General features: G+C 36.7%; 1 protein-coding gene across 1 annotated transcript; it reads left to right on the forward strand.

Moving 5' to 3' along the window:
• Positions 1 to 4,804: 4,804 nt before the first annotated feature.
• Positions 4,805 to 43,249, forward strand: LOC149845201 (uncharacterized). The gene is made up of 5 exons (XM_089997507.1): positions 4,805 to 5,111; positions 5,651 to 5,728; positions 16,640 to 16,721; positions 42,117 to 42,271; positions 42,853 to 43,249. The coding sequence occupies exons 1-5, from the start codon at positions 4,875 to 4,877 to the stop codon at positions 43,090 to 43,092; spliced, it is 792 nt and encodes a 263-aa protein (XP_089853633.1). The 5' UTR covers positions 4,805 to 4,874; the 3' UTR covers positions 43,093 to 43,249.
• The last annotated feature ends 28,840 nt before the right edge of the window (positions 43,250 to 72,089 follow it).

Consider the following 72,089-nt stretch of genomic DNA (forward strand, 5'->3'; position numbering starts at 1 on the left):
ATCTAATCAAAGAAAATATAAAAATAAACTATGTTACGGATCAATACAAACAATTTTTACAAATCAAAACTTTCTCGACGGGCCTTTTTGGTTAAGTTCTTCGACCCAGACGACTCAAGACTCGACCAAAACACCATAAAAAAATGACCAGACATTAAATACTGACTCTGGACGATAAATAACACTTACTATCAAAACCCTAAAACAAAACAAAAAGAGGCCAAAACTTAGGTTCTTTATACAAAATAATAGGTTAAAGACCGAAAAGTAGATATGGGGAGGAAGACACACCTCAAGGGCTGCTCAATGAATATGGAGGTAGAAATGAGCGAACTTACACTTCAAATTTCATGTCATATACGTCCTTTTCTTGCTGGGATTCCATTTTAGTTGTAGCATGCCTGAAAACTAAGTTAATGAAGGAGGAGATCGATGTTGGAAGAAAGAGATCGGTCGATTGCAGAGGGAGAGTTCTCGACCGCCAATCGTGATAGTAGATGGTGGTTCACACCAAATCTAAGGTTTAAGTTTTCAGCCGTGGGTACTTGCAATAAATACGAAAAATAAACAATAAAAAAGAAAAGGAAAACAATGAAAAATATGATGGTAAAGAGAAGCAAAATAACATCATGAAGGAAGGCAAAAAGGAGGGAGAGGTAGAGAGGAAGAAAGGAGAAAGTGAGATATGAAAAGGGGCGTGAAACCTTAGGTGTAAGACAGCCTCTCTATGGCCGGACATCCCCTAAATAAAATACTAATTTTAAGTAATTACAAAACAAGGCTCTATTTTAATTATTTATAAAAATAGTACCTAAAACATTTAAAAGTTACTAAAAAGTGCCTACACCAATTCCAAGAAGGGTTTTTATAAAAGTATTCATGTGTGGATCTTGGACTTTGGGTCTAAAGGACATGTGGACCAGATCTGGACTCTATTTGCATGATTATGGATTAGATCTGGATCTAGTTCAAATTGGTATGAATCCAAATTCCTAAAAAATGCTCTAACATACAAGGCCAGACGTGGTGAGTTGAGAAAATGGAAACTCTATTATGACCTGTATAACTTAAAGAGAGTGTAAAAAGATTATGCATATAATAAAAAACACAGAATAAACACTTAGATTGCCGATTATATAATGCGGCAATACAACAAGGGACTATCCTTTTTTGAGATGGACGGACATGGTAAAATGGTAAGCAAATCTGATTTCGAGATGGGCGGTTTTTAAAACATTCAAAAAATAAAGCCCCGTCTTAATCTCAGTTTTTGTGGCCCAAATTTTATGAGGTATATAATTGGTCAAAATTTGCAAAAAGTCACCTCCTTGAGAACAAAATTGCAAGAAAAAAGACAGTTCTCCATCCTTGTGGAAGACAATCTCCATATGCGAGGCGCTTTTAGGTGATCGGGCCCTAGTATACAAAGTACTTGAGACCGATCACCTAACCACGACTCGTATCTCTAGCAGTAATCCGTCAGAGACCCAGAGGTACGTTGGATGCCATTCAACCATGTGATGAACGTCAATCCAGTTTGGATGGCTTAATTCTTAGATGGGTTGCATTGAGTTTTTTCAAAGCAGTTCATGTCCTAGATGAACGGTATCTAGAGCACGAAAAATGAACGGCTAAAAAACAAAAAACTAGTGATGGTGTTTGGGTTGCCCTGGTCTCATCTCATGGAACACCTCTCACGGTAATGTTGTTGGAGGTGCCTCTGACCTGATCGGCCCTCATTTCAAATTAATCAAAGGCCAATTCCATGATGATATGACTAACATGTTTCTAAAATTAAGAAAAAAAAACAGAGAATGGAATAATGGAAGAATCAGGTGTTTTTTTAGAAAAAAAATTACAGAAACATACTAGCTTTTGGACTATTCACAAAAGAACACAACTTTTAAGATATTACCAATGCACGCTAATTTGACACATCAATTTTTAAAATTTAGTCATGTATTTGGAATATTTTAAAAGTTAGGGTGTTTTTAAATAGACCAAAAGATAAGCATGTTTTTGTAAATTATTTTTTGAGAAATTTTAAAAAACACGCCTAATTTAATAGCAGCAATTAGAAACACACCAAAGTTTTTCAGATCTATAGAAAGGTTGCTAAATTTTCTCATAATTAATCAAAAACATCCCAAAGTTACACCATTAGTTACATGTTAACCCCCCCCCCCCCCCTCTCTTGCAACTCTTCTTCCTTTCTCATCAGGGGCACCCGACTCTCAACTCTTTCTTCTTTTGCATCTTCCACCACCACCACACCTAGTGGCGGATCCAAGATTTTGCTTAAAGAAGGGCAAATTTTTTTATAATAAAATTAAAATATAAAGGGGGCAATATAAATTTTTATGATAAAATAATTAAAATTTTCAAAACTTAGGATCCAGGATTTTGCTTAAAGGGGGCAACAAATTTTTATAATAAAATAAAATACAAAACTAAAATATAAAGGGAGGCAATATAATTTTTTTATAATAAAATAATTAAAAATTTCAAAACTTTAGGAGGGGCTCGAGCCCCTCCTCGCTCCCCTGGATCCACCCTTGACTACACGACCTCTTCTCTTTTCTTTGGCACCACCACACCATCATCTCTTCTCTTTTCTTTGGAAAGTACCACCCACCACCACTTATTGACCCTTTTTTTACTACCACCATCACTCAACTAGGTCGCCCCAAAGTTATAACCTAAAAAAAAAAAAAAATTATGCAATTTTTTTTTTTATAAACAATGAAAATATACAATCACTTAGGGTTATACACATTGGACGGGTTAAAGGTAAGTTAAACAACATTGACAAACCATAACACAATTTAAATACTTTAACTAAATAAATTCTGCATATATTAGAGTTTAACAAAAACCATTAACAAAAATGAATAGCGTTTAATCAATCTGGATCACATGGAGCCTCTCCATGGCATCCCGCAATTGCTCCATAGTTTACTCCTTAGCATCTGAAATTTTTTATGATAAATCTCGTCAAAACTCATTCCCAACCTCAGTAGATAATACATTAACAATGAGTGTATACACAATGTATCAACAATTATGCAGATTAACAATCAACAAGCATACATCTAAATAACTATAATAGTTCAGTTTAGGATAATACATCAATCATAATAGCATGCACTCATCTGAATAATTATAACAGTTGAATTCAGGATAACGCAACAATGATAATAATAGCATGCTTTCAACACATATATAATTGTACAACTGCATTTGCAATATCAGAAACATGCATATGCTCATAAATACATTATTACATATTGTATTTATAACACTCGGGTACATGAGAGGTGTATGTCCTAAACTCGGCCCAAACTGATCTCAATGTTTATTATCCCATGTCTTTTAATTTAACCGAGTGGCCTAACTGAGAAGGCATCCACTATGGCGGATCGTAACTGGAAGAAATTCCACCAGTAGCAATAGCGAACAGATCAACCCTAAGACTCTACAAATATAGAGACATACCACCTAGAATGCATTGGTACTCTGGTTCTCTAATTTGGGATCTAGGAACCAAGTGGGACATTTCACTCTCACATAAAAACAAAAAGGGTCCCAAGAGTGTATACCACTACCGTTTGCAAGGTAGCTTGGTTGATTGGTGACATACACCTTTACAAGGTATACCTAGAACTTAAGATTTTCAGTAACATATAGCTCCTTAGGGTATACCAAAAAATCACAATCATGATATTATCTTTATTAAGGCTATAGGTCAGTGCAACATTAATCATACAGGGGGCTTTAGCCCCATCTAGTATGTCAAAGGTTATCTTCAAGAACCAATGCTCAACATTGTCATCGGAGCATACATGAATTTCATTTAAATAATATATTATATTTCCATTAAAGTTTATGCTATATGCACAGTTTATATCAAGCCACCACTACTCATATGCATATTATAGTTAGCATATGCATGCATTACATCAATAATATATCATAGCCTTATGCTATGCAAACAACATTACATGCATTTAAACCTCCAAATGCATAATATGCATTCATACCACATGTCCTAGTATTATATGCATTCAATTCATTATATGTATATATTTATCATGCTACACATCAAGGACATATGCAGTATATCACACACCATATCAATGTCAGCATACATAATCAAATCATTATCATTTCATAGGTATCACATCACATGCATATAACTCGAAATAATTTAAGCATAAAATTATAATTGTAGAATTTTATTCATAAATATAAAATCAGCCACAATTTTTACATAATATATTTTATTTTCATATTTTTATTGATGATTCGTGAATGTATCATGAATTCACAGGAAAAAATCCTACCCCAAAATCATTCTAGACAAAGAAATAAAAATTCTGGAGCTTAGAGCCGTTTTCTGTCAAGGAAACACCTGTTTGTAACAGGTTCTCTAAAAAAAGATCACCCCAAATTTTTTCCAACAACGAAACACCTGTCTTGACTTTCATCTTCATCCTTGGTCCATTCCACGTTTAATGCCTTCAAATTCTTACCCCAAATGGAGCGAGTTGGAATGGATACCCCAAATGGAGCGAGTGGGATTTGGAAGACTCCGAAAAGAGCATAATCATCATACAAACTGGGAACACAGCAAAATGCAGAGACAAGTTCGGGATTCGATGTAAGGTTCTGGGATTAGCCTATAAGATGGGCACGAATGGATTGGATACGAAAAAACCCTTTCAATTTTTTTATTTTTTATTTTTTACTTTGCAACGTTTCTACGGCTATTTTTAGCATGTGGTGCTCGGGGTGGGTCCCCGGTTGGCCGAGCTGTGCTCCCTCGCTCCGGCTGCGACAAAAGAACAGAACAAAGGGAAAAGAGAGAAGCAGTCATGAGCACTCTTCGCATATCGGCCGCGGAGACTTGCCGGCTGATCTTCCGGGAGCAACCCAGGCTGCTACCCAGCGCCGCCGGTTCCAGGAGGCGGACTGCCGGATTCCGGGTGGTCGTGAGATCGAACCCCAGCTCGGAAAACCTAACCGGCAGAATCTCACCGGCCGTCGGGCCGGATTTCAGGTGCAATCCAGCCGGAGAAACCCGCGTGAAGCCGGAGGAGTCCATCGAGAAGGTTAGCCCTTTCCTTTAAAAAAAAAAAATTCCCCTTTCTTTTGCCTTTTGTTGTTGGCGTTTCATCCTTGGAATCTGATTCATAATCAGTCACAAATAATCCGTTTTTATCGCGATGTTTTGAAAACTACGGGAGATTTTAAAAAATCGATACAGTAGCAAAAAACGCGATGTTTTACAAATATCGCTTATGTTTTTCATCGTGATATTATCATGTGTTGAGTCACGCACGACATTTATTATTCTTATGTGTTTTTCTATTGTTAAACTTTTCTTATATTTTTATATGTTTTGTATATTTTTAAAATCGAAGGATTTTTCCGATATTTCCCGGAGAAAACTTTTTTTTTTATTTATAAATTTATCGATTTTTCCTTTGCGGAGAAAATCCCCGATAACGAGATTTGTCGCTATGCCTTGGATTTCACCGGTTTATCCAGAAGAACCGGGATAAGTTGGGATACGTGTCAACATATATCCCCGTTCTTCTGTATATGTGGGTGTTTCATGGGAGTGACGGGCTTTTCCGGCTATCTCTAGGCCATTTTCCGGTGCCGGTTTCTGACGTTGTTCGCCGTGTTGGGTTCCTTGGCCGGATCGGTGCTATGTTTCCTCAAGGTATTGCTCATTCTTCCTTCTTTTCTTTCTTTAGTTTATTAACTGCTTCGCATCCTTCTTTTTCTTCTTGAACATAATTGGATTTGATTTTTTGTTGACATTAAATGGTGCTCTCCTTTGTGAAAGAATTGGGAAGTACAGTGTTCCTCTCTTCTTGAGGATAAGATTAGCTTTTCCTTGAGATAAAATGGTACTATACTAGTCTAGTTTGTGAATGAAGTGGGCAGTACTGCTCCATCTCAGACCAAAAACTATGGGGGGCTCATCTTCTCCAACCGATTTTCGAGTGGGATTATCGAAGCCTTCCTGGTAACAGTTCGGCTGGAGACTAATCGAGCATCATAATAAGTGAATCTAGTTGATCCGAAAGGGGATGTTTCAGAAAGACGGTTGCCAGAAAGGGAAACGGAAAGAGGAAACGTCTTGTGAAACAGAAAGGTGAAATTAGGTTTTCCAGGTGCATGTGAAATGGGAAACGAGAAACTAAGATGCAAATCAGGGTTACCGGAAACGCTTTTCTCGTAAAACCGTTTGTGAAACGAGAAACACCGTGTGTCAGAAACGTGTGGGAAACGCCAAAAAATTTATGGGGAATGCATTTCCCACACGTGTTCGGTGTTCCCACCCTAATGGAAACACACTTCCCATATTTGGGAAACACGTTTTCCATGTGTTTCCCTTTTGTGGGATACATCACTCAAATTTGATAAGTTTTGTCTTGTTAAACGTTTCTCATTCGTTTACCAGCTGTTAGGTCACATTTGGCTCAAAAGATTGAATGATAATGCATCAGCTATGTGCAACAATGCGGCAAGAGGGTGAATTGAAGTTGATTTCAGCTCTGTGAGTTGAGTTACCACCCTTTGATCACTTATACCACCCTTTTCAACTGACCACATTTTGCAGCAGAAATGGAATTTTACTACCACAAGAGTATTGTACATCCGGAATAGATCCAGGAACACTGTCGTCCAAGGGTTCATTTGTGCTTAGCTCAGCTGGATCTGTCACTATTCTGCACTGTGATTTATAAAGGAGCAAGAAACCTCTTGAAAGTAGGATGGCCGTGGGTTGTGTAAGACTGGATACAAGTTCGGACTCGCATAAGACTGGATGTATATAGCTGGGAGGGGTCTGAGATTCTTTTGACTGTAGTGGCAGTTAGCTCTTGATATATAAGTTTTGGGAATCGAATTTGCTCTTAGTCTCAAGATATGGCACAGCGAGAATAAAAACAAAAGAAATCAATCTAAATGCTAAGAAGCACCCTAGTCTTCTAGAGTTTCAATCTCTAGGCAGCTGACACTAAACTACTAAAGCATAGGCATCCCAATATAAAGATCTAGGGGAATAAGAAACAGATGTCAGAAATTCAAGACCAAAAACAATCTCTTGGCTCTCACATTCGTTCACAATACTTTCTACCTATCTCTATGACAACCATAAAATTGATTAGCAAGGTACACAAATTAGTTATCAAAATTGTATGAACTAATTATTAAAATGGCAATTAGAATTATTGTACATTTTCATGGATTTCTTGGCTTTGGATCTGTGTTGCATCTTCCTTGTGTACAACAAGACCCATCCCCAGAAGTGTTTTCATTTCATGTTTTGCTTCCTCCAATTGCATGCATGTTCCTGTTATTTTCTTCATTACTTTATATTCAACAAAAGAAAAGCTTATAGTGCTTAATCATCTATTCAAAATGCATCAGAAATTTTGAAGTTTACTATCATAACAGAAAGTTATCAACTGAAGAAGCTTTCAGATTTGGACGTGGCTTGGTAGGATCCAAACTCCAATACTTAGCTTATCATCGTATGCATGCCTGAAAAACTGTTAGTGCACCTATCTTAATGTCCACCACTATTTGGCAGTTAGGAAGAGAAAACTAATAGTGAAAGCATAATGCTTGTTTCTTGATATAATAATAATAATAAAAAAATGTACATGGAGAGAGAGAGAGAGAGAGAGAGAGAGAGAGAGAGAGCTGTAACATTATTTGTTCTTGCGTGCATGTGTAGGAAATACAGAGAAAGTTATGAAAGTGGCTTTTGAGGTGAGGTTTGCTAGGTCAATCATAATCAGGATTATCCTTGGACTTCACTTTGAGTATTTGAATCTTAAAAATGCTAATTCTTATTCAAAGTGCATCTTAGAATCATCCTTTTGCCTTAGATTGTGAGATGAGCGAGGGAGGTTAAGTATTTTTTCTGATACATCTGGACCTGCAGATGTTTCCATCCTTGCTTATTCACTAGAAGACAGGTTTTAGATCATATCATTTCAATAAGAAACTTTATTTTTATTTTTATTTTTAAAGTTTTGGGACTGGTTATTTCTTTTACATTTCTTCAGAAGCCTGTCTAAACATAAAAGTTCCTAATCTAAGACATGTTTTATTATTAAATAAACTATAAAAATCATACTCATAAGCTATGTCACATAGGTGCGGGTGCTGACGCGGGTGCAGCGATGCGGCACTTTAAAAAATTTGGGTGCGAGGGTGCGGGGAGGGTATATATATATAATTTTTAACAGTTCTAAGTTAATACTAATGAAATAAAAACAATTATCTTATGTCACATAGGTACGGGAGCGGACGCAGCGATGTGACACTTTAAAAAAACGTAGGTGTGCCAGGGTGCGGGGAGTGTCTAGTCGCAGTTTGGGTCCAATCAGCTACCCAGATTTGAATTTTCAATTCTATTAGGGATGCAGACATAGATCTGGACTGATTTAGTCTATCAGATCTGTGCCCATACCCAGGTATGATTTAATCGAATCAGCCCAGATATGGACCCATGTATGATTAATAAGACCTGTATCCAGACCCAGGTCTGATTTACTCAAATCAGATCAGATATGGACTGATGCAGCGTGGGGGAATCGTGTCACACGTGACGCAGTGAAGATCGCTTGTAACGAGGCACTTTGGTGCTGAGGAAACGAGAATCACGACTGTTCCAATCGTGTGATATGCTGAGGATGCTGATGATGACCACCGTAGAATGAACGGTGGATGCTTTATTTTTCAATAACAATTTAATCGAACAATGAAATGGAATGAAATAATAAATAGGAAACAAAAACAATAAACAAAGGGCTAATGAGAGGCTGCTGCGGACTGTGCGTCAAAAGGGAAACTCAGAGTAAGAATAAAAAATCAATCTCCCGTTTTCACGCAACCCTAAAACATGGTATTAATAGGGCGTGACTGGATCTGGGTCTCGGGTCCAGTCCTTGGACCCGAGACAACTCGTCGCTGTTGATGGATCTGGGTGTTGCCGATGTGCGATGCTGCTTCCAGCCTTTGCTCACCTTGCGTAAGTGCGCAGGGGCACCATGTCCTTGCATCGTGGCATCGGACTCGCGATCAGATCCATTGTCTGGGTCCGATCGTCCATCCCATTAGTGCCGAGATATTTGAACACGCACGGGTCACTCTGTGTAGACCGGACCCGGTCTTGCTCTGCAACATTCTCTGGGCTTGGGACGAAGTCGGCTCTGATGACTTGTTGTCACCACAGTAAGCATATAGATCAGACACATTGAAGACAGGCGAAATGTTCCAATCTTCGGGCAGTTCAAGGAGGTAGGCATTTCGACCCAATCGCCGGAGGACCTTGAATGGGCCATATTTCTTAGGACTCAATTTTCGATAAGTACCCATTGGGAAACGCTCAGGACACAGGTAAACCCAAACTAACTGACCAACTTGAAACTGAACATCTCGACGACCTTGGCCTACGAAAGCTTTGTAACTCTCAACGAGTTTGGCTTGGACTTGCCTATGTATATCACACATGTATTCAACAACATCAAACACATCTGGGGCTGGGTCTGGGAGACTGGGCACTGGCGCTAGATCTACTACATGGGTGGGTGACTGACCATAAACCACTTGAAACAGAGACTTGCCTGTGGATCGGTTGATGAAACTGTTATATGTGAACTTGGCTTGCGGCAAGACTAGGTCTTATGTTTTAACATTTTCCCCAACTAGACTCCTTAGCAAGTTCCCTAGGGTGCGGTTCACGACTTCGGTTTGGCCATCAGTTTGCGGGTGGTAAGTACTGCTGAACTGAAGCTTGGTTTTTAGTAAGGCCCATAACGATTTCCAAAAATGGCTCATGAAGCGCATGACACGATCTGAGGTGATCGTGTGGGGCAACCCATGAAAGTGGGCCACATCCTTGAAGTAATACGAGGCTACTAATGAGGCGTCGGTGGTTCGCTTACACGGAACAAAAATAGCCATCTTGGAAAATTGGTCAACCACAACTAGGATGGAATCAAAATGACACGAAGTTTTGGGAAGACCCACAATAAAATCCATGGAAACATATTCCCAAGGCCGCTCAGGGATGGGCAACGGAGTATACAAACCACTATTCTGACGTCGACCATTAGATACTTGTCACACTCGATAACTTTGAACAAACTTGACAACATCTGTGCACATTTTGGGCCAAAAGTATCGTCCATCTAACAGTGCGAACCAAGGTTGTTAAATGCGATGAGGCGAAGCGAGGCGTTGAGCCTGCGCTTCGCCTCTGAGGCGTACGCCTCAGGTACTGCCTGAGGCGTACGCCTCTCACAACTGGTATGGAAGTGAAGCGGTGGGAGGGGAGACAGTAAGAGAAGGACCACGCGCCCAGCTGGTACGGAAGCGAGGGATATGCCGGTCGTCTGGTGGTCGGAGAAGACTGAGCAGCAGCTGCAGCACAGCAACTCCGGTGGTCGGTGGTCACAACTGGTCGGAGGTTGATGAGGGGCGCATCACAGCAACGCCTCAGTACCTTGAGCGTGCGCCTCGCCTCTGAGGCGTACGCTTCAGGTACTGAGGCGTACGCCTCTCACAACACTGGTGCGAACGTCTTATCATGTCCAAAAAGCCCAGCTAGTCCCCCTTCGTGTAACTCAAAAATCAACTGAAGTCTAAGAGAGAAAGCAGGCACACATAACTTATTACCTCGAAAAAGGTAATCGTTATGTATACTAAACCATGGGTCAGCTGTGAGATCAGGGGAGAGGCACCCTTCCCAGACTTGTTGAAAATCAGGGTCCGTAGGGTATAACTCCTTGCACTGCTCGAACCCAATGACCTGCACTGACATAGTCATCAAAAGGCTATTCTTCTTGCTAAGTGCGTTGGCTACCTTGTTTAGAGTACCTGATTGATGGCGAATAGTGAAGGTGTACTCTTGCAAGAAACTGACCCACTTGGCATGTCGAGCACTCAACTTCTTTTGACTGTTCAAATACTTTAACGCCTCATAATCCGTGTACAAGACAAACTCCTTATAAATAAGATAATGCCTCCAATAACGAAGAGCTTGTACCATGGCATAAAACTCGACGTTATAAGTGGAGTACTGGCACCTAACTTGAGTCAGCTTTTCACTAAAGAAAGCAATGGGTCTGCGGTTTTGACTCAAGACTGCACCAATTTCCACTTTAGAGGCATCACACTCAACCTCAAAGACTGTGCTAAAATCAGGAAGGGCTAAGACGGGGCACTAGTCATTTTCTCTTTAATGAGCATGGAGGCCTTTCCTGTGGCAGACGTCCAATGAAAACTAGTCCCCTTTAGGCACTCCGTGATAGGGGCCATGAGGGTGCTGAAGTTTCTCACAAAACGACGGTAGAAAGTGTTAAAATATGTGTATATATATATACATATACTTATATATATATATACATTCGTATATATATAAGTATATATATATATATACATATATGTATATATATATACAGTTTCCTTTTTTGTGAAATACCCGATAGGGGTATTCTTGTAAAACCACAATGTATCTTTTCTTTTTTTCTTTTTCATTTTCCCCCTTTTTGTAAGACCACAAGGGCCCCACACTTGTAGTCGTTGGGGCCCCAACGGTCAGATTTATGACCGTTGGGGCTCCCAACGACTACAAGGGAGCCCCTTGTGGTCCCTTCTTTGAGCCTCCCTCCTCTATAAATAGAGGAGGTATTCTCCTCTTGTAAGCATTGGGTTTTCACCCTTCTCTTCCTTTCTTCAATAAATCCAACTTATGACTTTAAGTCATTTTCTACTTTTGAGAGTTTTGTGTGTGCACTTTTAGTGTTTGTGTTCTTGGCTCTTGAGGTCACTCTTAAAGAGTGCTTTTTACTCCATTGGAGCTTCCGCGTCTTTTCATTACATGGTATCAGAGCTCGGTTGGTGATTGGGCTTCTCTTTATTATCTTGGAACGTGTGCCTCTCAAATTTTAAGAAGAAAGGAAGGATTTGGTGCCGATGAAACGTGATTCTAAAGTGGAGCTTTCTTTTAAGCTAAATGGGTCCAACTATCTCATGTGGGCCTCCGCGATAGAAAATCATCTAAGAGGTAAGAAACTTTGGGGTTTTGTTATGGGAACTACTTTCGAACCCTCTCTTGTTCTCACAAAAATCGAAAATGAGATTGAAAAAGCTTTAGATGGCGATGAGCGCATCAAAGCTATCAATGACCATCAATCCAAAGTTGAGGATTGGGAAAGTAACCATGCCAAAATTTTGGCATGGTTTATGAACAATGTTGACCTTAAAAATTGTGCTAATATTGCCAAATTTAGAAGGGCCAATGAGGCATGGTTTTTCCTTAAGGGTATGTATACCCAAAAGGATCTTGCTCGACAATTTTTTTGTCAAGAAAAAATCCGTTCCACTAAACAAATGGATATGAGTGTCCGGGACTATTTTAGCTCTCTAACCCCTCTTTGGGATGAACTTGCTCTTCTTGAGCCTAAATGGGTGGCTCCGAAAGATATTGAATTAAGAAGGGAACAAATTGAAAAGGAGCACTTCTTTCAATTTCTTCATAGTCTTCGCCCGGAATTTGAACAAGTTAGGGCATCTCTTCTCCATAAAAGCAAAGCTCTACCTATTGAAGATGCCCTCGCCGAAATATGCCAAGAGGAAACTCGACTTGGCTTAAGCATTAAGAATGATGAAGTTTTGGCCGTTACTAGGCCCAAATCAAATGTTAAAGTCTATAGACCTCCTCACTTTAACAAAAATAGTAATGGGCCTAGAAAGGGAATAATATGCCATTATTGTAATGAAGGGGATGCTTTCCCCCCTTTAACGAGACACTCCCCTTCTCTTCCTCCAGAAGAGTCGGAGGGGTCGGTTACGCCATGCGTAACTCCCCCCTTCCTTTCTTGTGCTCAGCAAGAATCATGCCCTAGGCACGATTCTTGTAATCAGGCCCCCCTTTATAATTGAACTCGGGTCCGGGTACGAGCCCGCGACGCTGGGTCCATTATTAAAATGGACCCGATCGCCCGTGAATGACGGATCCTCAGTTGGATCCGTATGGATCCAACTGTGGGTCCGACCCTATGTACCAAAATTTTCTTCTTCTTCTTATCTTATAATTAATATTAATTATCTTTTTAATTTAAAATTAACGTTATACGTATAATTTAACCCCCATTTTGTGGGTTATTTATGGATTCGGGTAACGGGTCCGAACTCTGCAACTCGGGATCCAAATCCCAATTTGGATCCGGGTGGGTTATAAGAGTGGATTCGTCTGAAACTATTTACTGTTTTCCTTAATTTATTATGATTAGAATATATATATATATATATATATATATATATATATATATATATATATATATATATATATATATGGGTATATGGATCCGAAAGGTGGATCCCGGACCCATCTACGCACCATCTTAAATAGTTATCCCTCGAAAATTTTTAATTAATTAAAATTATTACACTTATATATGCATATAAGATTATACGAGGTAAATTTATTCGTGAAAATCCCTTTATGGGTCCCGGATCCGAAACTTGGATCCCAGGCCCAAATCACACTGTTATGAAATTTGTATTATAATATATTTAAATAAATGCCTAAAATTTGTGGTTATTACATCCCTACCCCCTTAAAAGAATTTCGTCCGCGAAATTATAACGTACTAAATAAGTGTGGGCAGTACCAAAAATTAAATATCGCACGTAAGCCTCACAAAATTAGACCCTCTATGATCCTACCCCCTTAGGATTTGTCGCGTATGTTTACCATAATTACGATAAATACACTTATACACGCACATTACAATTTCTTAATTCATAATAAAAAAAAAACTAAGAAATAAACCATAAACACATAAAAAGTTCACATACTTTCATAAAAGTATATCATAGCCTTACCAGTGAAGAAGACTGCTCTGGAGGACGAGTCACAACTTGTTGACGCTTCAGGACAGGGCTCACGTACCAAAAATAGGAATTTTAATACTCAAAAAATGATAAAAGTGTAAGTCTTTGGGGTGACTATGATACCAAACCTGTAACGACCCCAACTCGTACCCTTTGAAAAATGCGATTTTTTTTTTAAAGTTGCGGAAAACTTCCCAGAGACCCGGGGTCCTTACAGTTCCAATTTCAGTTGGATAACCACACACCACAAACAAACTTACATTTATCATCCATAACCAACCAACTATACTATTTTATTAATGAATCAATAAGAGTCTCATATTCAACTCAAAAGTGAAGTAACAACTGTAAAAAATAAAAAGAACTAAAAGAAACAAAAGTAGAGCCACTCTGTCCGTAAGTGAAGCAGTCTGAAGCAAATGTGATCCTCGTATCCCTTCAGAAGCGAGTCGACTTCACTGATCACCTGTGTATAGGAAAAACCAATAAAAATAGAGGGTCAGAAAATTCGAAGAATTCTGCGTATAGGTTTCCCTAATGAATCAAATAAGAAAAAGAACATAAATAAGATCCATATAATATTTTAGAGGGATACAATTATAACCAATTCATAAGACAATTAACCATTCATGCAAAAATAAAATAAACATTGAGCATGAGGGAACACAAAGTAAGTAACGCAGATCATAATTTAATCAATAAGGGCATTTAAATGCAAGAGAGAACAACATCATGCATTGATCAACATATAACAACCAAGGGAACAAGTAAGCATGCATGATCTAATGCATAGCAGGAATATGCATGATTTATGTGTAATGCATGAACCATTTATTATCTTTCATTTAAGCTTCCTCCTTTCTATATGCATGTCCTATTAAATGCACACAACTTTAAGTTTCTCTTTTTAATTTATCATTGCCCGCGGATACACCAAACGGGTACAGTACCCAAGGTCAAGTAGGGTTCTCGGGGTAACTTAGCACACAATTTGTATTTTATTACCGGGTTCCAAACTTAGCCCTCGACCGATATCAGGAAACAACACCATCTATCGGAACATTGAAAAATAGCATCCAATGTCGGGGACACCAGGGAAAACAACATCCAATGGCGCCACTTTCTTGATATACCAAAACAACAACAGCTGTGTCAAAACACACTACCCCCAGGCAAAGTGACGGACTCTCCCTAAAACCGTGACCAGGAGAAGAACCTCAATATCGAGTTCAGGGGAAACAACACGTACACGGAGTTTTTGTATCCTCACGGTTTTCCCAAACCGCAACATCCAAGATTCCCACACTAAAGCAGGGACATCAAGGAGGCATGAGTTACACTGTTCTTTACTTTCTTTTATCTTGTTATTTTCATTTCTTTTACATTTGCAAATCAACATGCAAAAATTAATAACATAAGCTTGCAAAACAGCATGCCAAGCTTTTCACAGGACCATAGTCCGTAGCAACAAAGAACAATGCAGTAAAAACCATAATATCACTTCTGATTTGTGCAATGCATCAAAATAACAAAAACAGAGAATAACTTATTCTCGAGACTCACTCAGCCCCTGATGATCCAATTGACCATCAATGCATTCACAAGCAAAAATCATCAATCATATGCCCATATGCATTCATTCCACATGCCTTTTTCATGCACGATCATGTACGTCAATATAGAAATGTGCATTAAACAACAATATTCTCATGCATGCGTATGAGTTCACATATTCATGTTAAATGTAATTCTTCCACATGTGAACAACCATGCAAACTCACATAAACACTGAATGTAACGATTCCACCTATGAAGTCTGTGTTCAAGAGTCATGATAGTGAGCTTTTTGAAAGCCAACTATTTCAAGAAGAATGAAAATTTTGTTTTCTTTCAATGGTCTCTTGTGGCACCTTTCTATATCTGAACAAGAGCTCCTAATAGTACTAGCCTCTCCACTTTGATATATCTAATCCCTATGTGATTTCTAAGTTTTAGATAACCTTACTTTTGGAGTGATGTTGATCTTAGCTTCCACACCACATGTTGGATATTAAATGAAAGAGACATTGAAAAAATCCAACAATAAATAAATTTATTCCATTTTCCTCAAGAATAGAAACACTAGAGCCATTCCCAAGTAAAGCTTTATATGGGAATGGGCACAGATTTCTAAAAAGGTCCTGCCAGCTCAGCCTTCCCATGTGAAAGCTTCCATGGGGGGAAGGTATGAAAGGATTTGCACATAAAAAGTGATAGGTGGTGGGAAAAACTGGGACCCACTTGTGCCAGCATAGGACTTTTCCGCCATGATGACTTGATGTTTGTTTCATTCACGGTGGGAAATGATTACATCAGGGTTGCCAGCTCAGCACTTTCCCATGTAAGTTACATGAAACAAACGATGCCTATGTAAACTAATGACTACATCTTATATACTCCTAAGAAACAACTTGAATTATATAAGAGACATAACCTTTGTTTTATAACTTTTCCAGAAGCTATTGACAGTCTATCTTTCCTTATGGAAAATAAATTAACAAATACTTGTTCTAATTGTTAACATAGAACACAATGTAAAATTAGAGATACTTTTTTTTTATTATAATCACTGAACTATCCTAATTTATCTATTTAAGTTTTGGATGAGTCTACCTTTTAATTAAGGTTACTTTTCATAGGATCTGTTACAAATATTGAAAATCTTTTCTAGGGCTGTAACTATGTGGTGGATTCATTCCTCGAATACTTCTCAGGGGGTGGAAGAATCATTTTTTTGCTAGTTGAGGCTATTGGTAAGCTCCAACATGTCTTTTTAATTTTTAATTTTTAAATTCACTAGTCTTCAATATATAGGAACGATCATATGATCCTTATGATCATGTGACCTAAATTATTTATTTTTTCATTTCTAATATTGTAAACATATTTTTATCATAGTGGCCACATTCATATGGTGCAATTTTATTCCATAATAGTAAATTTACAGCACTCATAATGTAACCACAAACTAGTATGGTTGTAGTTTACTTTTACAAGCAAACACTAGGAACTATTGCACACAGCTGGCTATTGTGAGCATATTTTATGTTCATCATGTTAATTTATCGTGGACCTCATCAAATGTTCCAATAAAATTTGCTTCCCTAATTGTTTATGGTTTTCAACGTAATCTGCAAGGAGGATAAGATTTAGTGCTTCAAATATGTTTTACCAATCAGATGACAAGCAATTGAAAACAAAAGTTCATCATCCTCCATCGAGGTAGTGAACAACTTGTTTGTGGTGATGGTGGAAGTATCTTTTGTTTAAGAAGCTTTGTCAATGTGGCAGAAACTTTCATTTGCTTGAACTTTTTATTGGTACGTGGGAAATAACTTGATTTCTAAATCCTAACAAGATTGTACTGTATAAAGGATGTTCAGATGGATAGCAATCCACAACAGAAGTGTAAAGTGACAACCTTTAGACAAGTTCTCAAGGTTCAAAACTTCAAGGGGCATTCAAGCATTTCTGGCTCATTGAACCTCAGCGTTTGGTGTGGGATGAGAATAATGATGTAAATGGTTCTGACTATTCCAAATCCGATTAATTGGATATTGGCTAATCAGACTCGGATTTGGATAGGAAAAAGCTAATACTGAATCCAGAAAAATACATGTAATTGGAATTGGATATTCATCGGAATCAGATATGAAATCCTAAACCTAATCCAAATCCGATTACTCATTGGATTTAGTTTTTTTTAACCAAATCTGACTAATTGGATTCGGAATTGGGTCAGATACTGGATATATCTGATCCGTTGACAAACGTAGATGAGAATTGGGAATATATAGGAGCTACCACTCCCTTAGTGGTCATTATTTTCTTAGAACATTTTTCATATACTATAAACTATTTTTTCCTGGTGAAGGTATTGCAGTGAGTAAGATTTTTGGGTTTGATTTCTTCTCATGTCATCTATTCTTTAGGGTACAATGTCATTTTGTGCATGTATCATATATATTGGTCCTTTGCTTAAAATGTTACTCTTTCAAGTATTTTTTAGGTTTGTCTCATTGATTGAGAATTTTTACAATATTTTAAAAATTGATGATGGTGGATAGCTAATAGGCACACCTTTGTTAAACTTTTTGGAAGTTAATAGGCTTTTGTATGTTTGAGCATAGTGTGGTTAGCTGCACATAAAGATTGTTATGTAGATCAAACTGGTCCAAAATTCGTGTTGGAAGATGTTATGCCAAATTGATTTTGTGCTGTTACTTTTACAATGTAAATTTTTCGCATCTGTAAGCTTTTCACAGATTATGTGGTTTCAATTTGGAAATATTTTCAGGCTCTGTTTGGGAGCCCATGACAGGAGCGGAGTTAAGAGGGGTGATGAGGTGGGAGACAATCATGGATTTCGCAACAACATCCTTGCATGGATGTTGTTGATGTTAGAATATATATATATATATAGTCTTATCTTTGACCATGTCTATCAAGGGCATTTTGGTCTTTTTTCTTTGTAATAGGTACTGTCCACTAAGGGCAGTTTTTATATTTTTTTTTGTCATTTATTTTTTTTCCTTGTATTTATGTAAAAGGGGCAAGGGCTCTATGGTCTAAAAAGACCATAAAGCCATTAGAGCTCCCAATAGTCATATTTATGATCGTTGGGAACTCTCTTTGCCTCCAACAGTCACACTTGTGACCATTGGGAGCATTTGTGACTGTTGGGAGCTCTTTCCTCTCCTTTTATTGTTATGTGTAAATAGGGACACTTGCCCCCATTTTTGTAACATGCTTCCTCAAGCATTTTGCCGCTCAATAATATTTGTTTTTTTATGTTGTGGCCCTCTAGTGGCTTGTGTTTGTGAGATTCCATGTGGACTTGTATTTTGCCCATAAGTGCGCTTTGTATGTGTATTTTTGTGCTCTTGTAGCCTTTAGAGTCACTCTTTTTGTATTCCATCTTGTTTTATTTCATGGTATCAGAGCTAGGGACTCTTGAAGCGTATTGTTCATGATTGATCAAGGGATATAGTGCCACCTAAAAAATATCTTAAAAGTTCCGAATCAGACATCTCAAAATTTTCTTTTAAAACATTTTTAATATTACTAACTCCTTGTTTGTCACTTCTGGTTATTATCATGTTATCTACGTATAGTAAAAGTATAACCTTAGAACCTGCACTTTTAACAAAAAGAGCAATGTCATTATAATAAAAATGAAAACCCAAATGAGTCATAACATCACAAAATCTATCATACAAGGCCTTAGAAACTTGTTTAAGACCATACAAGGCCTTCTTAAGTCTAAGAGTTTTATCTTTATCAATACCAAATCCCGGCGGAGGATCCATATAAACCTCTTCATTTAATTTTCTATTGAGAAATACATTTTTAACATCTAGTTGATATATGAGGCATTTTTGGATAGATGCAATGATTATAAAAATCCTAACACTAGTCATCCTATCTACTTGTGCAAAGATTTACTCATAGTCAATTTCATACCTGAAAATATCATTTTGCCACTAACCTAGCTTTATATCTTTCTAAGGTCCAATCACTCTTGGTTTTGACCTTAAAAACCCATCTACTATCTATGACTTTCTTTTTTAAGGATAATGTAACTATTTTCCAAGTTTTGACTTTCTTAAGCGCATCTAATTCTATATTCATGGCTTCAATCCAATGTTTCAATCCAATGTGAAAGGCCTCAAGAGGGGTTGGTGTAATCGAGTGGGACCTTGGCTGCTAGATGGACAATCAAGGTTCGATTCTCATAGGCGTCATCCCTCTACACAAGCCAATGCGTAGCATAGGTTCTGGGGGTAGGGGTCCTAGCCTCGAAGTTTTACGTTGCCAACATGATGACCATAGGTATGGCAGGCTGATCTAGCACGATCAGGTCTTCGTGCTGGGTGCAGTTTCTTTGGGTTATAAATGTAAAAGAAAAACCATTGTAGAAGGTTTTTTGTTTCATTATAATGTAATGATTCATAATAGGAGTGTAAAGTTATTAAACATGCCCTATAGTTTGGTGTTAAAGTGTCATGATACAAACCTACTTGGTGGGATAAAGACGCGACTGGATCTTCTAAGTGAGGTTTCTTCTATAGTAGAGTTATGTGTATATTTTTCTAAAGCACTTGGAGGATTTTTGTGCTCACGTTGGGTATATATTTGTATAGGTTTTTCAACAACATCATTACTTTATGGTGATTCAGCATTCTCTCATTATCATCACCAACTAAGTTTCTTTCATTATCATTGAAAGGAATATCACAAGAAGAATTAATTTCTTTTGGTAAAAGATCAAATAAAAATGTATAATCTACTTTCTCTTTTTCCTTAATTTTATCAAGTTCATTTTCATTTTCTAAGAAGGTCACATCCTTAGAAACATAAAGTTTGTTATTCTTAAAATCAAAGCATCTATAGCCTTTTGGGTTTTTCCCATAATCAATGAAGACACATTCAATGACTTTTGGAGATAACTTATTTTTTTTATGTAAGAGAATAAAACACTTACAACAAAAAACTCGTAAACACTTAAAGTCAAGTGTTATTTTAAATAGTTTTCCGTATTTAGAAATATTTTGTAAAGATGATGATGGCTTTTTATTTATTAAATAAGTTGATGCTAGAACGACCTCGACTTAAAAACTCTTTGGAATATCTTTAGAAATAAGTAAGGTTCTAGCGATTTTCATGATATGCCTATGTTTTCTTTCTGCTAGCCCATTTTGTTGAGGAGTTTTAGTGCAAGATTTTTTATGACAAATCCAATTTTGTTGTAAATAATTTTGAAATTCATTGGATTAATATTCACCACTGAGTCAGATGTAAGAATGAAAATATTGATTTGAAATTGATTTTTGACAATCATATGAAATTCTTTAAATAAGGAAAATACATCAGATTTGAAATTAAGGAATTTAACTCACATATCTAGTGAAATCATCAATAAATGTAATATAATATGAGTATCCTCCTTTTGATATGTTCGGAGAAGGTCCCTATACATCCGGACACAATAATTCAAAAGGTTTTTCTAGGAACAAATGTTCTATTAAGAAATGAAATAGATTTTATCTTTTCAAAAATACAATGTTTTGCAAATAAGATATTTTTCATTACAAAAAGTTTTCTCAATGTCCAAGTCTTTTATGACAAATTTTAATATCTTTAACTTAGACATAATTACAAAAAGATTTTGAAGGAAGATTTAAAAAGTCCATGAAGTAAAGATCTCCCCTTCTATGGCCCTGCCCAGTTTGCTTCTCGGATCGGACATCTTGCACAAAGCACCCTTAGATGAGAAGGAGATTTCACATCCATGGTTGGAGAGTTGAGAAATTAAAAAAAGATTTAAATTTAATTTTGGAACCATCCTAACTTTCAAAACAAAAAAAAATGAGAATTTTTAGAGTCTTGAGGTTCCAATACTTTTGATTTGCAAAGATGTTCCATCGACGGTAGAAACATAAGATAATTTTGAATTACTGCATACATCAGATAGAACATTCTCATGCGGTGTCATATGAAAGGAAGCTCTCGAATTGAGAATCTAAGAGCACATACTTGGAAGAGAGGATGAGGCTATCGCGGCACCTGAAGTTGATAGAGATTTGAGCAATTATTGAAGTGCCTCCGATAGTTGAAAAAGAGAGAACGAGTCTTTAGAGTTTCCTCTTTAAATTGATTCTTCCCTCTTTGGTGTGGATTCTTCATCGGAAGTCACCTTGTACTTGGAGGTACCATTGAGCTTGGGACAATTGGGTCTTATGTGTCTTGGCTCATTACAATAGTGACATGATTTTTCTACCTCCACTACAGTTATTATTTTTACTATAGTTATTTTGCCTTCCAAAGTATACTTTACATGCTTTTCGGGTTTAGACACCATTAACACTTCATCTCTTCCTTTCAAAACGAGTTTCTTCTTGGCATATATTGGCAACCGTATCTTTTAAGGAAAGAGGTGTAGATCTATGGAGAAGAGAAGATCTAACTTGTTCAAATTCAGGACGAAGTCCATACAAGAATTGAAAAAATTGTTCTCTTTATGTTTGTTGACATTTAAGATCCACATCTTCAATTGCAACCTACTTAGGCTCCAAAAGTGTCAATTCATTCCATAGAAGGGATAAAACGTTAAAAAAATCTCTGACACTTAAGTCCCCTTGCGCTTGGTAGTCCTATTTTTTTTTTTTGCAAAAATTATTGCCTTGCAAGTTCTTTTGGGTATACATACCCTTCATAAATAGTCATGCCTCATTACCTTTACAAAATTTTACAATGTTGACACATTTTAAACTCAATTTTATTCATAAACCATGCAAGTATTTTTGCATGGTTACTTTCCCAATCTTCTACTTTAGATTGATGATCTTCAATAGTCTTAATTCGAGCATTTCCTTCTAGAGCCTTCTCTTGACCTCCTTCTAGTTTGGTGAGCTTGAGTTGAGGCTCTGTTAGAACCCTAACTCCTACGGAGGACAGTTCTACAAATTTTGGTGAATTGGACATGAGGCACGACTCCAGATAGAGGCACACACCACTAGTAGGAGGGGCATGCAACGTTGGGAGAAAGAGAGAGTCGTCTCTCTTGGTCAGTTGCACAGGAAAACATGAGATAAATGGGGGGTCGACAACAAGGGAGGGAGAAAAGGCGTTCCCTCCGGGTCCATGACGAGCGTGGAAGAGAGGCGAGGGAAAAACATGTTCCCTTAGAGAACAAAATACAAACCGAGAATGAAGCTTAGAAAAATCTCTGAATAATTTTATTAAAAATAAACTAAGTAGGGTACATCTATTTATAAATTTAAAAGAAAGAAAAAGGGTAAAAATACACACAGTTTCTACCCTAGAGATGACTCCAGGGGGCATCCCGCCAGAGTCTCAACATGGTTAGGACTCTAGGTTGGGCTGGTTTCTATGGGAGTCCTAGGAGAAAGGGAAACTCCCTTTGTGCTGTCCGAGCTGGGAGGGACTTCAATTGGGTGGGTCCTGGCTGGTTAGACCTGGAGTAGGAAAAGGTTCATAACAATCCACCCCTCAAAAAATTGCCTTGCCCTCAAGGCGAGAACTCTAGAAACTAGGCTGCAACTGATCCTCTTCCTCCTCTTTTGGATCAAACACCAAGGTAGGATCTTCCTCTTTTTTCGTGAACCAACCATCTAAGTGCCAACTCATATGGTGCTCAAGTAATTGCCCATCAATTGTGCCAAACGTTGCCTTGAAGACATAGCGTGCATTGGGTTGTTGTAGCCTCACCAACGACTTGCTGCAGTGATGACCCACAACTACATGGCATGGGACACATGAGAATTGGTGACAAGGGACGCATGAGCACATGGCATAACGACAATGCAAGGATGTGTAAGCCGCTGAGCATTGCGGCAATACAGGAGTGCGTGAGTGTAAGATGCTATGGCAATGCGGGGGCATGTTGGCCGTGCGGTTGCTCTATGAAGACATTGAAACACGATCGTCTCGACCTGCTAATAAGCGGTGGTGTGCAAGAACAACAGGGTAGGGTTGTGCGAGTCAGATGCCGAATGGGTGGTGCCCTTCACTAACTGGTCTTGATGCTCGGTAGAGGTAATAATCAGCAAGGCCGAATCTACACTCATTCTGCCCATAACTGAACCGAGCGCTTGTTGCTTTTCGGTGCACCCGCAACACGCATTGGGGGGTTGTGTTTCGACCGTGCTTTCTTCCATACCACTCTCACATAGATCTTTATCTAACGTGATTGTTCTTGCCATGGTTGATGTAGAGTCACTCGTAGCAACTATGGGAAGCAACTTGGGCATTTCGTCGAACACTGGGCAGGTGACATTTTTTAGCCTTTGCATAAAATCTTCACCTGGTTTTGGGTGTGCACAACACTCCACCTTATTTTCAACGTCGTAAAACTTTGAAATCCGCTCCAGTGCACTTGGTGGGCCTTTCTCGCACATGTCATTGAACACTGTAGAAGGAAGATCGATGCACAACCACCTGTGTAGAGAGAGAGAGAGAGAGAGAGAGAGAGAGAGAGAGAGAGAGAGAGAGAGTCGGCTGCACAATAGAAAAACTCATTGAAATGGATTAGGGCTAATCTCTATATTAAATAGAGATAGTCCAAGGAACAAAATTACACCCAAGTCCCTCATTAAATATTAAGATTCAAATAACCTCTAGTTTAGAAAAACTTATTTACTAAAAGCCTCTTAGTCTCAAAAACTTATTTACTAAAAGCCTATTAGTCTCAACACTCCCCCTCAAGCTGGAGCATAGATATCAATCATGCTCAGCTTGTCACAACATTTTGAGAAATTTGGTCTCGCCAGGGCTTTGGTAAAAACATCAGCTACTTGATCTTCGGAAGATACGTGATCGGTGCATATATACCCAGCCTGAACCAAGTCGCGAACATAGTGACAGTCAACTTCAATATGTTTAGTCCTTTCATGAAACACTGGGTTGTTGGCAATATATGTAGCAGCCCTATTGTCACACATCATCAACATAGGTAGGGATACTTTCTCCTGAAGCTCGGTCAAGACTGATTTTACCCACATAATCTCTCAGCTGCAGTCTGGGCCATTGCTCGGTATTCAGATTCAGCACTCGACCTGGCTACAACGGCTTGTTTCTTACTCCTCCAGGTAACAAGATTTCCTCCCACAAACACACAAAATCCAGATGTTGACTTCCTATCTTCAACAAATCTTGCATAATCTGCGTCAGTGTAAGCAACAACGTCCAAAGATAGATTTCGTTTAAACAACAAACCTTTACCAGGAGATGCCTTTAAGTACCGAAGAACCATCATAGCTGCATCCCAGTGAACTTTTGTAGGTTTGTCCATGAACTGACTGATTTTACTCACAGCTAATGAAATGTCAGGTCTAGTAACAGTCACATATAGCAACTTACCCACCAAGGATCTAAAGATGGCACTATCCACATAGTCAAACTTCTCATCGAACATGTGAGTTTTGGGATCCATTGGAATATTAGCGGCCTTAGCTCCTAGCATTCCAGTCTCTTTTAATAAGTCCAACACATACTTTCTTTGAGACAACACTAAGCCCTCTCTGTTTCTTGCAACCTCGATACCCAAAAAATATCGAAGGTGACCAAGATCTTTAGTAACAAAGTGCTTCTGAAGATGATCTTTTGTTGTAGAAATATCTTGGGCACTGCTCCCTGTTAATATGATGTCATCGACATATACCACCATAACAACAATTCCAGCACTGGTTTTCTTGATAAACAAGGAGTGATCTGAAGCTGACCTGACAAATCCAAAGCTCGACATTACCTCAAATAATTTGTGAAACCATGCCCGCGGACTCTGCTTCAGGCCATAAATAGCCTTCTTCAACTTGCATACCTTCTGACACTCCCCCTGAACCTCGAAGTCTGGGGGTTGTTGCATGTAGAAAGTTTCATGCAAATCCCCATACAAAAAGGCATTCTTGACATCCAACTGAAACAGGGGCCATCCATGGTGCACAACAACAGAAAGAACGAGACGAATAATGCCAAGACGAGCAACTGGGGAGAAAGTTTCAAAAAAGTCAACACCAGAAGTCTGAGTGTAGCCTTTTGCAACCAACCGGGCTTTGTACCGTTCAATTGACCCATCCGAGTTATATTTAATGCTATATACCCATTTGCAGCCTACAATATCTACATCTGTGGGAGGATCAACCAAGTCCCAAGTGCCTCGAGACCATAGGGCATCCATCTCATCACGCATAGCCTGCATCCAGTTGGAGTCGACTAGAGCTTGACTGTGATGAAGCGGAACAGAGGAGACAGACAAAGCAGAAATAAAATTCTTCATAGATGCCCCAAGATTAGCTTCTGATACAAATTGCGAGATGGGATAAAGAGTGCATTGTCTCTTTCCCTTGCGCAGAGCAATGGGAAGATCAACATCAGATGTAGAGACACCAATTTGCTCAGAAATACTTACCTGAGGAGAAGGAGGCGATGGCGACATGGAGGTAGGAGGTACCCTGTGAGTGTATACTATGGGAGGGTTTCGGAAGCGAGACACACCCAACTTTGGAACCAAGGACTGAGGAGGAAGCGACTCTAACGGAAAGGGAGGAATCGGCAGAGGAAGGATATCACCAAGGCTCTCTTGTAGTCTTGGAGTAGTACTTGAAAAATAAGGAATAGACTCAAAGAAGGTAATGTCTGCACTAACATACTCTTTATGAGATATAGGGTCGTAGCAATGATATCCTTTTTGGTTCTTAGGATACCCAAGGAAAACACATTTAATAGACTGCGCAGCAAGTTTATCTCGATCCGGACTCAGCTTATGCACAAAACACACACATCCAAAAACTTTAGGGGGGATAGGGAAGAGAGGAGCCTCTGGATGGAGAATTTGAATAGGGATCTGGTCTTCTACGGAGCTTGACGACATGCGATTTATAAGAAAACCGGCTGTCAAAACCGCATCGCCTCAGTATGAAGCAGGCATATTGGATTGAATCATAGGGCACCAAGCAACATTAAAGATTTGTCTATGTTTCCTCTCAGCCACCCCATTTTGCTGGGTGGTATGGGGGCATGTAAATTGATGTTGAATCCCATTAACAAAATAGAATTGAAGTAAGTCTTTGGATTTGAACTCGAGCATTATCAGTGCGAACAATTTTAACACAAACATCAAATTGAGTTTTTATCTTTGCAATTAAAGATTTAAGAATGACAGGACCTTGAGACCGATCTTTTAACAGGAACACCCACGATAACCTTGAGAAGTCATCAACAATAACTAGATAATAACGACACTGAGACCTATTCGGAATCCTACTCGGACTCCACACATCGACATGAAGAAGATCAAACAATCCTTGACTTGACGGACTCTGACTAGAGGGGAAAGAGCTTCGACAATGTTTTCCCAATTGACATGTTTCACACTGAAAAGAAACTGAGGGAGGTATATGAGGAATGACACGACGAAGTTTTGTCACTGGAAGGTGACCCAAATGATGATGCCACAATAGAGGACTTGAGGATGATGCAACAGCAGAACAAGCCGAAACCTCTGGTTGGTGTAGGTAATACAGACCACCTTCCTCATAGCCGCCACCAATCCTTTTCCCCGTCAGCAAGTCCTGAAAGGTGCACCCCATAGGATCAAAAATCACTCTACAATTCAAATCTTTTGTCATTCGACTGACGGATAATAAATTCTGTGGAAACAAAGGAGCATGAAGAACATGCGACAATTGAAGAGTAGGGGTAATAGACATGTTTCCCAGCCCTACAATTGGGGAAGAGCTACCATCAACAAGACGTACCCCTTTTTGACCAGTCACAGTTTTTAAACTCAAAAAATTACTCGAATTTCCTCACTCCAGAATCAATAATCCACCTATCACCTTGACCAGATAGGCCATCACCTGCCGAGCACACAACCTCCGCAACAGAAGACTTTGAAGTGGATGATCGTAAAGCAAGGAGCTCGTCATATTCAGCCCTGCTAAGAGTTACATAATCATTGGAGGAATCTGCATCTGATTTAACCACTTGAGCCATAATATAAACTAATTGGCTTGATTCATAAAATGCAGGAGCAACCACACGCGCACACCCACAATCAACTACGAACCCGACTATATCAAGTTTTGACTTCACCAATGAGATCTGAGAAACACGACCTTCGACTATTCAGATCCAAACTTCAAAAATAGTTTTAAAGAAACTTGACCAAAACCTTCCACCTCAACCACGGATGGCTATAGGTTGCAAATCAAGATCACACATCCAACACGATATAGCGTGTGTTATAACCCCACATCAGGCAAGTCCACGACTAAACAAGCTGTCACACCAGAAATGAAGTCTTGACAGCAGTACTAATTGAAATGAATGTTTCCACACAGCAGCAGTACTAATTGAAACAAAACTCTCCACAAGCCAATACTACGACTAGCAGCAGTACCAACAAAATTTCACAACAAAGCAACATATGTTTCCACACAGCAGGAATCACGCTTGCGGTTTTTTTTTTAAAAAAAAAAACTGCTGTTAACAATTTGTTTTTCACAGCACTCCTGCTACAACTGAAAAGAAATATTTCACGACACAGGCTGCTGCTCACGCCTGCTGCTTACACGAACAGAAATTGCTGTTAACATTCTGTTTTCACAGCACTCATGCTACGACTGAAATTTTTTTTATCCATAACACAGTCCACGAACAGAGAACTGATATTAACATTCAGTTTTGATCACGTTTGAAATCAAACAACTCGGTTCCACGAACACAACCTGCTGTTTCCACGAACAGAAAACAGAAAAAAAAATTCCACAACACAGCAGGAATCACGACTGCTGATATTTATGTTCTAGATTCACGACCCACGATAACATGCGCGCACAGATGCATAGAGATCACGACCGCTGCTCCCATAACATTTGCAGTCGGGGTTTTTTTTTTCGTTGGTGAAGATCAGTCCTCTCGTGATCACGCTCCCAAGATCGAGGGCTCTGATACCATGTAGAAGTAAGATCGATGCACAACCACCTGTAGAGAGAGAGAGAGAGAGAGAGAGAGAGAGAGAGAGAGAGAGAGAGAGAGAGAGAGAGTCGGCTGCACAATAGAAAAACTCGTTGAAATGGATTAGGGCTAATCTCTATATTAAATAGAGATAGTCCAAGGAACAAAATTACACCCAGGTCCCTCATTAAATATTAAGATTCAAATAACCTCTAGTTTAGAAAAACTTGTTTACTAAAAGCCTCTTAGTCTCAAAAACTTATTTACTAAAAGCCTCTTAGTCTCAACACCTTGTCGGTAGTCAATTCTGGCTCATTCCCTACAACATTTAGCAGTAATTTGGAGTTCACAAGCTTGCATTCAATAATTGTAATAACCTAAAATTTTCTTAATTAATTAGAAATTTTGTTTTCGTAATTTTAGAAATTTGGGCATTCAGCAAAGTCTTTCCCTTGAAGTATTCTCTTACCTGGGGGTGCCTCCATGTACACTTTTGTAAGATTGCCATTTAAAAAGTTATTTTTAACATCCATTTGATATATGGACCAATTTTTAATTAAAGCAATTGCAATGAGGGTTCTAACTGTGGTCATGCAGGCAACATGTGCAAAGGTTTATTTATAATCTATACCATATTCTTGCGCATACCCTTTGACGACTAACCTAACTTTGTATATCTAAGTGTTCCATCACTCTTGGTTTTTATCTTATATACCCATCTACAACCTATGGGTTTCCTTCCTTGTGAAAGATCTTAAATAGACCAAGTATAAACTTTTTTTAATGCATCTAGTTCTACCCTCATGGATTTAACCTATTCGTAGTGATCTTTGGCCTAAGCATAAGATAAGGGTTCTATATATTAATGTATTAGGGCTATGCATGCTTTGTACTTAGAAGAAAAAGTCATAGGATACAAATTTTAGAGGTTTTGAAACTCTAAATGATTTACTAGTTTACAGTTACTTTTTCACTCAAGTTGGAAATTTTTTTAGGTGCACATAGTGGTTTTTTATGTCCCCATTGAGAATATTGCATACAAATTTAATCATCATGAGATTCTTCATTGAGAGACTCACTATCTCTTGATTCAATAATATTTTTAAAATCATATTCACAATTATAATCATCAACATCTTGGTTGGAACAAAGATCAAATAAGAACGAGTACTCAGTTACTTCCTTAGCTTGCTCTTTATTAAATAATTTTTCTTTTTCCAAAAAAGTTATATTTCTAGAGATATACAATTTTTCATTCTTAGGATCATAACACTGATATCCTTTTTAGTTATCAGCATAACCAAGAAAGGCACACAAAATAGCTCTAGGAAAAAAATTGTCATTTTTGTGGGTTAATACAAAACATTTGCAACCAAAAACTCGTAATGTGGCATAGTCAGGAGGGAGTTTAACAAGTTTTTCAATAGGAGAAATATTTTGTAAAGAAGAGGATGGCATTCTGTTTAAAAGATAAACAGAGGTTAAGACAACTTCTGCCCAAATTTTTTTTGGCACATGACTAGCAATAAGTAAGGTCCTTGAAGTTTCAATAATTTGCCTATGTTTTCTTTGAGCCAAGCCATTTGTTGTGGTATGTGAGGACAAAATCTTTGATGTCTGATCCCATAATTCTCCCCCTGAATGAGTCCGAAATATAGTGTTCATTTTCAAACTTATTTTTAACCAAGTATGAAAGTTTTGAAAATAGAAAAAGGCTTCAGATTTATGCTTAAGGAAGTATATCCAAGTATGTCTAGTAAAATTATCCGCAAATATGACATAATTTGCATATCCACCTTTAGATAAAACAGGTGCTTAACCCCAAACATCCGAATGTACAAGCTCAAGTGGTTTAAATGAAACAAAAGTTCTATCATTAAATGGTAATCTCTTTATTTTTCCAAGAACATAATCTTTACAAGAGAAATCATTAAGATTACAAAAATTTTTCAAATTTGAAAAACATTGGATTTTAGATACATTTGGATGTCCTAATCTTTTATGCCATATATTTAAATCTAATTTTTGGACATTACAACAAAAAACATCTTTAAGTATCTCTAAAAGATCCATACAATAAAGACCTTCTCTATGGGCTTGCCCAATCAACTTTCCTGATTGGCAATCCTACACCAAACATTCATTTGAAGAGAAGAAAATATTACGACCATAATTAGATATTAGAGAGACAAATAAAATATTTAAGTTTAGTTTATGAATGTGGCAAACCTTTGGAATAAAAAAACTTTTTGAGTTTGAAAGATCTTTTTCAAAATTTCCTATTCCTTCAATTTGAAGAGATGTACCATTAGCAGTAAAAACATTTGAGTTATGATATTCAGATAAAATATCATTGTTTGGGGTCATGTGAAAAGATACACCAGAATCAAGAAGCTAAAGAAATTCACTGGGGTTGGAATAAGATGAAACAATGACTTCAGTTGAAGAAGACACCCCCTTGAAAAGTGGTTGAAGAGCTTTCACTAATTGAGCTAAAGACATGCCTCTAATAAATAAATCTTGCGATGCAAAAATATCATTTGATTATTTTGGATAGTCGACAAAGGCAACCTTTTTTTCATATGGTCCTCTTAGTTTAGGAGATTGGGGCCTAATTTGTCATGGTTTATGGCAATAATGGCAAATAGTTTTCTTTTTATCAAAGTCATTGCCTTGTCTTCTATAATGAAGTGGTTTATATGCACGTATGTAATTTTTCGGTCTAGAGACGGCCAAGAGCGAGTCATCCTTACTTTTAGTACCATGCTTTTTTAATCTATTTTCTTTCATACTCAATCCTTCTATAGTATCTTCAATAGAGGAATCTTTTCCTCTATGCAGAAGAATTGATTTGGTAGATTCAAATTTCGGTCTTAAGTTGTTGATAAATTGATAAAAATGCCCCGGATCCATTTGTCTTTGGCAAAGTTCTCTAAGGACAATGCTATTTCGGCTTAAGAAGAGTCAATTCTTCTTAAAGTTCGAATAGATTGTTATAATATTCTCTAATACTTTTATCCACTTGGGTCATGGTCCGAACTCTATCTTTCATATTGCACACATGTGCAATATCTTTAAGAGAATACATTTTCTTAAGATAATCCCAAGCCTTATTAGCATGTTCAAATTTGGCAAGGCTAGAGTACTTTTTCTTAAAAGGGGAGGTCTTCACGTTTCACGTTCACCTGTGCCTGTGCAGGAAAAAGAAAAGAGCCAAAAGGAGAGAAAGATGTGCAGGGAAAAGATGTCAGAGAGTTGCGTCTTTCATTCTATTAAACATATATACAATATACAAATCTAGGGTACGAAAGTACCCTCTAATGACATCTTAATTTATATTGTATAGTTGGATCTTGACCCGATCAGAAACATGGATCGGATCGGGTCCTGCACATATATAAGTTGGGTCCAAAACTGACGACTTTTTTTCAGCCTCCCTCAAGTTGTGCATGGTCCTGGACTATGAACAACTTGCCTTTCAGAAACCAAAATCTGTCCTTTGTCAGCCCTTTGGTAAAAATGTCAGCAACTTGTTTTTCAGTTCGCACAAACATGGGCTCAATCTCTTTTTCTTCAACTTTCTTTCTAACAAAATGTTGATCTATCTCAATATGCTTTGCTCGACTATGATGAATGGGATTGAAAGACATATTGATGGCACTTTGATTGTCACACAGTAGCAGTGACCGAACAATCGGTTCTCCCATTTCTGTTAGGAGATGTCTTATCCATGTAGCCTCAGCAGTGGCAACAACCATTGATCTGTATTCAGCCTCAGTGCTCGACCTAGCAACGACCTTTTGTTTTCTACTGCTCCAAGACACCATGTTCGAGCCAATGAAGCTGTAATAACCAGATACTGATCGTCGTTCATCTGGATCACCCGCCCAATCAGCATCAGTATAAATAATGATCTTATGACCGCCGCCTGGATCTAATTCACTTTTCTTGTATACCAGTCCATCGCCAACTGTACCCTTTAGATAACAAAGTATTCGTTTGACTGCCTCCATATGCGATGTATGGGGTTCATGCATAAACTAAAACACTTGATTAACCGAATATACTATATCAAGTGAAGGTCAGGTATTGCAGCATCCCAACTATGCTATGATACTTAGTAGGATCTCCATATATATCCCCTTCTTTAGAACTCAATTTCTGATGGATGACACTTGGAGTTGCTGACGACTTACAATCTTTCATACCTGCCCTGCTGAGAATGTCCAACGTGTATTTATGTTGAGTAAGTGTGAGTGTATCACATCTTTTATCAACTTCCACTCCAAGGAAATATCGCAGCTCCCCTAAGTCTTTCATTTTGAATTTTTGATTTAACAACTTCTTTACTTCCTCAATGTGACTTTTGCAGTTCCCTGTGATGATGATATCATCTACATATATCAATAGAAGAGTAGTGACATCTCGTTCATTGTAAATGAATAACGAATGATCCAGAAAAGACCGAGAGAAGCCGTGCCTTTGTATCTCCAGCGAAAAACTCTCGAACCAAGAACGAGAAGCTTGTTTCAATCCATAGAGTGCCCTTTTTAGCTTGCATACATACTGCTTGACGTCTCGTTCTGCATACCCAGTGGGTTGTTCCATATAGACTTTCTCTTTTAAATCCCCATGTAAAAATGCATTTTTTACATCTAACTGGCTCGATGTCCATCCATGTTCAATGGTTAAACTCAACACAATACGAATCGTTCCCATCTTAACAACAAGGTTGAAGGTTTCATCGAAGTCTTGTCCTTGTTCTTGAGTGAATCCCTTGGCTACAAGTCTAGCTTTATACCTTTCAATGCTCCCATCTGGTTTATACTTTATCTTGTATACCTATTTTGACCCAACGACATTTCTATCTACTGGTCTAGGCGCAATCTCCCATGTCCCACATTCATGTAAGGCTTCCATTTCTTCATTCATCGCCTCAACCCACCTTCTAGAACTTGCAGCTTGATAGAACATGAGAGTTTCATCCTCTTTATTTATGGATGTCAAGAATAGCTGAAAATCCAATGAATTTTTTTTATAGCTTATCCATCTGTCAAGTGGATGTCGAGTCCGTGAGGATCTTCTGATATCCAGTGTCTGTGGAGCAGGATTAGAAGTACTCGTATCTGTACAAGGAATGGATGAAAGCTCTTTCTCACGCCGGGTTTATACAACACCCTTATACCTTATTGGCTCCAGGTTTTGTATGGCTGTCTCTTCTATTTGAGTTGCATTTGTTGATTCTTCATATATCTCCTCCTCACTACAATCTGCTGGGCAGTCTTCCTTAGCATTGGAGAAGAGTTCTGAATTTAACCATGGATAGTATACCTCGACACTGGGACTTGCGTTAACAACATGAAGACTTGAATTAGTTGGCTGATTATCAAAATTCATTTCGTCAAAAACTACATTTCTCGATATTTTGACACGTTGGCTCAATGGATCATAGCACCTATATCCTTTGTAGTCTTCAGCATATCCCACAAATCTACACTTTAAGGCTTTGTCTTGAAACTTATGTCTCAATGAGCTGTCAATGTGAACATAACAAATAGACCCAAACACACGTAGTTCATGATAATCGGGTTGAACACCAAATAGAGAAAAATAAGGTGACTTATTTTCTAAGATGGTCATGGGCAGTCGATTTATCACATGAACCGTGGAGTGAAAAACTTCAGTCCATAGAGCTACAGAAAGATTGTTCCCGTGCATCATGCTTATTGCACTTTCAACAATATGTCGATGCTTCCTCTCAGCAATCCCATTTTGTTGAGGTGTATGTGGGCAAGACACTATTCTTTTTATCCCATTATGTTGAAGGAAATTAACAAGGTCACTAGAGGAGAATTCACCTCCTCACATTGGAAATTGAGGATGTTGGTTGAGAAGTAGTTTTAAACAAAGGAATGAAAATTTTGAAACAATCCACAAACTTCTGATTTGTGCTTCATGAAAAATATCCAAGTATAGCGTGAGTAACTATCAACAAAAATGAGGTAATATTTGCTGTCAGAAAGAGAAATAATTGGAGCAGGACCCCAGACATTAGAACATATGACCTCAAAGGGCTTTGAAGCTCTCTTATTAATGGAATTGAATGGCAAGACATGACTCTTACATAAATGACAACTAGAACATTTTATATCAATGTCTTCTGAACTCAGACTGGACTTAGGAATGAGATTATTTGAGACAAACTTTTCAATAAAATGATGACCACAATGACCCAAATGACTATGCCAAAGTCTTGGCTTATTACATTCAGAAATGGCAAACACAAATTCAGAAGGAGCAAAAAAATGGTGTTGGTGAGGCTTCAAGGATGAACAAGTATAATGAATGGAGGAAGGATCTTCTTGAAACACGTACATGTTGCCCCGTCTTTTTCCCTCAGCGAATGTCTTCCTCGTGTGAAGATCCTTAACATAAACAGAAGAGAGAGTAAATTCAACTGAGGCATTAACATCATCAACAATTTTTGAGACAAAAACAATGTTATTCTGAATATTAGGAGCATGAATAACATTTGAAAGATTAAGAGAGGACTTGGACATGGGTATAATAGCATTTCCAATATGTGAGATGGAGTGATGTGAGCCATCTCCCGTGACTATGCTATTCTTACCAACATAAGGAGTGAGATTCAAGAGTTTACCCGCATCACCCGTGACATGAGTCGCTGCTTTGGAGTCGACGTACCAAGTGCCTTTATCAGTTTGCTTCATGTTCAACCCTGCCAAGGCTGCCAGCAACAACTCTTTTACTTCTCCATCCTTCCTAGCCTCTGCTTGTGGAGCTTTTCCCTTGTTTTGAGGATTGAACCAACAATTTGCTTTAACATGTCCTTATTACATAAAAAGCAGGTGGGAATGGGCCTTTGTCCCTGTATATTGGGCGTAGGAAGTATACCACGACCCCCAAAATTATTTCTTCCTTGCCCTCCCTTTCCTCGAAAGAAATTTTCTCGACCTTTACCATAAGTCATCCCTGTGGCCAACACATCTTGGGTTCCTGAATACCTATGAGTGTTCTCAGAAGATCATTTCAGATTCATTTCATACTGTAACAGCTTTGCACGAAGGTCTTCAAACTTTGGAAGCTCTGGGAGACACAATAAAGTCGTCGTCAGAACATGATAGTCTGGCCCCAGTCTACTCAGGGTTTGCTGCACCTTATCTTTATCACTGACTAGGCATCCCACTATGGCCAGCTGATCCATGATGCCTTTCATTTTGTTTACGTATTCCATAATAGACATTGAATCTTTCTTCAACATTTGAAATTCTCCCTTGAGGAACATGATTCTTGCCTCAGAGATCTGTGAATATGTCTGAACAAGCTTGTCCCACAACTCTTTGGCTGAACAGTCATCGGGAGTGGCTACGAGGACATCCTGTGAGAGCGTGGAAGTAATGTATGCCACTAACGCTTGATCCCTTTTCATCCAAGCAACATATTCTGGGTTTTTGAGAAGAATAATAGATTGTGCCCCTTTATCATCCGTCTTTTCCTGCGAAGTGAACTCTGGAGGGGGTGAGACCGATCCATCCAGATGACCAGAGAGATCTTGGCTCCTTATAAAAGGAACAATTTGCCTTTTCCAGGTCAAAAAGTTGGAATTATTCAGTTTTTCAGAGACTAATTGGCCAAAAAAGTTGGAGGAAAGGCCTGACTGTGGATGAGGTTAGTCCATTTGAAAAATTGAATGAAGAAAGAAATGAGAAAGTGCCTGGACTAGACAAGGAAAACAGTCACCCGAATATTCTGCCTTTTTTTTACCATATATATATATATATATTCGGATATGATTAGAAAAAAAAAACTAACTGATCAAAAATTGAATTTCAGTAATTGAATCAGTGATACACTTAATGACAATGTGTAGCAAAGTTGTTAATACTTAAAGATAGATGTATTACAAACTTAAGCAATATAATGTTAATATCAGGAAATAGGGCAATCCGGCTAAACAATATTCAAACTGATGAACGAACAGAGGGAATGGGAAAAGAGGAAGCAATGAAATTTTGATGAGCAAAATGAAAGTAGAAGGTGAACGAACAAGGGAAAATCAGATTCAGATAAAAAAAAAGAAGGGAAATCAAAACCTGATGAGAAAAAAGGAAGAGGAGGCTCGCACTACCAGAAAGATCCTTTCAGGAAGAAAAGAGTTCGCTGACAATGAAGAAGAGAAGGGCTGCTAGTCACAACAACACTCGTTGGCAGAAAGATCCTTTCAAGAAGAGGAGGGCTCGCTGACAAGGAGGATCAGCACTCGCTGACGAGAAAATGAGAGGAGGAGACGAGGGGCTGGAGACGAATCTGGGTTGGAGACGAATCTGCACTCACTGAGAGGATGAGGCTGAAGAGTCGAGACGTTGGAGAAGAGTTTTGCACTCACTGAGAGGATGAGGCTGAAGAGTCAAGACGTTGGAGAAGAGTAGAAGACGAGTTTTCATACCCAGGACTTTAGCTGCTCTGATACCATCTTAAAAGGGGAGGTCTTCACGTTTCACGTTCACCTGTGCCTGTGCAGGAAAAAGAAAAGAGCCAAAAGGAGAGAAAGATGTGCAAGGAAAAGACGTCAGAGAGCTGCGTCTTTCATTCTATTAAACATATATACAATATACAAATCTAGGGTATGAAAGTACCCTCTAATGACATCTTAATTTACATTGTATAGTTGGATCTTGACCCGATCCGGAACATGGATCGGATCGGGTCCTGCACATATATAAGTTGGGTCCAAAACTGACGACTTCTTTTCACTTTTTAACATCCATTTCTTTATGAATTTGATCTTGAATGCTATAATTAGGGCTCAACCTTTCGATGCAATCCAAAAGTCCCTTGTTGATTTTCATGTCCATTTTAAACGTAAGGGAGTATGTAAATGCAAGATTTAAATAAACACTTGATTTTTAATCGGTTTCCACTCATTACATGAGTGCCCTTTTGCTATGCCAGATCTTTTGATGCGATTTTCCCCCCAAAAAAACTCAATAAGAAGCAAAAAAATAGGAATTTTTACCTCAACCCACTTCTTTGAGTGAAAAATAGTGGAAATGCATTCTTGAAAAAATTGCAAAAGCCCTCTTCCTTGCACATGAATCGGCCCTCAAATCGATCTCATGACTCCTAGTGTGTATGGGTTCCCTTCTAACAACCTCTTGACAAATGGAGAAGTCGGCCCTCAAGAGGCCTTTAAAACCTATAACTTAAAAAGTAAGTTTCTGATATTTGTTAAGTGCGTCACACCTGTAGTACAATACAACACGATACATGTACAATACACACTCGTATCGCGATATGAGTGTGTATTGTATTATATTTCTAAAAAGTAGCGATACGTATTGTATGATACAACACTGGTTATAGCTTTGGTCTTCCCATTTTTTGTTAGAGGTACTTCTTTCTCACCTTCTACTTTAGTGAGAACTAGTTTAGGTTCCGGATCAGATCCATCTACTACTGCCCATAACCCTTTTCGCCAAATAAGGTGCTTCATAATAGAAGCCCATGTTACATAGTTGAAATCATTGAGTTTTAGGGCTTAATGGTGCATTTTCATTGCCATCCATTTTACAAAAATAGAGAGGAGAAGAGAGAGAAGGAACGAGAAAGCAAAAGAAAAGAATTCAAGCACTCCACCAATGTGTCACACCAGCATTAGAAAAACTTCAAAGATGCACGATCACAATCTGCATGCACTTGCTCAACCACGATCTCACGAACACTACACCAATGATTCTCATAAGAACACTTCAATGAGAATCACAAAAAGAGCTAAGCTCTAATACCATGTAAGAAGAGGCAAGAAGCCTTCAAACACAAACAAAATATCAACCAATAAGTTCGAAGCGCACAAGCATAAATGCCACTAAGGGCACAAGATCACAACCCACTAAGGGGACAAGCACAAGGGCACAAACACAAGCCACTAAGGGCATACACAAAAATAATAATTTTATTGAAAGCACAATATGCAAGAAGCATGACTTTACAAAGGGGAAGGACCCCTATTGTATACACAAGAGGGAGAGGAAGTGAGCTAAAAGAAAGAGAGAGAGAAGGCAAAAGGAGAGAGAGGAGCTAGAAATCTAGTCGCTGGATTAAGTCAACAAAGGTTGACTTGGTCTAACATTATATATATATATATTTATACAATATATATATAGTGTGTATATATCTAAATACATATATACATATATTTATGTACATATAAATATACTATATTATATATATATACAATTTTATGTATATATATGTACAATCTATGTCACAGGGATTCGGCCAACCAGGTGCCGCAACCATATCGACGCGATGCGGGTGCGGCACTCGGTGCGGTCAACCCAACCCTGGGTGCGGTCAACGCACCCAGGGTCATTTATGTCCAACTTTTGGACTTGAAAAAAAAAAAGAGGCCCGCTGAAATGGGCATGACAGCCAGTAAACTTAGGAACGGGTTTGTCAACGTTGAGAGTTTCGAGACACAACTCTTCAACTTTCTTTACGGCCAACCACATGCCGTAGCCAACTACCAAGGAGTCTCTTCTCTGAATTGTTTTTCTGGGTCAAGCGCAGGCTAAACCTGCGAAGGTGCCTGGTTCAACAAGAATCGATTGACAGCGGTGAAGAGATCGATTCCTTCTAGATGCAAGTGCGATTCACCAAGCTTCTTTTGTCTCTTGAGTTGCTTCGTGGTTGAAGGGAAATGATCCTCATCGAATTCTGCGGAGGGGATTGCGGTCGGGAGATACCTCCATCTCTTGGAAAGGATGTTGGTCCTCACCGCAATTTTGATGGGGAGTGAATCAGGCAATGCATTAATACTGCACCTGGTGGCTTTCTTCATCATTCTCACCTTTTACTGAAGATCTGACACCTCTCGTAGTTGATGAGAGCTTAACTTTTCATGAAAATTTGGATGGTCTCAGAGAACAACCATACTGTACCCTGAAAGTTGAAGAGAGAACAACCATTCTGTTAAAATAGAGGGTTCAGGAAGGCGAAAGGGTAATGATGCCCATGTTGGCCCGTACAGATTGCAGTCCAATGTACCGGCCTGCAAATATTAAATCAGATTTTGATTTCCTTTCGAGATATGCGTTGGGCTGGAGGTTACGTACTAGAAAAATTAATACAAAATATCTAAAGTCAATGAGCTGCCAGATTTTGGGACAAGATGTAATGATCATGGACAATACAACCTTTCTTCAGGGATGACCAACTTGGTTACCATTCAAAAGTAGCTCAGTTACGTAACTAGGAGAGAATAACTAAAAGAGTCAGATGGGAAACCAAGCATATATGTCCTGGCCAGGGGGAAAATGGGGTCTTTCCCCGTTTGGACCGATGTTCGTACCTTATTTGGTTCTTTTACATGTAATCAGATATCCATCAAATGTTAGAATCCTTCAGAATCAGTATTCAAGAGACTACAGAGGGAGAGGAGAGTGAGGCTGCAACTATCCACGATTTTCCATAATTGAAAAATCGCGGTCTCCTTAACATTTATAATGTAAACCTAATACATGGCTATACAATACAGATAACCCTAATAAGTTACATATATTTACAAGTTTATCCAATATTAGTTGGACATGTTACACAAAGGTAGTTTGGATCCGGACCCGGATCCAAACCACTTAAGTACAAACACAAGTGCACTCTGTCTAATATCAAATCCTGATATTTGTTTGATTCAATAGCAAAAAATTAAAACCATATATGCATCTAGCAGTGCTCGATTAAACTATTAAACTCGGCTCAGACCAGTAGAGCTTAATGAAGCTTTGAAACTCGATTAAGCTTGGTTAATTCAATCTTATAATGATGAATTTTAGCATATATATAATTTTTGTTTTTTAAAATATACTCACGATAATTGTTTTTTATTTCATTAGTGTTACTGTTGTTAACTGTTAAAACTTCAAATATATATATATATATATATATATATATAATTTTTTATATTTTCGCCCTCCCGCACCCCCGCACCCAAGTTTTTTTAAAATGCCGCATCCCCGCACCCGCACCCATGTGACATAGTGTACAATTTAACATAAATCACAACCCAACTTTAATGCAAACAAGAATATGATCAAGATCTTGAGAACTCCAACGTGGGTTTGCATGCACGACTTGAATTCGATCAAGATTGACCTAAGATACTCCGAATCTTCAATCAATCAAGAAACCAACTTCAATGAACATGTAATATGCTCATCTACAACATATATCTGACCCAAAACAAAATTCTACCATGAATGTTGAAATTTACTTCAAAAAATTTCCAAGCTTAGAATCTCTTCTTGAAGGTACTTCAACAGTAAATCACAACCCAACTTCAATGCAAACAAAAATATGATCAAGATCTTGAGAACTCCAACGTGGGTTTGCATGCACCACATGAATTCAAATGCTCCCAATCTTCATTCAATCAAGAAACCAACTTCAATGAACATGTAATGTGCTCATCTACAATATATATCTGACCCAAAACAAAATTCTACCAAGAGTGATGAAATTTACTTCAAAAATTTCCCAAGCTTAGAATATCTTCTTGAAGGTGGCCATGCACCACATAGTTCAGTCAAGATTTTATCCAAGATTGATGTGAATCTCATATAACTCCAGAAACACGATCAAACATCTCACAATCTACTGAAATTCAATATATGTAGGATCCAAATTCAATTTAATATCCTATCCAATGATTTTCTTAAAATTCGGTCCCTTCGAATCTTGGAGCTCAATTGTGGAGTATGAACTCAACACAAGAACTCACAAGATTGACCTCCCTCAACCAAATCCTTCACTCAATATGAGTTTCAAGATGACTCTCACCTCTTTTTCAGCTCTGTACAGAAATTCCTTCACATGAAATGGGGGCCTGCAACTTGATTTGCTTCTTGGATGATATTCTTGAAGCCGATGGATTAGAGCTCCTCATTGTGGGTTGAGCTCCTCTATGGCGCCTTGATGAAGGTGAATGCTTGATTAATGGCAGCAAGGACCTTGCTGCTCTGATACCAAAATGATACCAGCACCTTAGGATGGTAGAGAATTGGTGTGGGGAAAGAAGGGAAGGGTAGGTCAAGGAAGATGCTAGTCGGCTAAGGGAAAGGAGAGCTAGAGATGAGAGTTGGCTGGTTTTGGTTGGTTGGGTAAGTGATTCAAGTGGTTAGAGAATTGGTTTGGGTTGGTAGATAAAAATCTCCAGCAGCTAGAGGCCTAACTAACTAGAGCCTAACCCTTTTAGAGGAAGGACACTTCTCTACCAATTGCATTAAGCAACTCAAGAATACAAGCATGAATGAGTCCAGTGGCTTGGGCTGGGCCTTATATATACCATGGTCATCTTAACTACCCCTGGTACATGTGAATATTACATTCATGCCACCAGGTTCCCAGCTGTACATAAAAGACCCTAGTGGTACACGAATTTACAAGCATGCCATGCCACACATGTAGGTGCCTATTTAGGCTAACCGGCTGGTGTGAGGAGTGCATGTAATACACTTTTTTGTTTACTTCTCTATTTTTTGCACTTACTATTTCTCAGTATTTTGCAATGAAAATTCAAGATGAAAATGCCAAAGCCAATTTAAAATTGCTGAAAAATTCACTCTGCTCAGACATCTTTATTCCTTCTTTTTCAGATGTTTATCTTGTGGGAACTATGATGCTTGTATTTGGAATGGGTCTCTATGAGCTCTTTGTCAGTACCATTGATGTTACTCAACCTCATAGCTTATCCTTTATTGGAGAAAAAAGTTTTGCTGGATCAAACATCTTTGGCATGTTCAAGCTCATGGTATGTCAAATTCATTACTGAATGAATGGATAAATATGGAAACTTTCATTTTGTTAGTTAAGAGAAGACTTTTATTAGTGAAAACTGAAAAATGTTGTCACCTACTGAAAACATCGTTCCATGTATTTTCTGCTCATCCACTAAAGGCCATGCTTTGGATCAAATAGATGTAACAACAAACTTTGGTTTTTATTTCATCAAAGTTTTGATGCAATATGAGCCATTGATTTTTGTTCACTCTTAACAGCACATCTAAACATGAAAAGTGCCTATTCTAATACATGTTTTCTACTATGTAAGCTAGAGAGGATGCATCTATAAGTTTGGATTAAGCAAACACCCAAAACTTTGTCCTTTGAAGCAGTTTAGCACTGATAGGTGGACATTAGTGAATAAGTCAAACAAATTTTGGTCTGAACGTGTTATTATCTATGTTTTCTTAATAAATAACACATTTGCCTTTGTTCTTTTTTTCAATCATGTTGCCCCTTAAAAAGATTAAACCATAATTGTAGACTAGTCAAAACAAGGATTGCATGCAGCTGTCTATGTTTTTGGCTAAAGAGGTGATCTTTCCGCAGGAACGACCTAAATGGTTGGAAATACAATCCATAAATGAATTGAAGACTAAGCTTGGGCACGTGATTGTGATGATCCTTCTGGTTGGGCTGTTTGAGAAGAGCAAGAAAGTAATGATCAATTCTCCTCTTGAGCTGCTTTGCTTCTCAGCATCAATCTTGCTTTCATCTGGTTCTCTTCTTCTTCTTGCAAAGCTAAATCAACCGAAGCATGATAAAGATAAAATGGGCTACCAAAGATAATGCTTTCATTGTAAGTGGAATATATAGCTATAGTATAGTAGTTTGTATAAACTTGAGGTTGCTTTTGCATAATGTTTGCTTTTGTGTATATAATTGTATCTTTTTGTTCAATATGTAGGACGCTTTAATAAAAATAAGGTGATTTTTTCTATCAAAACTTTGTAATGGAATGGTCTAACAAAAATCAATTGAGGCTCTCTGTATATATATTTATAACTTGTTCAACATGGTCACTTTAGTACAAATAAGTTGAATTTTCTATTCAGAATTTACAATGGAACAGTCACAAATATCTACAGTATTTTGAAAATATTGCCTATATAAATCTTTTTCTTGAGAAAATGATTTAATAGCTAAAGCATCAAAACATTTTCAAGTCAAATTTATCGCAATATTATCATATGATATTATCATGGCAATCTTGTGATATTTGTAGTCACTTTTATATTTTTTTCTGCATTTTAGATATGGGTTTTCTGCTTTTTCTATGCCTTTTTATATTTCAAAAATTTATAACTTCTTTTTACATTTCTACAAAAATTTTATTATCTAAACATATTCTTTTCCTGGTTATTTATGTTATCTTTTAATATTTTAAACATTTTTAAGTACCATGATTTTTCCAAGATTTATTAAACCAACCTATATTTATCCTGAGATTTTGCTTGATGAGATATAGCCGAGATCAATATGGAGTGGAATGATCTGTAACAAAAATGATAGAGATTCAATGTTGTCCAGGCAAATTGAGTTCATCTACCATGCGACTTGATGTTTAGCAAGACTAAGCAAAGCACCAATCTGTCTTAGTAGCTTAGTGCTTCCTGATGAGAGACCCTGTGAATTAAAACTTATTTTGAGGCTTATCAACATTAAGGTTTGATGAAAAGTGCATCAAATAGGGGAAAGGCATTTGGTAGAATTTACAATCCCACCATTCCTGGCTTGCATGCTTAACCATTATAGAAAATGATTGTACTGTACCGTTAATTTGACCCGATTCCTTAAAAACTATAATTTTTGATATTTTTTTGATGTCCAAAATCACAAATATCTAACAATTTTTAGGATCTTTTTACCTTTTGCAACTGCAAATTGAGGCGTTATTGCAATAAAATTGTACTGTCCATTGGTTAGGTTCAACTCTCACTTAAATCCAGAATCACAGTTTTTTTTTGTGAAACTCACGAACTCACATAAATTTATTTATGAATTATCGATGAAATTGAAACTACTAAAACCACAAATATCCTACGCTTTGGCATGTATGTAAATATTTTTGCATAAATATATTTGTAAAACTTCACTTAAATTGAAACTGCCAAAATTGTATTTTTCACATATAATTCATGATTTCATGTAAATATATTTGTGACAATCACACTGGTTCATGAAAATCCTTCTGGTTTTCAAATGAATTGGGCATTTGCGATTTTAGTTGTTTCAACAGTTATATGAAACAATAGGCTTTTTGCGAATCAGATTTTTGTGAAACAGTCGGATTTTTGAAAATATATTTATGTAAAATCATGAATTATATGCGAAAAGTATGATATATGTAATTTTAATGGTTTCAGTTTAAGTGAATTTATGAAGTATTTGTGATTTTAGTGGTTTCAGTTTTTTAAGTGAAGTTCCACATATAACAACTTAAATTATAGTGAATCTAAGCAAATAGACATTCAAAGCATTTAAATGATTTAAAAACATATAAATATATTAAAAATGACATTATATACAAATCATTCAATAGTGCTTTCAATTTAAACATTCAACAATGTTTTTAGTTTAAAATATCAAATCATTTAATGACATTCACATAACTTTATATAAAAACTCATTCAGAAAAATATTTAATCAATGACATTATATACAAATCAATGACATTCAAATGATTTTACATAAAAAAATATTCATAGAAAACATTCAAATAACATTATATACAAATTAATGAGTTGCAATGTTGATCTTCAAATACATAAAAAAAACAAAAAGCAATCAAATGAATTTCTACAGTTGAGGATGTTGTGATTGCTGCGATAATAGCTCCTTAATGACTTTATTTGTGTGCTCTAGAATATCAGATTGAGTACGTATTATATCCTCTTGAGTATGTATCATATTCTTCAGTATGTAAATCTTTTTTTGCTTATCTCCAACTCTCTCCTTCCGTTGAAAAACCCTCTTTGCCGTTGAAGAACTTGCAACTTGCTGGGTGGGCGACTACAAAATCGTCATTGGTGACACGTACCATGGATGACAAGCCGATGTCTTTGCCACCTCGTGTTAGTCTTGAAGTTCGAAGAGGAATATCATAGGGTAATCCTTCATCCGATCCTTCGTGGCATGCGATAAAAATTTGCTAATCGCATGAGGGCGACAGGTTGGTTGCTGAATAAACTCAAACTATCAAACAACTCAACTGACCATTTGGTGCTCAACTTCATTCATGTTGTGCAACCAAATATGTTTTCTTGCGATGTCCTTCGCACCCACAACTACGTAAACGTTCTCCTCCTCCTCCAATGTGTAACACATACAATTTTGTTTTAATTTAACTTTTAAATTCAGGTTAAAATCAATTTTAAATTCAGGCAAAATTCAAGAGTCTAAGTTGACCAGGCTGTATTTTAGACTCAAACTAGGTTACATGAGAGGCTCAGAGGGGTCACACCCAGCCCAGTGGGGTGCCTACAGGGGTTCATGAGTGACTTAAGATTATATGAATCTTGAATGGGTTAGGTTTAGACTCAAACCTGAGTTTGGATCGAGTGTTATTTTGGATCTTATGTTTAGATATGAACCTTTAAATTGATTTTTTATTTTTATTTCTTTGTTTAGTTCCTAAAGCCAACCTAAATGGGGATTAGATCTGGATTAGGTTTTGAATCTGAATCAAATTTTTGGATCTGGACCCAAGTGAGTTTCACTCCAGGTTCTAGAGACCTCATTGAGAGGGTCTTTAAAAGCTTAGCAGATTATAGAGAGGGTGGGATGCCCCCCCTAATGGACCCCATAACAAATTAGGTTAATTAGTTAGTTAATTAAATTAATTAATTATTTAATTAAGTAGTTAAAGAAAAGTTTTAATAGGACTCTTAGGGATCATCTTAGGTTAGAATATTAAGTGGAATAGGACTCTAAGGAGGGGATGACCCCCCTTGATGGAGTTTTCATATAAAAAAAATAAAAAAAGAAGTCTCTCTCTTATCTTCTTCTTTCCTATTCATATTCTTTTTCTTTTTATTTCTTTCTTCATTCTTGGAGCTTTTTCAGAAGCCATTGAAGCTCCCCTAAGGTTTGAAGACGGGAGACGAAAGCCGATTTATGTTTGAAAACCCGATTTAGGTAGGTACATCAATCACGTAGGCATAGATTCTTCCAAACACATGGAATATGCGTGAGACAATTTTTAGATCTGAACCAATGAAGATTAGACCTTGAAACACCTCTCTAAGATTGATTTTCAATGTAGAGAACACATTTTGATGGATCCATGTCACCATGGAATAAAAAAAAAAATGATTTTTGAAACAAGACGATTTTCGAGCTTCTAATGTGAAAACGATTTGGGGAAAACTTATTTCTTGTTATTTGTTAGATCTTATTTATTTCAGCATGTTTAATATGTTAATATTAGGTTCTATTGATGGAATATGAACTCCACAAGTTCTGAAAATTTGATATATGCTTGAATCCATATTCTTGTATGCGAAAAACCATTTTGAAGAAGGTTTTGGCAAAAACATTTTAGGGTTTTAATGTTTTTGATAAAAAAATTGATCCGAGCATATATGGTAGATTATTTCATGTTTAGCATGATTAAACAATATGTTATTGCATAAATAAATCATGTTTTCATGATTGTTTAGGGTTTCTTGTGATTCTTGCATAGATGAAATCATATTTGAAATATTCCATATAAAGGTTTTGTAATTCTTGAATGATGTATGTTATTGTTTTAGCAAGATTAGCATGAATCCGATCAAATATGTGTTATATGATGATGTAAATATGTTTAAAGCATAAAAAAATATGATTGTATTGTTTTCTACCTTGAATCTTGTTCATGATGAATGGATCTTGCATGAGTTTGAATCTTGGTTTTTTTTTTTCTCATTTTTTATCCCGACCTGTTTAAGAAACAAATAGATATCTCTATGAAAACTAAGTCAATAAATAAAAATAAAAATATTGAAGTCTTCTATACATGTAGGGCTTGAATGTAGAATTATGTTTCATTCTGTTTGGATCAGTTTTGAGGTCGAAACATCTATTGCCACATAGCACATATTTTCTGCCTTGTCAACAACACTGTTCCGACTAACGATTTTGATAGTTCTAAAAGCCCAACCAAAATTGATCAAAATAAATTGGAAAAAAGCTGGGTGATAGCTAATATGCATAAGAAGATCCTGTAAAAAGGTTTTTGCTAAAAGAGTTTTTGGTAAGTCTGGAGAAATTTCTCAAATCAGGATGAATTTCTGCACTTGACAGAATCTGTCTTATATTTTTCCTTAACAGGGTTAGTCCCATTTTTTTTATTACAATGAATTTTACAGTTTTGTTTTTTGAACTATGTTCTTGAAATATGGGGTAGTCCTAGTAAAATTGAGAGAGTGTAATTCGGTTTTTATGATTTTCTGTGGGTTTTTCAAAATCAGGTTAACAAGGATCTGAATTGCACAATATAACATGTATGGATGCCTAATTGTATTTTACATTATGCAACATGGTTATGGTTGTTTATATTGAAATTTAATCTGATGTGCATGCAAACTGAATGTATTCCATGCTATTCTTGATTTATAACCATTCATATGACATACATATTAATGAACATTGTATATCATAAGGCATGATCACTATAAAATAAATTATTACATATGTTGTTTGCTTGCTTAAGCATGATTATGATTGCATATGTGTGCAACCTTTATGTATGCATGTGGGCGTATGACATGGTGATAATGATGTGTGATATGAGCATGTGTGTGGCTCGGGTGTGAGCCTGGATTCGATGGAACCTATGGGTGCCTGTAGTACACCAGAGACAAAAAAAATATCCATACACATAATCACATAATTGCCTAAAACCCAAATGGTCAGCCGAGTCATTTGGCAGTTTGAGTCAACGAGAAACTACAAGTACATATAAGGCATCTACAACCACAATGACTGCAAATTTTTTTATTGTTTTATATTTTTTTAGTATAAATTGCATGTTTTTATATAAACAACATTGACATTCATATATTATTTATATATATTCACAGTTTGATATGATTTATAAATTGTATGATATGCTAAATGTTCTATAAATTTATAATTGATTCTGTAAATGATATATTCTTTTGAGCGGGTTTTGGTTTTGCATGAATTTGAATTGTGAATGTAAATTCATAGTTGATTTGTGAATATAATTTGTGTGAATTCAATGTTGGAACATAGTCTATAAATTTCATAGTTGATTTTCCATGAATTTGAATTTGATATGATCTGTAATTTAAATATGTTAAATGTTCTATATGATTTCATAGTTGATTTTGTAATTTCACGCCTTCACAATTTTTAATATCTATTCATAGTTTTGATGATATGTTCTGTAAATATGTTGAATGTTCTGTAAATTCTGACCAATTTTCTATACTATGAGTTTTGGTTCTAAAAAAATGAAGTCCGCAATAAATTTATGCAAAATCAGGAAGTCCATAATAAATATATGCGAAAATAGGAAGTCTGCCATAAACTTGTTGCAGAATAAATTTGTTGCAAAAACAGGAGGTCCACAACAAATTTGTTGCGAATAAAATGCAATTTACCTCGATTTGTTCGAATGAACTATTTGAGAAAACAATCCTGCCAAATTCTAGATTCATCAACATATTCAACTCAGACAACAATCGAGGGTGGTTTTCCTACCCTGTGGTTGCCGATCACACATTTTTCCTGTTTACCGATCACTACTTCAATTGCACCTTTCTCCAGTCACCTGAGTGCCAATGCAGAGGGATAGGACAATCAAAATCTGACCAAATTCTTTGTTCGTTGATAGCATTCAGGCTCTTCATTTTGTGTCTTTGCATAGTTTATAAGGGATGGCATTCTGGTTTTAACAAGCCTTTGGATCTACTTATTTGGACAATGTAGCTAGCTAAGATTGTGGTGTTGTTTGCTGCTGCATCGACTAGGAACTTACATATTTTTGCATTTGGTTTTAGCATTTGGTATCACTTCATTGATACCGAGTATGATGGAGTTTTTATATCTTTTAATGGTGGTATCTTCTCTTTAGAGCCGCATTGTGCATTAGAATAATGTTGTGAGCTTTGAATCTCATGTATTTTGTCGATTAACATTCATAGTTTTTAATATCTATTTACAGTTTTGATGATATATTATGTAAATATGTTGGATGTTCTGTAAATTCTGAGCAGTTTTTTGTATTCTGAGTTTTGATTATCAAAAAATGAAGTTTGCAACAAGTTTATGTGAAATCAAGAACTCCACAACAAATATATGCGAAAATAGGAAATTCAAAACAAATATATGCGAAAATAGGAAGTCTGCAACAAATTTGTTGTGAATAAAATAAAGTTCACACCAAAATATATGCGAAAACAAGAAGTCCATATTGCGAAATTAGAAAGTCCAAAATGTGAAAACAAGAATTCTGCAATCAACTGTGAATTCATATATAATAATTAACATATTTAAATTACAATAAATATCAAATTCATGCAAAATCAACTATGAAATTTATAGGCTGTATTTTAACATTGAATTCATACAAATTACATTTCTTCATTGTCAATTCAAAATAACGATAAAAGTGTCAATAGTTCAGGTTTTGCGACCTCGCCAGTTGATACCTCACTGTCCGTATCATATTCATTCTGTTCTGGTACCTCATTGACCGTACTATCTTCGTTATGTTGCAGTACCTTAACCTTTTTCTTTAGTTGTTGATAGAATTTTATTATACGTCAGCGAGACATTGTCACAGTTTTTTAAGAAAAATTAACAAACAACAAAGTGTAGATTAGATCTTAAAGAAGTGAAGACAACATGACATATAAATACTACCTGTGTGAAGTTCAATGCCCAGTTTTTTGGATATATACTTCATGTACATGAGGACGAATATACCACAATCAATCATGTAACGGTTAAATACAAAGTCATGAACAACACATGACAAAAGTTAACAAACATGAAAAGAAATTACCCATTTTCCGATTGAGGAATACCCTCCATGACCTCAATTGTCTAATCACTGTAATAGTCCATGCCAAACTATGAAACAAAAAATGTGACATGCAAAAAATGTATAACATACAAGCGAATTAACAAACTTATGCGACATAGAGCAAAAATAAATAACATACGATAAAAACATATCAGTTATATGATGTTAATATCTTCACAGTCTAGGGACCCTGTGGAATTGTACAGCTTGAACACCTTCTCATGCATGTTTATTTTCCATGGAACCCAATGGTAGTTGCTCCAGTTGATATGAATTAAGACTTGCAACATAAATCTAGTTTAAGATTGTTGTGTATTATGAAATTATGAAAAGTTGTTGAACAAATACCTTGTTAGCATCAAAGAATTGATACAACAAGTCATCTCTCTCCAAGAATACAATTGCTCTATCTTGTTGCCCTTTAGTTGCAATCATTTGCTATGAAAGAAATGTTGTTTACTAGTTAGTTTGAATTAGTCAGCATAAAAACAGCAGAAAGCTTGCTTTTCTAACTCACAAAGAAATACGAAGAAAAAGGTATTCGACAATGTCATTCATTTTTTCATGCCTTCATTATGGGGCAATTCGAGTCTTTCTACAAATCTTGCTAGATGCTACATAGTAAAAGAATATGTTATATTCATGTCATATTTAAATCAGTTTGCATACAAATGTAAGAACAACTATGAAAATGAGCAAACCTAACACTTACAACACTTGTCAATAGAGTTTATTCACCAAATAAGTACTCTTTCATGGGCGTAGTTGTTTTTTCCTCATTACCTTGTTCTCATCGGCAATTAAATTTGTATATAAACACATATCCTCGTAGTAGAACAAATATACACACATGACTCGAGACATTGATTATATCGGAGGCACGCCAATTGGTTCCTCACTTCGAGGCAAAGATTTGGCTTCTCGCTTCCTTGATAGAGATTTGGTTCCTCTCTTTCTCGATGGGGATTTGGTTTTTTGTCAGCCATGTTTCATACATTGATACATTCTTGCTCTAACCTATTACAAATAAATAAAAGACATAACACATTAGAACAATTTATTAAAAAATACTAGATATGCAAGCACTAGACATAGGAGCAATTCATTAAAATAAAAATAAGTAATTCATTAAACAACTCTTAACAAATCCATGTGAGAAAAGGACATCCATGACATAAAAGAAAGTAAGTCTTACGTGCAAGTCAGTTGTTATGCCTCTTTGCATGATCTGATTCCCACATTGTTTACTTCAGTCACATTTACTCCAGTTTTCCTTAATAAACCTTTTGACTAAATGTCTCTTATAAGGCTTATCTAGCTTAGACCTCTCAAGTGGGCAGTCTTTACAATAGAATTGTTGATGTTTTTGTGGCTCACTCTTTCTTAACATGACCATCCAGTGTATAAGCATATTCACCACCTGTTTTGTTAAACTCTTAACAAATCCTATATTGTTATTTATGCTTTCACCTATTGTGACCAACCTCACCATATACACTGCATTTGCATGACACAACATTCTTGTGTTCTGTGATTCGTCTATTCACTTTATGTCGCCCTGCTTTATGAACCACTTCTGGTGGATAGACATTTTTAAAAGTTCATGGACCAATGTGTGGGACATTGTTCGCCTTCAGGAAGAATGAAAATGTATTATACGTAGCTTGATATGATTCAACTGTGAAGAACTTGTAATAATCATTTGGTAGTTTTTTCTCGTACAAAATGCATGCGATCACTTATTCGCATGGAATCTCTCTAACCTACCACTCCTGACAAGAGTATAAGTGCCTTTGAAGATCAACACTATAATTGTGAGATTGGCCGCATGTTTCGTATTGCTTTCGATGACAATGCACTACTTTCACACGTACTTGTTTTGCCTTCCTCGAGAGTTCTTGTAACTTTTCTTTTACCTTAGACAACACAATGCCAATCATATTTTGCTCAATATTTTTTCTTTTCTCAAAAAATTTCATCAGCATGAGACACAACTTTTCAATAAGAGGAGTTAGGGGCTTGTCACGTATGACAAGAATCCACGCATTGAATCTCTTTGTTATATTAGACATTGAACACCCATATATTTTCGCTGAAAAGTGATTGTTAGCCTAATGTTTGGGGTGCACATTAGTAAAAACATAATTGTATGCAACTTTGTCTTGCTCCCAAAATTTTTGAAGAAAATAAGTGCACTATTGTGTCGTGACTGCTTGAGCTACACTCCACTAAAATGCACTGAGTGGTAAACCAAATTTCTTATAAAAGTTTTATATCAAATGCTTTATGCAATATCCAACATGACATGTAAGTCATGTATGAGGGATAACATGCTTTAGACCTTCATGCCTATCAACGATAACTGTAAACTCTAATCTCTCTTTATATTTGTCATAGCGTATGAGTTTTTTCTTTAGTTGCTTCAAAAACTACACCCATGAATCATTCGACTCATTATTAACAACTGCAAATGCTATAAAAAATATCTCACCATAAGGATCAATATCATGAGTCGACAATAATATATCGACATATCTTCTTTTTAAAAAAGTATCATCCATCATAAGAAGTGAAGGGCATCTTTTCAAAAACCCATCAATACTTCATCGGAAGGATAAAAATAAATACTAAAATTGATCTTTTTGATCGGTCTTAATATACCTTAAAGATCCTCGGTTAGCCTTCATCAAATAAATAAATAGACGAAAAACATCTTAAAGGACTCTTTGAATGAATCATAAAGCACCCCCTTAGTCTGTTCTCATCCACGTCATGTTTTTTTGTAAGTGACCTCCACTTCTTCCTTGTGATTGATGTCATTCATGATTTCTTTTGGAGTTACCTTTGGTTTATCATGCATACGTTTGTGAATATCTGAAATCCACTTGGAAGACACTTTTTTCAAGGTTGTCTAGTGATGTCTGTATATATACTCGCTTTGATACTTCTTCACTTAAAAGAATCCTGCTTTGCACACCTTTGTGTAATGGATCTTCCATAGGCAAACAACTGTACTATGCGGGTTCGGTCTCGTGCATACGACTATGACTATGTTATCACATCGATTCAGGAATTTTGTTTTATAGTTATTTTTTATGACATTATCTTTAAAAAATTAGCGACAATGTTAGAGATCATTAAACCTTTGTCAATAGCAATTTCTCGATCGTTTGAGCTTGTTGTTAGCCACTAAAATTGTTCACAATCATTAAGTGGTTCATTATGCAGTTACTCATATAAATGAGATGTCTCTACTTCAATGATTTTCAATTTTTCTTCATTGTATAAGAATCCATTGAATGAGAACCTATTCAACAATGTCTTATTAGTGTAAAAACATAAAATACTTCTTATGCCCAATAAATGTTCATCTAACTTCTACAACATACCAAGGTTTTAACTTCTTAAATATCATTTGTACATAGTTTCACCTGCCATTATTTGTCCCATGTCATCACTGTCTTCATCATCTCTCATCCATATGCTATAGTCATCATCATCAATATCATTCGATTCTCCACTACTACCACTAATTGACTAGTCGTTTGTACAAACTAAGTCAAGATTCATCGTATCTCTCGCTTTCAGCCCATCCATGCATTCAATATTCTTGCATTTCTAATATTCACGCTTAAGTATATATGCAAAAATACATTAATTACACCTGTATCTTAAGTACAAATTAAAACTTGTACTTAACTTTATCACTGACATTAGCTTGCCAACATGGTTCTCCATCCTCTATAGTGATCCTTTGATCATGTATAATTTCAATTGTTCATTCTTCATTATTTGTACATCAAAGATCCATGTTTTTCAAAGCACTAAGCTCGATCGATGGTGCCTAAGAGAGATGTACATTCTCCAAAGGATCCACATCATTCCATTTATTAACTACTTATACAACTCTCAAAGCAATAACTTTTTTTTTCAACTTTGCTAGCAACTACATAAACGTTGCCACTAAATAACATAGATTCTATGTCATCATCATCCAAGACATCTATCCATAAATATTGGCCATCTAATTTGGCATCTCCCTTATACTGAAGGCTAATTGATTCCATATATCCAGTTTTAAGAGACATCAAACCTATAAATTCCTTATAACTACTATTTTGGAAATCAATATAGATCTCCAAGTAGGGTGATCATTGCTACAATAGTATATTTTAACCCTTTCAAAGTCCATTGTTATGTGCCTATAACAACCATACAACATATGTCATTTATCTTCAGAAACTAGCATGTGAGAAAATGACATCTATATACATAGTAAACCTTAATCAATAAACACAAACACATAAAAAAGTTCAACCAAACACAAATAAATATATACATATAAATAATGTGTCATCGTTAAATCGTGTTTCAAAAAAAGTGTGTTTAAATAGTTTAAAGTTAAATATATGCTTACTGGAAAAAAATAATGTCAAAGATTGCAAAATATTTGAGGATGAAGTCCCGCCGAAATAATGGATGGAATAGTTACAAAAAAAGTTACCACCGAGAAGCAGAATGGGAACCACTTGTTGGAGACCACAAATAAACCTAAAATTTTTGGATTGTGGAGTTCTATTTTTTATACTCACGAAGTTTGCACATAAATTATGTGCAAACTTTGTGAAATATGTGCGAACTTCATGAGGTTTTTGTGATGTTTCGAAGATTAAAAGTAAAATGAGGTTCACATAAAATTATTTGAGAACTTTGTGACATATGTGCAATGTTCCGAAGTTCGAGATCACAGTGACAAACATTTTTTTGGGCAAAATCTCATTTTTCAAAAACTTTTGAGAAATTGATTTTTTTTCAGCAAAATCTCAGCAATAAAAAAATAAATTAAAAATATAAAAGATATTTTTATGAGAAAATATTAATAAAAATTATTTTAAAAAAATACACAGTTTTTTTCATGATAAATAGCTGTTTAAAATGTAAATAGCTATTTAAAATGTAAATGTTGCGTTTAAATCATAGTATTTATGTTTTTTCATAAATCTCGCAATATTTTAAAAATCTCGCTTGAAATTACCATTTTAAACTTTCAGGCAATTTCTTGAGATATTATCGCAAGATTTTCATAAATCTCGCAATATTTGTACTATGTTCGAGATTAACAAAAAGTTCACACATAAATTTTATGCGACCTTTGTGATATCCACAAGAAAACACGTGCATAACTCCTTTTAAGTGGTTGTTTGCGTTACTCGAAGAGTGGAGCGATATATTGCATGAAGTTTGTCAGTTTTGTACATACAAGGGTTACAAAGGTCATAGTGAATTTGAGTATTTATAATTTTAGACATTGGGGGAATAGCAAAAATTACAGGTTATTTATGGAAATAGGTCATATTTTTTGTATAATAAGGTCATTTTCTATTTTTTTAAAATTCAGGATAGTGGAGATTTGACACTAAAGTCTGACCCTAGTGATCTAAGCTCAAACAGGATCATTTGTAAAACAAATACATTGTTTCAAAGTAGTAAGCAATCAAATTTGCACTCTAAACAATATGATATAAAATATATGTAAAATATATCTTTTACTAGTCAATGAGCGAATAAGAACCAAGTCAAGCTAACACTCATTGTTCATGCTCAGCTTGCAAAGCCTATTTCATGAGTTTGAACAAGCTTTACGGGCCGAACACAAGCCAAGCCACGAGCAACTTATCTCGTTTCCTAGCCCTAATGAAGACCTATGGGAGGAAGGTGCCTAACCCTGGTTTTTCAGGTGCAAATCACATAGTGTAGCCATGTGACAAAAACACCCATAAAGGCTGGACATGTTTTGGATCTCAGACTCAAGTTATTTCTAGTTCAGAAACCTTCTTTGAGAGATAGTTTATAAGCTATCAAACCAACTTAAACTCTAAATAATATCTTGAAACTACATATACAACTCAAACCCTTAAAAGTTATATAAGATAGGTTTCTTGGATGCCATGGAACTCAAATGACTAAAAATTTGGTAAAGAAAAAATATGTAGCAATATATTTGAATCTAGCAGTCCACTACACAAAGAACATGATAGCACTACAAGAAATTGGAGTTTTATTGGCATAACTTTTGCACCAGTAAAAGCCTTTGCATATATGCAAGAAGATATAACACTTGTTTCGTCCGAGATGAAAATACAAAGGATTCATCTTTCATGCATCTAGATTTAGATTTCACAAGTGTGAAACCAAAATCATCTTCTTTAAGGCCCTTGGCACATCGATTCAGGACATTAAACCATTCACATTTGAACAAAACAAATCTTGTCTACATAATATTCTATTGCGATGATGTCTATAATAGTTTAATAATAAATAACATCACCAATTATAGGCCTTCTATCATGAGCACTTGAATAACTAGATGTTTATGCAGTAACAATACCGCCATTATTTTGAGTCTTCAATCTTTCTTCTCGTTGTTTTGTACAAAACCTGAATCCATTTATCAAAAAAGTGTTATATCTTCTTGCATCCTTATGAGGATACTTAGAAAGCCATATAAGCCCATCGATAACCTCTTCACTCCCATTGCCTTCTTGTAGCTGATGAATCTATTACAAAAAAATTGTACATTTAATTAAAAATACCAATTTATGTGAACTAAAAACTAATAAAAATTTCAAGAAAAAATTAAATTATTAGCTTACATGATTTTTAAACCACTCATGGAAATTTTCTTTATGAATTCATTCTATTTGATGAGGCCTCAAATCTTTCTTGCTAAGAATGTCTAAGTGTTTCCTACATGCCAAATTAGTGAACAATTATTAAAAGCATAATGTTACTATTAAAAAATAACCAATAAAAAAAATAAAAATTCATACTGAATATATGGTGCCACACAATTGTGATTACATAACACATAAGTATGTGCTTGTTCATAAGTTATATCATTCATTGGGAATAATTGACATGCACCTACAACTCGACCTTTTCTAAAAAATGTAGAGTCTTGTGTTGCATCACAAACAACTTCTTTATAATTTCTTTCTGGTTGGTTAAAGTGTGTCTCTATACCATGCAAATATATTGAGTAGAAAGTTAGGCATTCTTCAGCTAAGTACCCATTTGCAATTGAGCCTTCTGGTTGACTTCGATTCTTTATATAACACTTAAGCTTCAATAAGAACCTATAATAATTAACAAATAAAATATTAATTATCTATGATAATCAAAGCATAACAAATATTTATGCATACCTTTCAATGGGATACATCCAACGATATTGTACTGGCCCCCCAATCCAACCTCCTATGCTAGGTGAATGGGTAGATGCATCATTATATAAAAGACTGAAGCCAGAATGATTTTTTTCATATGGCATAATATCAATACTATTTGTTTCTCCAATTTTACTTAATGCATTATCTTTTGTAACTTTAGAACATAGTTCAAAAATCCACACAACTCAATCAACACTGCACTTATCTCTTTTGGTAAGACATTTCGTACAGCCAATGGAAGGAATTGATGCATAAGAATGCAATAATCATGACTCTTTAGACCTGAAATCTTATATTCTTTTACTTGTACACATGAGAGATATTTGCTGCAAAACCATCTGGAACCTTTAAATGTTTCAACACTCTGCAAAATTTTTGACAGTTCATGTCTTATATTCATTGCTTTCAAATCTAGATGAGCACTTAAATGGTAATTTGACATTTTTTTTTTAAATTCAATAGTGTACCAACTATCTTGTCGCATACATTCTTCTCAATATGCATTATATCCAAATTGTGTAGTAGTAAATTATGCTTTCAATATGGCAACTCAAAAAAAATACTTTTTTTCTTTCATTGATACGGTAAGTCCATGTCTTCACATCCTAACTCATCTTCAACATAACTAGTCATATTTTCTAATTGGTATAGCACATCAGTGTTTGCCATTCTGGTAGGAGCACTTCTCATTTCAATATTGCCATCAAAAGAGTGTTACTCCAAAATCTGTGGGTAATAGAAAAAAATCTATGATATCCCACATAACAAAATTTTTTTGCTATGTTTTAGCCTACAAGAATGTGTATCTTTATGACATATAGGACATGCTAATTTTTCTTTGGTGCTCCATCCTAATAGAGCTGCATATGCAGGAAAATCATTTATAATCCACAATAAAGCTGCCTACATTTGAAAATACTCTTTTCTTGATGTATTATAGGTTTCTACATCATCATTCCATGTCTTCAGTTCTTCAATAAATGACTGAAGATAAAGATCTATTTTAAGTACCCCAGAAGAGTTTGGTCTAGATATAAGCAGTGAAAGTATGGTATATGACTGCTTCATGCGCATTGACAATGACATATTATATGAAACTATAACAACTGGCCATATATTATATGATGTACTCAAAGTTCAAAAAAGATTAAAACCATCAATGGCTAACTTGAGTCTCACATTGCGATAACCTGCAACAAAAGATGGATGCAATGTATCAAAAGATTTTCAAGCTAATGAATATACTAGATGCCTTAGAATACCATCTTTGGTGTGACCTTCATGGTGCCATCTCATTTGTGAAGCAGTGTCGGATGACATAAATGACCTCTTCAATCTTGGTATCAAGGGAAAGTGCCACAAAGTTTTTGCATGGAATTTCTTGAGTTTCTTACAAGACGAAGATGGCATACAATTTGATTAACCTTCAACTTCTTTCCATCTTGATGCCTTACAAACATCATATACCTCTTTTTAGCAAATTCTTTTTAAAATAACATGCAACCGTAATGACATACATCAAATTTTTCATAACTGAGACCAAAATTTTCAATTGTTGTCCTTGTGTCATGATATGATTTTGGCAATTGTATACCTTCGGAGAATGCCTCTTTCAATAAGACAAGCAACATATTAAATGATTTATTACTCCAACCATTAAGACATTTTATGTGAAATAGGCAAACAATGAATGACAACTTTGTAAATCTAGCACATTTGGGATATAGTTCTTGTTCAACATCACTCTATAATTTGAAATATGCATTAGCTTTTAAGCTCGGACTTTCAATAGGCTCATCTATTCCATCACCATGAGAATCATGTATTCCAAATACATCATGTATCAATTTATCCATGGCATCTATATTATCTTCACATGCGTCAACATGCTCTCTTGCAAGTGGAATCACTGATTCTCCATGAAAATGTCACCTTGTGTAGCTTTGAACAAAATCGAAACATACCATGTGATAAGCAACAGTTCCAACTGTTTGCAATAAGCAATTGTTGCATTTCATGTACAGACACCTTAGCTTTTCCTCATTAACTGCATTATTCGCTTGAGCAAAGCTGATAAAGCCAATAACTCCATTCAAATAGTTAGCACCTATCAAATGCAAACCATAATCAAAATTATTTGCATGTATGAACATGTATTATATTTTTTTATTACAAAACTATGGAATCTTATTTGTTGGCATAAATACCTGTTTTTTTTAATCTAACTTCTATCATCCATGGTGACTAGTTGCTTCCTTCTTTCGATCACTAGCTTATAAATTATACAAAGAACAATCAATATAGAAGTTAAAAAAAATCTAACATGCAAATATATATATATATATATATATATATTTCACATGCATCAACATTAATGTTGCTGTTGCTAACCACCAATCATTCCTAATTATTAAATTGTTCTAGGTTGCAGTTGGTGGGCCACGGTCCAAACATTTTTATGACAGTCTTGGTGATCTAAAGAACATCAAGAGGCTTAGATTCTGGCCTTTAAAGAAGGTTGTGTTAGAGAACAAGTGCAGGGACTGTTTATACATCTTTATGCATTTTTTTGAAATTTTTAGATGATGGCTTATGTGGTGTTCATACGTTAGTACATTTTTTATTCTCTGCATATAAATATATACATTTTAGATTTGTCTCATATTTATACATTTCAAGTAAAGATGACATAATTAGAGAAAAGAAAATGGGTCCAGACCAGTGCAGTTGGAGTTCGCTTAGTCTATTCACAAGGAGGAAATATAATATGATTTATAAAGCTATATAGACTTGAGGCACGTTTGCTTAACTCCCATGAGCCAAAACAAATGTGAGAGATTGGAGCATGAAAACACTACTCTCATGTTCTCAATTAATTTGCTAAAAACATCCAATAAGAGAAAACATGGTGAGGACACAACTTCCTATAACAAGATCAAACAATGTAAGCCAGATGAAGATATTGATGACATGAACTTATATTAATAATACATATCATAAAATAATAATGCCGCAACAACACGGGAGTGGAAGAGGCATAAATTAAAAGATAAACAACATTTGATTTGCTAATCCTTAAAAAGGAAAAAGAAATAAACAAAGTATCATCATTGGGCAATAAATGTGAAATGTGAAAATGCAATCCTCACCATGTAATAGGTCACCTACATATCTTCATTGACGCCATTTTTCTAGAAGACCTAGAGCTAACTATCATGAGAAAAACATGCACAAAGTGCATTGAATGTGTTGTGGACTGCATTGTTTAGGTGTGATCTCCATAGTTTATCTAGAGGAGAAATATGTCACATGGACATATTTAGATGTACAGTCAGGTTGTTAAAAGAAGTTTCATGGATAGATTTTGATGTGCAGTGTTCCTCAATTAACTTCAAATAAATGGACTATATTGCACCAAAATTTCATGATAAAAAGAAAAAACCCTCAATCTTTACATCAAAACAATTAAATCCAAAACATGTTGCATAGCAGAAAACATCATGTGAACTATCAAGAAAACAATCGAAGTAGCCATCGGCCCAAAAGAAAGATCATTTCAATTGGCATAATGTCTTCCTCTAGGAATCTTTACTTGTGATGAATGATTTATAACTGTTGTGTTTTGGTCTGCTCTTATTTAACCTTCAACATATTCTTTTGATTTAAACTCATTCCATATCATTGTCATTGAGTAAAAAGGAACAAGCATGTTTGAACTTTGAACAATTCAAGATTTCAGAGTAGAATTATTACCATGAGCTGCTTCGCCCAAAAAAGAAGGAAAAAAAATCAAAGCCTACTAACATGACTGTATTGTTCCGAACACTGAATTGAGCAATTGCAGTAAATCCAAAATGGTGAAAATAAACCATCCATTCATAGAAAATACAACCATGTGGAAGCAAATAATCATTTGTAGGGATTCGATCTACATGGGACTGGTTTTGCAACGGGATAAAGACTTTGCAGTTATGCTCAAAATCGGAGTCTAAACTCTCAACTCATTCACAAACCAAAATGTCTTTATCACTGTAACCTCGAATGCTTGTATGACTTTTGTATTTTCTCATAGATTGTTAATCATACCCTTTTCATTGCATTTTATAGACTGTGAAGAATTCAAGTCTTGGGACACAACCCCTGGGAGAAATCCCTTAATCCCTCAAGAGACACGTCTCTTGCATTTGAATATTGTGACTGTTGAAAAGCCCCCAACAATTACCTCATGGCCACATGACCTTACATCTCCCACTTGGCCATAAGGGATTTTCTATATTTATATGCTTATTCTCAACCAAAACCTTCCATGCACACTTTTTGAGTAATCTTTACTCACCTTATGTTTATATGCTTGTTCTCAATCAAAACTTTGCATACATACTTTTTAAGTAATTTTTACTCACTCACCACTTAGAGGTATCTGAGTCCCATTTGACTCACATGTCTAGTGAAAACATCCTCAGTGACTGCCTTGGTTAGCGGATCTGCTATCATGTCACTTGAAGGAATATAATTCACTGCTATTTCATTTTTCATGAGCATATCATGAATATATTGATATTTAACTTCAATATGCGTATTTTTAGAGCTATCAACTCCTATTTGTATTAGTCTTATAACAACTTTATTGTCAGTTGAACTTAATGTTTTAGAATGTTTAATTTTAACTCATTTAAGAAACGATTTATCCACTCCAAATATAACTGTCATGTTACAGACAATATACTCAACTTCCTGGGTATGATGTGGCACACACTCTTGTTTCTTACATGACCATGCAATTGCCCCACCTCCTAACATAAATACATAACCAGAGGTGGACTTTGCTTCATCTCTATCACCAGTAAAGTTAGCATCTGAGTAACCTACAAGCTTTAAACTATCTGATTGATAGCATAGCTTGAGTTCCTTAGTTCCCTTTACATATCAAAAAATTCTCTTCACTGCTTCCTAGTGAGAGAGCCCAAGATTACTTTGATATCTATTCACTAGACTTACAGTAAAACTCAAATTAGGTCTAGTGCAAAGCATTGCATACATCAGGCTTCCAATTGCCTGAGTATATGAAACATTCAACTTTTCTTGTCCATCTTTTGGACAATCATTCTTACTTAGTTTTTGGCCTTTTACTGTAGGAGTACCCTTTACCTTGGTACTTTTCATTCTAAATTTCTTTAGAATGTAGTCAATATATTTTTCTTGACTTAGACATAGCAATCTCGATTTTCTATCTCTCTGGATCTTGATTCTAAGGATATATGAAGCTTCACCCATATCTTTCATTTCAAATCGATAACTTAATCATGATTTAGTCATATTTATTACGTCTATATCATTACCTGTAATTAATATATCAACAACATAGAGAGATAATATAGTAAATTTACTCTAACTATTCTTGGCATATATGTAGTGGTCCAAACTATTTGCCTCATAACCTAATTTGGTTATAGCATTATGAAAAGTCAAATACAACTGTCTTGGTGACTGCTTAAGTCCATACAAGGATTTATTTAACTTGTATACTTTATCCTCTTGACCTTTAATTTCAAAACCTTCTGGTTGCTACATGAAAATAATTTTATTTAATTCACCATTTAAGAAGGCTGTTTTCACATCCATTTGATATAGGTCAAGATCAAAATAAGCTATCAATGCTAATATAATACAAATAGATGATAGTTTGACTACAAGAGAGTAAGTTTCTTCATAATCAATTCCTTCTCGTTGAGTATAGCCTTTTGCTACTAATCTTGCCTTGAATCTATCAATAGATCTATCTGCCTTCAATTTTTTCTTGAAAACTCACTTACTACCAATTGCCCTATATCCACTAGGCAAAGTGGCTAGTTCTCAAACTCTATTCTTTTCTATGGAGTCCAACTCATCATTCATTGCTTCCTTCCATAGTTCAGACTCATTAGAAGCAATTGTATCTTCAAAACTTAAGTTATCAAGAGTTTCATCCAAATTTGTGGAGTAACATAATTCTTCACTCAAGAATGTATAATAATCATTCAAATAGGAAGGAGGAGTTCTTGTTCTTTTCTGAATTACTGGTTGTGAATTTTGCTCAATATTCATAATTTGATCATTATGCTCTAACTCTTGAATTGATACCCTAGGATCATTTATGATATCCAGAAAGACATCATCATCTTCAAGATAAAAAATGCTTTCTTGAGTTTTCAAGAATTCTACCTCTCTACACTCTATAAATCCCTTTTTAGGATTATATAGTCGATATCTTTTTTATTCCTTTGGGTATCCCATGAAGATGCATTTGATAGTCATGCTATCTAACTTATCTCTCATTTGATTAGGAATCAATACATGAGCAGATGGCCCACACTTTTACAAATAACTCAAGTCTGGCTTCCTACCAGTCCATAATTCATGGGTAGTAAGCTCTACAACCTTAGAAGGGACCTTATTTAGGATATACATGTCAGTGCAAATTACTTCTCCCCAGAATTTCTTGGAAAGATTTGCATGTACTAACATAGATCTTGTCATATCCATTAAGGTTCTATTCATTCGTTCTGCTACAGCATTCTGTTGTGGTGTATAAGGAATAGTTATATGAGGAGTTATATTATTATCAATACATAAGGTCTTAAACTCATCAGAGTTATATTCACCACCTCCTCTATCAGATCTAATAACTTAGATTTTTCTTCCTAGTAATCCTTAAACTTCATGTTTGTATGCCTTAAACTTTTTTACAGCTTTAAATTTCTTAAAAATTAGGTATACGTATACATACCTTGAGTAATAATCTATAAATGTGATAAAATATGATTTTCTTTCATGTGTTTCTACGATTAAAGGTCCATAAATATCTGTGTGTACCAAAACTAGCAAGTTACATGACCTACTTTCCTTAGTAAAATGTCTTCTAATCATTTTACCTGATATACATGGTTCTCATTTTTTAAATTCTATATTTTTAAGAGAAGGTGACAATCTTATGCGAATTATTCTTTTTATTTTATTGATATTTACATGCTCTAACCTTAAATGCCATAAATATGCATCAACATTAAATGCACACTAAATATAACAAAAAATATTCATTGTATTACTTGTAGAAGGAGTTACATTAAGATGAAAAAGATCATGGTTAGTATCATAGTGACTCCTGAGCTTCATTTTTTCATATTTCCCAATAGTGACTTTGTCATCTCAGAAGCGAATTTCGAAGCTATTTTTAGCAAAATCTTCCACTACTAAAAGATTCATTCTCATGGAAGATACATAAAGTATATTTTTTAGTAGGAGGCTGGTCCCTTCTACTTGACGCCTATAGGTCCCTATCTCAACCATATTACTATAGGTGTTATTTTTTATATACACCTTATGATATCCAAGCTATAATTCATTCATTTTCACAAGTCCTTTCTTTGTCTTAAACACATATCACATCGCCCCTGAATTAATTCACCACCTTAAAAGATCACTGTCTACGATCAATGATTCATACACAATGAATACTAATTTTCTTTCTCCATTTAATTGCTTTCATGCATTTTCTTTCTTGATTTTATTTGGGCAATTATTCTTGAAATGCCCAACTTTTTCATAAGAAAAACATACTTCACTGATTGCAGTCTTTGAGTTTTTAGTTTGCACTGTACACTTTTTATTAAATTTATTCTTCTTAAATTTCTTGAATAATATGCCTTTAGGCTTGAACTTGTGAGATGTTGCCGAAAAGGATTCTTGAGTATTCATAACTTCTCCCTTCTTGTCTTTTGACATGTGCTCTTGCTCAAGAGCTAATTGCAGAGGGAGTTCAGTTAGAGTAAGGCTTTTTTGGTTTAATCTCATGGCAATCATCACAAATTTTCACGTTGAAGGAAGGTTGTTTAATATGATAGAGATTTACCTGCGCTCAGGAATATCATTTCCTGCTATGGCTAAGTCTTTAGCCATTACTAACATTTGATTCACATGATCGACCATGTTATCTGACTCTTTCATCCTGTAAGAATTGTATTGCTCTAGAAGAAGTTGAATGTGAAGTCATATCATACTTTTTTCTAACTTCTTCTATCATTCTCTTCGCAGTGTCAAAATATTCAAACATTCGGATGAGGTCATCTTGCATAAATGTTAGAAGAGTTGCTCGAACAAGTTGATATCTTCAATAAACTTGTTATGAGTTTTCGTCTCTTCTTTAGTCAATTTATCAGTTAGTGAAGATTCTACTTTATTTAATACATATAGGGTCTTGTCATATGTCAATAGATATTCTATTTTTGTTCTTCACATTTTAAAATTCATCCTATTGAGTTTTTCGATTTTGGATAACTCAGTTATAACAATTCGATTTGCCATACTTCTCTCGTTTTGTTTTTTATTTATGTGTTTTTTTTATGATGAGTCACTGCCAATTTTCAGTGTTTAATTTCTGCGTTAACGCTCCCGCACGCACAAGGGACTTCCAGCGGTACCGTCAGAGATTTGTCGAACCTGCTTTGATACCATTATAGAGATTCGATCTATACGAGACCGATTTTGCAGCGGGATGAAGACTTTGCAGTTATGCTCAAAATCGCTTATTATTGTAACCGTGAATGCTTGTATGACTTTTGTATTTTCTCATACATTGTTAATAATACATTTTCACTGCATTTTATAGACTGTGAAGAGTTCAAGTCTTGAGACATAACTCCTGGGAGAAATCCCTTAATCTCTCAAGAGACATGTCTCTTTCATTTGAATATTGTGACTGTTGAAAAGCTCCCAAGAGTCACTTTATGGCCACACGACCTTACATCATTCACACGCTTTACTTTGATTTGAGCAATCAAATGAACCATCCATCCACCACAAGCTACAGATATTTAGAAGAAAATAATCATTTACATATCCACACGGTTTCAGTGACGAGCAAAGAACAAAAGTAGAAACTAAATCTATGATACACCATAAGAAAAATGAAGCAGCAATCCTCTTTACTCTTCAAAGTGCTCAACTATACCCACAAACAAAAGCAAACTAAAAAACATGTAGAAGAAGCAGAGAACCCTCCGTTTATATTTCAGCACCCCCGTTTTTACTTCTAGAATGAATAAAAACAACCCTTTATGGACCTCAAAATGGCAGGCCTTCAAAACCCTAGAAGAGATGAGGAAAGCGAGAGAGAGATCTTGTAACACCCCGATCTGGGACCTCAGGAGTCTGAGTTCGGTTGGTATTACTTCCCAGAGGGAAGAGTGCAAAGCTTACACAGTGAAAACGTGGCAAAAAAAAACTTTTCATTTTATTTCATAATAAAACTTTTTCTTACATTGATCATCATTCATAACAGAAGAAAAGCAATTACAATTTATTCTCAATGACAAGGAAAGTAAAAGTATACCACTGCTCTACTGAAGACTGAAAAAGAACTGCTCACCAGCGACTGATTTAATACCTGGCACCTACAGTTGTAATTAAACACAAATGGGGGTGAGTCTACAACCCAGTAAGAGATAATCATAAGTAAATAAACACAATTTACAACTGTAGTGGGCTCTAAGCCCTAGTCTTATTTTAATTCTCGATACACCACACATGTTTGTATATTTTAATTTCCCCCATTATCATTCTCAAATACTCTCTTTCACACAACTATCACTAGGCTGACTATACCGGTAATAGCCATCTATGGGCGTAGCAACCCTGTAGAACACCCCAATTCTACATGTTGGTCAGACAATGAACCATACACTCCCAGTGGTCCCCAGACCACCAGGCACTGCAGTGAACCACCACGGGGACCCCACCGGTAGCTAGCCGGGAGGTCAAGCTCTCAATCTCGGCATGGTTCATGCTACATCCTAACCATGATGGTTATTAACCATCCATGGTCCTCTAGAGTCTCAAACCAGTGTGAGTGAAATCCTAAGTCATAACCAAGTTCACACATTGAACAATATTCTCAAATTCAAAGTTCACTCGTTTCCTCACGAGTGGTGTCATGACTAATCACAACAATCTCATTCTCAATTCCATGATGACGTTAGGACTCACACCGCTCTCACTTAGCACGCAATGATGTAGTGTCTCTACATCATTAAATCACCGGCGGCCCACTCTCCATGGTGGCTGCACTCTGGCCGCGAACCAGGTAGCCCTTGCCACAGGTCGCCACTTCCGGGATTTAAGGGGTACTGCATGCTGAACTCTAAATATCCATTCACACCACATGAATGAATTAAATGAGACTCTAATCTAACTCAATCTCATCACAATGCATGATATAAATGCTCAATTAACATGCAATCATAACCACAATCTCTTTCTATCATGCATGACATATTAACACTAACATGCATCTCAAAATAAACATGTATTTAAAGCAACTCATAATTGTCAAGCATGGAATTTATGCATGTCATGGTCTAACTCAAAGCTATCATGCTAATCACATAACCTCTATAGCACTACGATAACAAGCAACGTGCAAAGGGTTTATTCACATCTAAAATTACTTATAACATCCCTTACCTCAAGTGCGAATCTATACTTTCACCAAGAGTGAGTCTCAAGATGCTCTAACAGTAGGATTTGGTAATTAAAGCAATATATTTGAATTAATCACAAAACCTCTTACTAAAATTACCAAAATACCCTTCCCGAATCTTATTAAAGAAACCACGGTTTTTGTATTACTATTTTGACTGAAGTTCATAGACCAATGGATTCCTCTTTTTAATACGAATCCAACGCACCAAACCTCGCTCGATTCCGAGTTCGGAGTGCGAAGATATGTCCATTTTACTGAAATGGATCTCACGGATCCAAATGGATCTCTTGGTACATTTCGGATTTCGGGCCAATCCGAGACTACTTTCTGATCCAACTCTGATCTGGATCCAAACCCTGTCTGTTTGGATTCAGATCCTTCTCATAACTGAATCCAAAACTGCTCGTCGGATCCAGAAAGTCTTATTGGGTCTGAACCGGTTCGACCCGGACCGGTTCACCCAACAGATTTGGGTATGAACCGGTTCACCCAACTGGGTTGGATCTGAACCGGTTGGACCCGAACCGGTCCACCCAACCGGTTTGGGTCTGAACCGGTTTGACCCGAACCGGTTTACCCAACAGGTTCGGGTCTGAACCGGTTCGACCCGAACCGGTCCATCAAACCGGTTTGGGTCTGAACCGGTTTGACCCGACTCAGTTTACCCAACTAGGTCGGGTCTGAACCGGTTCGACCCGAACCGGTTCACCCCAAACAAAATTTTTTTTTTAAAGGGACTCGGTCTGGGCACGACCCAGACCGGATGGCTCGGTCTGGGTCGCACCCAGACCGACCCGGTTCGGTCTGGGTGACCGGACCGAACCGATCCCCTCGATAAAAAGGGGCGGAAGGGGCTGTGCCCCTTCCGAAAACAGTGGCAGAGGGTCGGCCCCTGCCGACCCTTTCTCTGCATCCACCCACCTGGGTCGGCATCCGGGGCCGGCCATCGGTGTTGGTCGGTCGCCGAATGCCGGCCGTCGGAGTCGGCCGCCACAGAGTCGGCCGACCTCCCTCCCTTTCTCTCCACCTCTGTGACTTTTTTTTTTACTGTAACTCGCCGGCAGCCATGGCTGTCGGCCCTCTGAGCTCTTAATAGGAAGAAAGGACGAAGAAGATGAAGGGCTTACCTTGCTGCTGTCGCCGCCGCCATGTAAGTCTTCCTCTCTCTCTCTCGCTCCCCCTTCACTCTCTGTCTCACTCCCTCTGCCGCTCGTTTGGTGCGGTGGAGGGAGGCTGCGTGAGGGTTTTTATAACCCTCACGCAGGGTGAGGATAACCCTCAACCCCCCCCCCCCCCCCCCCCCGCGGATATCGGGGGGTGAGGCTTATCCTCCCCCTTCCGTTACGCGGTTTCCCCTTTGGGGAAACCGCAGTTACCAATTTTTTTTTTTTTTTAAACTCATCCCCTCCGGCGACTTTGCCGGAGGGGGTTTTACAATTCTACCCCCCTTAAAAGAAGATTCGTCCCGAATCTTACCTGGAAACAAATGTGGAAATTGCTTGCGGATATCAGATTCACGCTCCCAAGTAGCCTCCTTATTGTTGTGATGGCTTCACTTGACCAAAAGTAAAGATAACTCCTTGTTTCTGAGCTTTTGCACTTTCATGTCCAGGATCTCGATGGGCTTTTCCCTCATACTCAAATCATCTTGCAAGTCTAATACAGTCTCAACTGTATCCAATATATGGGAGGGATCTGGCACGTACTTCCGCAGCATGGAAACATGGAATACGTTGTGAATTCGAGATAAAGAAGGTTGTAGAGCTAATCGGTATGCTGCCTGACCAACCCTCGCAAGTATCTCAAACGGTCCAATATATTTGGGGTTCAACTTTCCTCTTCGACCAAAACGCATTACTCCCTTAAACGGAGATATCTTTAAAAACACGTGATCACCTTGCTCAAATTCTAACTCACGACGTCTTTTATCCGCATAACTCTTCTGACGACTTTGTGCTGTAAGAAGACGCTCTCGAATGAATCTCACTTGATCTGCCATTCGTTGAACCATCTCTGGTCCTAACAGCCTCCTTTCTCCGACTTCATCCCAACACAAAAGAGTTCGACATCGTCGACCATACAATGCCTCAAATGGAGCCATGCCTATACTTGCTTAAAAGCTGTTGTTGTAGGCAAACTCCATTAATGGCAAAATATCATTCCACGAGTCGCTATACTCCAAACTACATGCCCGGAGCATGTCCTCGAGGGTCTGAATGGTTCGCTCTGACTGACCATCTGACTGAGGGTGAAAAGCTGTACTCATTTTCAGTTGTGTCCCCATAGCTTCTTGAAAACTTTGCCAAAATCGCGATGTGAACTTCGAGTCTCTATCTGAAACAATTGAATCTGGTACTCCATGAAGTCTCACAATCTCTCTAATAAACAATTGAGCCAGTTGGTCACACGAGTAAGTTGCCTTACAAACTAAAAAGTGCGCTGACTTAGTTAGCCTGTCGACAATCACCCACACAGAATCCATCCCATTCTTCGTCTTAGGAAGCCCCGAGACGAAGTCCATTGATATATCCGCCCACTTCCATTCGGGTATGGGGAGTGGTTGTAAAAGACCACCTGGTCTTTGGTGCTCAATCTTCACATGCTGACATACCAAACATTTGCTAACAAACTCAGCAATGTCTCTCTTCATACCACTCCACCAAAACGTATCTTTCAGATCTCGATACATTTTAGTGCTACCAGGATGGATGGCATATCTAGAATGATGTGCCTCTTCCATCAACATATTTCTAAGTTGATCATCCTTAGGAATGCACACTCTCTGACGAAATCTAAGAAGTCCTTGATCATCAATTTTGAATTCTGACTCCTCACTTTCTGAAATCTTCTTTCTTACTTGCATAAATTCTGGGTCTAAGAGTTGCTTTTCCTTAATTTGATCCCACAATTCTGACTTCAGTGTGGTTTGTACAAATAATAATCGACCTGGTAAGCATTGAGCTTCTGCCTTCTGATGAGCCATCGAGGAAAATAACTCCCAATCTGCAAGTCTAGCTAGAGCTCCTGCCTTTCTGCTAAGAGCATCAGCGACAACATTCGGCTTACCCGGATGATACTTTAACTCGAAATCATAGTCTTTCAGAAATTCCAACCATCTCCTTTGCCTCAAATTCAAATCTTTCTGAGAAAACAGATACTTAAGGCTTTGATGGTCGGTAAAGACCTCAAATTGCTCGCCATAGAGGTAGTGCCTCCATATCTTAAGGGCAAAAACTACTGTTGCTAACTCCAGATCATGCGTCGGGTAGTTGACTTCATGTGTTTTGAGCTGACGAGATGCATAAGCTATCACTTTTTCGTGTTGCATCAGAACACAACCCAAACCTTTGTGAGAGGCATCACTATAAATAGTGAAACCTCCAGATCCAGAAGGTAAGACCAACACTGGAGCAGTGGTCAAACGCTTCTTTATCTCCTGAAAATTTTGCTCGCATTTCTCATTCCACTTGAACTTTACATCTTTCTTTGTGAGTTTCGTCATAGGAGCTGCCAACAACGAGAATCCTTCAACGAATCTCCGATAGTACCCCGCTAATCCCAAAAAGCTGCGAATCTCAGTAGGATTCTTGGGTCTTGACCAATTGGTGATTGCTTCAATCTTTGCAGGGTCTATCATAATCCCATCTTCTTGTTCTCAGGAACTAAATCTATTTGGAACTCAGTCTCCCGATCAGGAGGGAGACCTGGAAGATCTTCTGGAAAGACATCATCATATTCACGGACTATGTCTACATCTGATATTGTGAGATCTTCTTTCTCTTCGGTTTTCATGTACGCCAGGAATCCCATGCATCCCTTTTCAATATATATATTGGCCTTTAAGCACGATATGATAGTTGGCTTATGTAACTTTCTAACACCCTGGTATATGAAAGTTGGAGTCTGAGGTATTTGAAATCAACACACTTTCTTCTACAATCGATTGTGGCATGATGGTTTGACAACCAATCTATGCCCAGAACAACGTTTATATCTTGAAGTC

Source organism: Nuphar pumila, chromosome 2 (assembly GCF_984573655.1).
Source record: "Nuphar pumila chromosome 2, dmNupPumi1.hap1.1, whole genome shotgun sequence".
NCBI classification, from domain to species: Eukaryota; Viridiplantae; Streptophyta; class Magnoliopsida; order Nymphaeales; family Nymphaeaceae; genus Nuphar; species Nuphar pumila.

Excerpts from the sequence above, each read along its gene's own strand:
- LOC149845201 (XM_089997507.1), top strand. The coding sequence starts at position 4,875 with ATGAGCACTCTTCGCATATCGGCCGCGGAGACTTGCCGGCTGATCTTC. Across the intron at positions 5,112-5,650 it reads CGGAGGAGTCCATCGAGAAG|GCCATTTTCCGGTGCCGGTT; the intron begins GTTAGCCCTTTC and ends GGCTATCTCTAG. Across the intron at positions 5,729-16,639 it reads CGGTGCTATGTTTCCTCAAG|GGCTGTAACTATGTGGTGGA; the intron begins GTATTGCTCATT and ends AATCTTTTCTAG.